Here is a 72,089-nt window from a genome sequence, read left to right as displayed (position 1 = left end):
TTATTCAACTTGGCATATAGTCGATGTTCTCTTAGAGTCTGTAGTACCTCTCTCAAATGTTTTTCATGCTCTATATATGAATTGGAATACACCAAGATATCATCAATGAACACCACAACTGACCTATCTAAATAGGGTCGGAAGACCCTATTCATTAAATCCATAAATACCGCAGGAGCATTTGTTAATCCAAATGGCATTACCAAGAACTCGAAATGTCCATACCGAATTCTAAAAGCAGTTTTTGATACATCTAGATCTTTAATCCTCAATTGGTAGTACCGGGATCTTTTTTCTTTACAAATAACACTGGAGCTCCCCAAGGTGAGTTGCTGGGGTGTATAAACCCTTTATCTAATAGTTCTTGTAACTGAAATTTTAGCTCAGCTAGTTCTACTGGTGCCATTCTATATGGTGCTTGAGCTATAGGTGTTGTGCCTGGCAGTACATCAATTGAGACCTCTACCTCTCTCTCTGGGGGCAAACCCGGTAATTCTTCTGGAAACACATCTGGGAAATCTCTCACTATGTGAAGATTTGCTAACTCATTATTCCCACTATTCAAGTCCATCACCATAGCGAGATATACCTCGCATCCTTTATTCACCATTTTTTGTGCTGTCATTCCCGAAATAAAACAATTTGGTATGACATTTCTCTCTCCTCTAAAAACCACCCCTCTACCCATAAGTCCACAGAAGGTAATTGTTTTTGCAAAACAGTCCATTTGGGCTCTATGCCTACCCAACCAATCCATTCCTAATATGATATCAAAATCGTGCAATGGTAAGGGTATTAAATCTGCACTAAACTCACACCCCATAATGACAAGTTTGACATCTTTATACACTATATCAACATCTACCCTTTCCCTTAGAGGAGTACTTATAGCAAACCCCATAAAAACTCTATGTGGACTCATACCCAGTTTTTCTATTGTTTTATAAGCAATAAAAGAACGAGTAGCTCCCGAATCAAAAAGTACAAACACAGGCTGGTGATTTAACAACAAGGTACCTACAACAACATTTGGGGCAGTCCGAGCCTCTTCTCGTGTAGTGGCGAACACCCGGCCTTGAGTTCGGTCACCCTGGGCTCTAAATCGATCCCGGTTACCACTGGCCCCTTACTGTGATTGTCTAACCGGTCGATTTACTGTAACAGATTGTTGTTGACTCTGAGACTGTTGTTGGGTTTGGATGAATTCTGACCTCCTAGGATAATCCTTTCTGATATGTCCCTGTCCATGACAGTAATAACAACCTTTGCCCAAGTGTGGGCACTCCCTCCACCTATGCTCACCCCGACAAACATAACATCATCCAGGCGTAGTCGAATAGTCCCCATGATGTTTCTGGCCACATCGAACACACTGAGGGTATGAAATTGACTTCTGATCAGAAGTCCAACCAAATGATCCACTCCGTCCTCTTGACTGGCTTCCAATAGGCCCAATACCCGAACTCTGCTCCATTCCCGATGTTGTCCCCTCCTTCCTTCTAAACTGACTAAACTGAGATTTCCCTTTCTTAGGAAATAGAGGTTTACTCTGAATAAGATCAGTGTCCTTCCTCTTGCCAAACCCAACCTGACCCTGCTGACCCTCACTCATACACGCCTCTAATGCATGGGCTGCTTCAATAAGTTCTCTGGAGGACTCAAACCGTAAAGCAACCAATCCTTGTCTAAGTTCCTGGCGTAATCCATCCCGTAATCTGTCAATAATCTGTTGCTCAGTGGTAACAAACTGTGGGGCAAATAAAAAGAGGTCATGAAATCTTCTCTTATAATCTAGTACTGTCATGTTTCCCTGTTTCAATGCCAGAAATTCCTGTTCTTTTATTCTGCACTGGAAAGGAGAGAAAAATTGGGTCTCAAACTGTTTCCTAAACTCGCCCCAAGTACAAATTCTAGTAGTCCTTCGAGATTGAATGACTTCCCACCATGTTTGGGCTCTATCTGAAAGTAACTGGGTAGCACAACTCACTTGCCAGTCATCAGGTACCCTCATCTGAGTCATAACGCTTTCTACCTTCCGTAGCCACCTACCCGTAATTTCTGCATCCTGCTCACCTAGAAAAGCTTCACACCCCAACTCCCTCATATTCTTCACTGTCCTTACCAACAAAGTTATATTATCGGAAGACACAAGAGTAATTAGAGCTGGTGGTGGTGCTGGAGCCACTGGAACAGTCGTACCTGACATGCTTTCTATAACTGCTCTAACAACCTATGCTAGGAAAACAGGGTATGTATATGGTGCTGGTGCAGCAACTGGTGGTGCTGGTAGGGGCACCCCTCCATGCCCCTGTTGTCCTAGTCCCTCGGAAGGAAGTGCATTTACTTGTCTAGGCCCCTCTTCAGCCTGTAGTCTGACTGATCCCCCCAATACTCTATTGTAGTGACACTGGAGGTACATGTAAAGCAGTATCCTCTAAAGGATCATTTTGACGTCTATCCATAGATCCTCTATCTTGAGCTTGCCTCTCCAAAGGGGAGGGGTCAGTAGTTGCACCCTTTCTGGTTTGTACTATCCTGTAATAATACAATCATTTTTTTTGTGAGTTTTTTTTTTATCACCTAGAACCCAAACCAAGGCTCTGATACCAACTATAACAACCCTGTAATTTTTCAGCAATATATTTGAAAATTCATGATTTTTTTTTTCAAAAATTTCAGCAAAGTTTCCTCTAATTTAGCCTATCCCAAGTTATCGACAAAATCAACATCAGTCCCTAATCAACCATTTCCACAATTCAATATTCTTATTATACTCCAACATATCTTAATCAACAATATTACACTTTCTCTAACATATCAACTCAACGAATAATTATTTTGCTAAAATGAAGAAAGAATTATCTTAACCATGATACACAAACCATAGATTATAGATTTAATATAATTCCTTCAATCATATATAATCTTTTAAGTACAGTTTATCACAAATAATATTAACTACATGCTTATATATATATATATATATATATATATATATATATATATATATATATATATATATATATATATATCACCATTATAATCAGATAATATTTACATAACAGAGTACAAGTTAAATAAGCTGATCCATTTAAATTCATACATGCCCAACATTATAATCTTTAAAATATACAGATAGTAATGTTATTATCAACAATTTACATATCCAAAAGATTTACTGTTAATGGGAAGTAAACTCTAAAACTACTAGGAGGCACGGTATTAAGATGAACCTGCATAATGATTTAAAAGATAATTTTGGTCAATTAGAGCATTTACATTTGCATTAACATATAAATATATACATTAGTTACTCACAAAATTTCCACATTTACTATCATCTTCCAAGTACTATTCACAAATCAATAATCTAAAATTTAAATATGTCCACTTCATAGAACTTCAGTTCCAAACCAGCACTAGTTCCATACCAGCACAGCTGCCCATTCACAAGGCATCAGTTCCATACCAGGATAACTGGTCCACCAGCAGCCCATTCACAGGGCACCAGTTCCATTCCAGGATAACTGGCTCACAAGTTTTCTATTTTCAAAATAAATTATCATGGGAAAATCTACCAGCATTCCACATACAATTTCATTGATCAAGGGAAAATTTAAATATCTAAAGTTCAGAGAAATAAAAAAAATATTCAAGATATTAAACACCTACCTGGTGTTTGCGTCCTGCTAACTGAACATGTCTGCTGAGTGGTTCCTGTAGCCTCGTCCACTCCTGCAGGTTCATTTCATTACCAATAAAATTTTGTTTCAACAAAATCAACTTGTCATCAATTTAATTATTTTATCAACAACATCACCACAAAACCATTTCACTTATCAAACCAGCAAAACAACTCATTGTTAATTTAATTACTTCATCAACACTTCACCACATAATTCATTTAATTTTTTTCAACAACAATATCAACTCATCACTAACATAATTTCTTTATCATCAATATTACCACATGACTCATTTAATTATTAAAAAATAATATTAACTCATCACTAATAAAATTCCTTCATCATCAATATTATCACATAACTCATTTAACTATCAAACAACAATATTAACTCATCACTAATAAAATTCATTCATCATCAATATTATCATATAACTCATTTAACTATCAAACAACAATACTAACTCATCACTAATAAAATTCCTTCATCATCAATATTACCACATGACTCATTTAATTATCACTCAACAATATTAACTCATCACTAATAAAATTCCTTCATCATCAATATTATCATATAACTCATTTAACTATCAAACAACAATACTAACTCATCACTAACATAATTTCTTTATCATCAATATTACCACATGACTCATTTAATTATCACTCAACAATATTAACTCATCACTAATATAACTTATTTAAGTTCTTCATCATCAATATTACCATATAACTCATTTAATTATTAACTCATCACTAATATAACTCCTTCGTCATCAATATTACCACATAACTCAACAATTAATTATTGATCCAACATTTACATTCATTTTCCTTCTCTTGGCCGAAACCTCTCCTCAAAAGAACCCATAATTATTTTTTCTTCAATTTCACAAATTGAAACATTACCCACTATTATTTCATTTATTAAAACATTAATTCATCATAATTTCATAAATTAACCCCTTAAACCTCACAACTCATACCATAATTATTCACTAATACAATTGCATAAAATCTTAACATACTAAATATATCAATTTAATTGAGAGGAAAAGATTTGTTACCTTTTAATTCAAAGAAATAAGAGAATGAAAGCTTGAAATCACCACACAAATTTCTTTCCTCCTTCCCCCCTTATTTTCCTCTCAATGCCCTAACATGGCCGGCCACTCCCCTCTTAAAATCCACTCCCCACTTGTTTATATATTTACAAGTTTCCTCCCTTTTTCATTTAAGTCCTTCCTTGTTTTGTTTTAAAATTATTTGGCCCAAAAGTTTGACTTATTCAATTTAAATCCTTGTCCCACATTTATATTATTAGATAGTAATTTTCACTCATTTAACTTCTATATATATATAATTATTTCCCCCTTTTTTTTTGTAAATCAAAATACAGGAATTTACCCGGGAGTTACATGAATTGTGCATCTAAAAGATGATGCATGTATTTAATAAAATAAATTAAAAATTAGATGTGCTAATAAATATTAAAAAGAATTATTAATGCTAACTAAAAGCTAAGTTGGAAAATTGAGAAATAGATACGGATTAAGATATTTAATTTGTGTTGTATTGAGCTCTTTAATTTTTTTATTTAATTATATAAAAATTAATTTTTTTAAAAAGAAAAGTAATAATTAAAATTATATTAAAACAAAATAATTTTCTAGTATAATCCCTCTTTCTTTTTACTAATGTAATTAAAAAAAACTAGATAGCTTTATCAGCTATGTTTTTTAAAAACTATTGAAAGTAATCATCAAAATAATCAAAATAAAATTGAATGATTTAAAATTAAGATAAAATAGTATCTATTTAATTAAAACTCCTTTATTTTATTAATACGCTACTTTTTATACTTTTTTTTACTAGAATAATTGTTTTTTAAATAATAGTTTATCAAGACCACAAAAGCAAAATATAATAAGAAAATGAGATAAAAACATAAGTTATGGTAATTTTAACTTAAATATATTACAAAAGAAAAGAATAATATATTACTCGTGTCTTGTCACAAATAATTCTATTTTAGAATCAATTATATGATAGTAAAAAAACATATTTTAATGTATTTGCAATATCATTTTCAGTGTTTTTTTAAAAAAATTCAAATTCAAAAAATTACTTTCAACATGTTCAATTTTTAACGTGCTCATTTCAAAATCATTAATAATTGTTTTCTTATCAAGTCATCATTGATGTTTTTTTTTTTAAATCAAAATAAAAAAAATAAGAAAAATAAAAAATATATGGACAAGAGGACCAAAAGTGCAAATACAATTAAGGAACCAAAGTGATTTTAGGTTGCTTAGTCACCAAATTTGCTTGAGAACTAAGCGAATGGGAGGAAAAAAAAACTTCTTGTCTATATAAGTAGTGAAGGAACACACACAAGAATGAAGAAGAACTTTGGGGAAGCATTTATTAGAGAATAATATAAATTATATCTTGGGATCTCATCTAATAACTTAAGCTATTGGGTTGAGATGATTTTTTAACATGGTATCAGAGTTTTGATGATCAAGCGGTCACGAGTTCAAATCTCACATTCCCCATTTATTTGATAAAAATTAAGTACAAGATAATATGGATCTGTGTAAATTTAAAGTCCAAAAGGCTTTCACTTGAAGGGGTGTGTTAGAGAATAATATAAACCATATCTTTGGACCTCACCTAACAGCTTAAACTATTAAGTTGAAATTGTTCTTAAATAATATTAACTGGAAAAAAAAATTAGTTAGAACAAAAAACAAAACCCTAACTTTTTTATAAAAAAAAAAACCTAGTCGCCATCCATACATAATAATAATAATAATAATAATAATAATAATAATAATGGATCTGGTTCCATCGATCAGCCTCTTCTCCCACCATGGACTTCATTCCCAGAACCAGCTCCATCCTCATCCAAATCCCAGTTGGGCTTCCATCAGCACACAAAAAGTCCAAGAAACTTTCCACAATTGCCATTCTTCTAATTGCAGTGGGCTCTAATTTAGTTGCCATGTTATTATTGCTCCATTACGCTTTGCACCTCGTTTTTTCCATCACCATCTCCTTTAAAAATCAAGCTTTATATTTAATCTCTCTTTACCATAATCATCACAAACCCATCTTCAACAAACCCATGTTATTATTTCTCTTTTATTAAAGTTTTATGTTTTTTCAATTTAATCCTTCAATTCTGATTTCTATATATAATATTTTTCGGTTTGGTCCTTCTACTTTTAATTTTTTTTTTTGTTTTTTTTTGTCAAAGTTTTTATGCTTTCAATTTTATCTTTTAAGTCAATTTTATGATTTGTTTTTCAATAATAATAAAAATTTCAATTTGGTCCTTCTTTTGATTTCTTGGTTTTTTTCCTTGGTACTTTTGTCAAAGTTTTGGTAGTTTTTCCAATAATATCTTTTAAATCAAATTCATGGCTTATGTTTTTTCAACACTAATAATAATGATAATAATAGTAATAATGATAATGGTAATAGTAATGATGATGATGATGATAATGGTAATAATAGTGATAATGCTACTAGTAGTGATAATAATGGTAATAATAGTGACAATGATAATAGTTTATTATGATTGTAATGGTGCTAATGATAGTAATGATTGTGATGATAATATTAATAATTGTGATCATCATCATCATAACAACAACAACAACAACAATAACAATAATAGTAGTAGTAGTAGTAGTAATTTTATTATTCAAAACAAGTTTATGGTTTTTTTATTCCAACTACAACAACAATAATAATGGTAATGGTAATTATAGTAGTGGTTGGAGTAATAATAATTATAATAATAATAACAATAATGATGATAGTAGTAGTAGTAGTAGTAGAAGCAATAATAATGATAATAATAATAATAATAATATTAGTAATGATAATGATAATGATAATAATATTAATATTAGTAATAATAGTAATGATTATAATGTTATTAATAATACTACTAATGATACTATTAATAATTGTGGTAATAATAATAGTTTATTATGATAGTAATAATGATAATGATAATGATGATTGTGATAATAATATTAATAATAATGATGATTATGGTAGTAATAGTAGTAGTAGTATTGGTGGTGGTGGTGGTAGTAACAACAACAACAATAATGATAATAATAATGGTAGTGATAACAATAATTGTGGTGATGATAGCAATAAGAATTATTACAAGTTTCAATTGATTCAACAATTAGATCATTAGGGTTTTTGTATTCTTAGTACATGGTTTCTTTTTTTAACCATATGTATTCTATTAAGAGAAATATGGGCTAATGAGGCATGGGAATCATAGTGGAATTAAGAGCAGCTTCTATCTGTACACCCTCCTTCATGCCTCCCACGTGTCACATTTTAATCATCTCAAGGGTGTTATATGATTTTGTCCCCTCACAACCCGATATAATCATTCAAAAGGCAGAAACGTTACAGCAAATTTTTTTTTTTAATGTGGGTGTCCGGGCTAGTTTGTGTACTTCGACTAATCCCACAAGTCCTGAAGTTAATAATCATGTAAGCCTCTAGTGGCCCTGAAGTTTGTGAGACTTGAACTAATGACCTCTAGGAAGTAAACCTAAGATCTGACTAGTTAAGTTATACTCCTCAGGGTTATTACAACAAACTTTATTCACACACACACTAGTCTTGGTTTCTGAAGCTGTCATATATCCCAATAGAACAAAATTTTAATTCAATTAGATTCACAATGTATTAAATACCAAAAAAATAAAATATCGTTAAAAATAATATAAAAATTTTAGTTTTAATCAATTCAAGTTAATTTGACAAATCTATAATTCTACTAATTAAAATCAAGTCAATTTGAGATATCCTATCAAATTCGTGTTAACTTTTCAAACCAGTGACTCGGGTCATTAGACCTCGAAGTACTAATCTAAAAACATTATGAATTCCAATTCTCACTTAATCAAAACTTAAATGATGAAATTGAAAGAAGAATTTTAATTATACAAAAGAATTAAAAAAAAATAGTTAAAAGAATAATGATCAAAATTTAAAAAAAAATATTTAATTGAAAGGTGAAATTGAAAAGAAAAATTAATTTAGTAAAAGAACAAAAAAATCAAAGAAATAAAGATAAAAATTGACATAAAAAATAAAAACAATATTGTAATTAAAGGGTGAAAATAAAAGGGCCAAAAAAATAGAAATCAAAACAATGAGGACCAAATTGAAAAACATAATACCATTAATTTGAATTGAAAATGAAATTAAAAACCATTAAAACTTTTACAAAAAGACTAAGAAAAGAAATTAGAAATCCAAAGCATGATTATCAAATTGGAGAATATAATATTTGGTAAATTGAGATTGAATAATTAAATTAAAAACAAATAAAATTTCTACAAAAGAGACAAGGCCAAAAATTAAAAATCATAAGAATGAGAACTAAAGTTAAAATACTACCAATAAAGAGGATTAAATTGTAATTTTCAGGGAGAAGAGAGAAAAGAAGAAAAAAAAATAAAGAAAAGGTCATTGGCTATAAAATGAACCGCCAACGCCAACACGCATCACACAAATAGAAAAAGGACACGATGACACTTTCAATGACAAGATAGGAAGGCATATTTGGATGTCGGGAGGTGCCACACACGCCCACCTTCTTTTTAGTTAGTCAAATACAAAATTTTTCTTGAGCTGACTTTATAGTTATAAAAAGAAAAAAAACCATTGTGAAAAACAGAAATGTCACTCGATCTCATGCTTAAGTTTTTTATTATTATTATTTTAAGGATATTTTCATCTTTTTTATTATGTATTTTAATTGTTTATTATTTTTTAATATTTGATCAAATACCAAATTATCTCTTAGCTTAAATTATATTAACGAAAAAACCATTGAAAACCATTAATACTTTTACAAAAGGACTAAGAAAAGAAATTAGAAATCCGAAGCATGATGATAAAATTGGAGAATATAATATTTGGTAAATTGGGATTGAATAATTAAATTAAAAACAAATAAAATTTCTACAAAAAAGACAAGTCCAAAAATTAAAAATCATAAGAATGAGAACTAAAGTTAAAATACTACCAATAAAGAGGATTAAATTGTAATTTTCAGGGAGGAGAGAGAAAAGAAGAAAAATAAAATAAAGAAAAGGTCATTGGCTACAAAATGAACCACCAACGCCAACACGTATCACACAAATAGGAAAAGGACACGATGACACTTTCAATGACAAGATAGGAAGGCATATTTGGATGTCGGGAGGTGCCACACACGCCTCTAGGTGTTGTATACACACGCCCACCTTCTTTTTAGTTAGTCAAATACGAAATTTTTCTTGAGCTGACTTTATAGTTATAAAAAGAAAAAAAAAACCATTGTGAAAAACAGAAATGTCACTTGATCTCATGCTTAAGTTTTTTTTTATTATTATTTTAAGGGTATTTTCATCTTTTTTATTATGTATTTTAATTGTTTATTATTTTTTTATATTTGATCAAATACCAAATTACCTCTTAGCTTAAATTATATTAACGAAAAAACCATTAAAACTTTTACAAAAGGACTAAGAAAAGAAATTAGAAATCCAAAGCATGATGATCAAATTGGAGAATATAATATTTGGTAAATTGGGATTGAATAATTAAATTAAAAACAAATAAAATTTCTACAAAAAAGACAAGTCCAAAAATTAAAAATCATAAGAATGAGAACTAAAGTTAAAATACTACCAATAAAGAGGATTAAATTGTAATTTTCAGGGAGGAGAGAGAAAAGAAGAAAAATAAAATAAAGAAAAGGTCATTGGCTACAAAATGAACCACCAATGCCAACACGCATCACACAAATAGGAAAAGGACACGATGACACTTTCAATGACAAGATAGGAAGGCATATTTGGATGTCGGGAGGTGCCACACACGCCTCTAGGTGTTGTATACACACGCCCACCTTCTTTTTAGTTAGTCAAATACAAATTTTTTCTTGAGCTGACTTTATAGTTATAAAAAGAAAAAAAAAACCATTGTGAAAAACAGAAATGTCACTTGATCTCATGCTTAAGTTTTTTATTATTATTATTTTAAGGGTATTTTCATCTTTTTTATTATGTATTTTAATTGTTTATTATTTTTTTATATTTGATCAAATACCAAATTACCTCTTAGCTTAAATTATATTAACGAAAAAACCATTAAAACTTTTACAAAAGGACTAAGAAAAGAAATTAGAAATCCAAAGCATGATGATCAAATTGGAGAATATAATATTTGGTAAATTGGGATTGAATAATTAAATTAAAAACAAATAAAATTTTTACAAAAAAGACAAGTCCAAAAATTAAAAATCATAAGAATGAGAACTAAAGTTAAAATACTACCAATAAAGAGGATTAAATTGTAATTTTCAGGGAGGAGAGAGAAAAGAAGAAAAATAAAATAAAGAAAAGGTCATTGGCTACAAAATGAACCACCAACGCCAACACGCATCACACAAATAGGAAGAGGACACGATGACACTTTCAATGACAAGATAGGAAGGCATATTCGGATGTCGGGAGGTGCCACACACGCCTCTAGGTGTTGTATACACACGCCTACCTTCTTTTTAGTTAGTTAAATACAAAATATTTCTTGAGTTGACTTTATAGTTATAAAAAGAAAAAAAAACCATTGTGAAAAACAGAAATGTCACTTGATCTCATGCTTAAGTTTTTTTTTTTATTATTTTAAGGATATTTTCATCTTTTTTATTATGTATTTTAATTGTTTATTATTTTTTTATATTTGATCAAATACCAAATTACCTCTTAGCTTAAATTATATTAACGAAAAAACCATTAAAACTTTTACAAAAGGACTAAGAAAAGAAATTAGAAATCCAAAGCATGATGATCAAATTGGAGAATATAATATTTGGTAAATTGGGATTGAATAATTAAATTAAAAACAAATAAAATTTCTACAAAAAAGACAAGTCCAAAAATTAAAAATCATAAGAATGAGAACTAAAGTTAAAATACTACCAATAAAGAGGATTAAATTGTAATTTTCAGGGAGGAGAGAGAAAAGAAGAAAAATAAAATAAAGAAAAGGTCATTGGCTACAAAATGAACCACCAACGCCAACACGTATCACACAAATAGGAAAAGGACACAATGACACTTTCAATGACAAGATAGGAAGGCATATTTGGATGTCGGGAGGTGCCACACACGCCTCTAGGTGTTGTATACACACGCCCACCTTCTTTTTAGTTAGTCAAATATAAAATTTTTCTTGAGCTGACTTTATAGTTATAAAAAGAAAAAAAAATCATTGTGAAAAACAGAAATGTCACTTGATCTCATGCTTAAGTTTTTTATTATTATTATTTTAAGGGTATTTTCATCTTTTTTATTATGTATTTTAATTGTTTATTATTTTTTTATATTTGATCAAATACCAAATTACCTCTTAGCTTAAATTATATTAACGAAAAAACCATTAAAACTTTTACAAAAGGACTAAGTAAAGAAATTAGAAATCCAAAGCATGATGATCAAATTGGAGAATATAATATTTGGTAAATTGGGATTGAATAATTAAATTAAAAACAAATAAAATTTCTACAAAAAAGACAAGTCCAAAAATTAAAAATCATAAGAATGAGAACTAAAGTTAAAATACTACCAATAAAGAGGATTAAATTGTAATTTTCAGGAAGGAGAGAGAAAAAAAGAAAAATAAAATAAAGAAAAGATCATTGGCTACAAAATGAACCACCAACGCCAACACGCATCACACAAATAGGAAGAGGACACGATGACACTTTCAATGACAAGATAGGAAAACATATTTGGATGTTGGGAGGTGCCACACACGCTTCTAAGGGTTGTATACACACGCCTACCTTCTTTTTAGTTAGTCAAATACAAAATTTTTCTTGAGCTAACTTTATAGTTATAAAAAGAAAAAAAAACCATTGTGAATAACAGAAATGTCACTTGATCTCATGCTTAAGTTTTTTTTTTAAAAGGGTATTTTCATCTTTTTTATTATGTATTTTAATTATTTTTTTTTATATATTTGATCAAATACCAAATTATCTCTTAGCTTAAATTATATTAATGAAAAAACCATTGTGAAAATAAAAAAATATCTTTTGACACCAAGTTTAGATTTTTTGCTTCCAAATGTATTTTAATTGTTTAACTATGCAATTAAGATGAAAAAAAAACTTGTTTGTTTTTGTTTTATTTAAAAATAATAAATGAATCATGTGAAAAGATTTCAATATCTTGAAAAGCTAGTGTTAAGTTTATTGAGTGAATAAATAAAATTTTTTTTTTTAATAATCAGAATGTTCTAACCAACTTGCATCTATCTGAACTAAATTTTTTTAGCTCTTATGCCTATGCCCACAAATATTTCCCGCACAAGAATAGGATAAGTGGCTGGTTTTTAAACTAGGGGTATAGTCCTAAGGAAATGTAGCCCGTACTACATTTTTTAAAATAAATTAATATAATATTATTTTTTATTTTTTAAAAATTATTTTTTAACATCAACCAATTAAAATAAACTAAAATTATAAAAAAATTAAAAACATGCTCGACAAACACACCTTTAATCTTTATATTTCATGGCCTTAAATTTTTCTGTTACAAAGATTTCACTTTGGTTTCTTGAAAAGTTTTGGGTTGTGCAGTGGAAAAAATTAAACCCTGTTTATTTTTATGTTTAAAAAATATTTTTTTAAAAGAATTTAATTTAATTTTAAATTTTTTTAAAAATAAATTAATATTTTTTAATATTTTTAAATAATTTTATATATTATTATTAAAATAATTTTAAAAAATAAAAAATATTTTTTAATATATTTTCAAATAATTCTAATATTTTTTTTTTGTTGTGTTTCTAATATGGGTAGTTTTTTATGTAAATTTTTTTTTAAGAAATGGAGAAAATGAGGATTTTTTAACTCAAAATGTTTGGTTTTTCTTCATGTTAGAATTTGAAGTTGTTGGTTCTTGACAATATTCTTGGTAATGGGATTTCAGTTCCTACTCAAATTTCAAAATCTGGGTTGTTCTGCAAGTTTTCTATCAAAGTCATTTTTACTTCGGTGCTGTTCTTGGTTTTTGCGTTGATTATATCTCAAATGGCACAAACAGAGAAACTTCAGAACATTGAAACCCAACAGCAACATAATAACATCTCTATGTTCAACAATTTTCCCAAGGATTTGTTGCCAAGGTTCATATCTGGGAATCATTGTAATCACAAACTCAACGGAGAAGAAGATGTTGAGCTAAGTCTTGGACTTTCATTGAATGGTAGATTCGGTGTGGACCCAAAAGCCAAGAAGATTACTAGATCTAGGCCATCTTCTATAGCAACAGATTTTGTTAACCCGTTAAGAGAAAATGGAAATGGAAGTTCTTTTGTGGTACCTAATATGGAAAGTAATAATCTTTCAAGGACTTGTTCTTTGCCAACAGAGACAGAGGAGGAGTGGAGGAAGAGGAAAGAGATGCAGACACTTAGGAGAATGGAGGCTAAAAGGAAGAGATCAGAGAAGCAAAATTTCAAAGCAGTGAAGGATAAAAATAGGGGTGAGGAAGATGATCAGAGAGAAAATGGCACAACTGGTAATCACCATCAAAAAGAGTTTCTTAAGAGCTTCAATGGTTTGTTTGGTGTTGCTATAGAAGGGCTGTTAAAACAAGCCGAAGTAGCACCACCACCATTATTACTAACATCACAAGGGACTGCATCTTCTGGGATAACAGAATTTGAAAGCCAGCCAGTTAAAGGTAACAAACATTCTTTTTTTTTTATTTTTTTTCCCTTTCCTTAAAACATTTGGTGCATGTGTGGTTGCTTTAATTCTTATTTGAATTTTGATTGCTATTTTTTTTATTAAGATGCTGTGCCAATGGTTGGATGCTATTTTAGCCTGATACTGGCCTGTTCCGATTTTTCGCCAGGTTATAATCTATGGAAGTAGACCAATTGGAAAGTTTTTGGCATCTTTTTAGTTATTATTTTGTCTGCATTGTTGAAAAAAATTATATTATTTATGTTTTTGTGATTATTTTCTTTAGCTTTTCCAGCATGCAACATGCTGGGCTTTTCGGACCATGTGTTTTTTTGTATATCATTCAAGCTTGATCCAAGTTCAGTAGTCTGTGAATGTTTTAATATTGGCTGTCTAGTTCCGTGAGAAATCTATGAATGCTTTGTTGTTCGATGTGGGGATGTTTTGCAGTGGGAAATCTGTTCTGAAGTGTTAGAACTCGTAAAGGCCTTCGCATTTACAAACCTTTTTCCAATGGAGCTTTTCTGTGTTTCTTATCCGTTTTCTATTTTCAATTTTAGTTGAGTTTAGAATAGATTTCTTTTCACATTTTTCTCAGTCGTATTCAAGCATGCATAAGATGTTTCTATGTTTCGTTGTCTTCAAACTTTGGTCAGTGCAGAACAGTATAGCGAAAGGTATGAGAGCTCCATTTTGTTAATTTCACTTGGCCATATTTTTATGATATAAATATGCAGATGAATTACTAGGAATCTTTGGTTTGTGGTGATAGCATAGGTAATAGTAAAGCGACCAATATCTTGGCTTGTTATGTTGCTGATTGTTCTCTTCTCAATTTATTTTGGTGGTATAAGTCATTTCCTGAAAGGAGTGCACAACAGAGTGAGCCTGAAATGTATGTGCTGAAATTTTGTATGCAATTTATATGGTAGCTTCTCGTGAGGCTTCTCTCAATACATAGCATTTGTGTTAATTTTTGGACGACTTCAAAGGCGTAAGCTTCCTGGCTACCTTAATCCCGATGCACAAAAAAAAGACTCCAGCAATCTTAAATTGATTAGATTTCTGGAAACAAAAAAACAAATCGTTGACTCTCTAAAGCACATGCTTCTGGTTCATTTCGAGTTCCTGAGCATGGTTATTTTAGCTTCTGTTTTGTTGTCTTGTTTGTAATATAATATTTTTCTTAAAACTCACTGTGGCTGGGTTCTTCATGCCCAAAGTACTTGGGCAAAATACTCTTTTAATGCAAGCTTGCATAACTTCTCCCGGCGTAGCGACACCCCGGGCTAAAGCAGAACTCTCTTTGAAGCTATGCATGGGGGATGCATTTGGCTAGTCTTCTTTAGAGAGGATTCCCAATGTTGCTTCCTATGTATTCCATTCTCGTGGAGTGTATTAACTTTCCATAATTTCTGGTTGTATTTGAACTACTTATTTTCCTTAATCCAACTTCTTATTCCTATATTCTGTTTGTTTCAATATAGGAATGAACAAATGTGTTGAGTCAAGAAGTCCTGTCAGTGTGCAGTCTTTGTCAGAGTGTGAGCGGAAATCGATCATAGCGCCGAGATTAGCACTAGCTGAAAAATTAGGTTTCCCTGCAGGAGTTGCAATGGAAAAGAACAGATCTAACAAACTTATAGTCGCTGAGAATGGAACTAAGGAGGCAGTGAGAAATGTGTTGGAGGATACGCCATGTGTGTCCACAAAAGGAGATGGTCCCAACGGGAAACGAATTGAAGGTTTTCTCTACCAGTATCGTAAAGGAGAGGAGCTGAGGATTGTATGTGTTTGCCATGGAAGCTTTCTCTCAGCAGCTGAGTTTGTCAAGCATGCTGGTGATGGTGATGGTGATGTAGAGCAACCCCTTAAGCATATAGTTGTTAACCCTCCCCCCCTTTTGTAATGTTAATCTCGTGCAAAACAGACAGCGAGAAAAAAGAACCAAAAAGGTTTAAGGCTAATGAAATTTTTGTTTTGTTTTCAGTTTCAATTTGTTCTTAATTATCATGCCTGATGGCTGTTGCTGCAAAGCTAAATCAGTTGCTCTATTTCGGCCTTATAGCAGGATGCAAGATTGTTTTTCCTGATGTAAAGCAGGTCAGCTGATGAAGGGTGTGTCTATGCTGGCTTGCCTATTTCTTTCAATTTTTACAAGCAGGTGAATGCGTCCAAGCCCAATCGAGCACTAACAAAATATGGGACTATTGCTGACTGCTTAAGAACTGGGGCTTTGGAGAAGTGAAAACCACGTTCCACTCTTTGCAAGCTTCAACCTACTTTGAAGGGCCTAAAACCTAATCCTTTTTGGTTCAGGAATTAGATGCGCAGAATAAAATTTAAAAGAGAAAATGCAGCCGAGATCCAAGTCTTGATTTCAGAAAACCAGCAAGTAGTCGAGCAGATGGTCTTCCTGGGATAGACATTAACAAAATGGCATGCAAAGTAGGCAAACCACGAATTGGCATTTGTCCTCTTTAAAATATACCAAATTTGGTTGCAGGTAAGTTGGAAAGTAAAATTGGATATCATGATCGTTGCTGTTGCTCGTGACCAACAGAAGTGAAATGACGAGGAAAAGAGCCACCAAAAAAACATGATTGCAAAGGGAAACAACCCCACGATAGCCACTTGCAGAACTACCTCGTCACTGCAGGGCTTATGTCATGATTTGATCAAGAATGCATGGCGAGGATCTCCCTTTGCTGCTCTAGGACTTTATGGCCGCAGTCCCTGTTCAATTGAACTTCACATGCGACCTGCAAGCAACTAAACCAAGACTATCCCACGATTTATTTGAAGAGCAATAGCCATTTGTACAGCTCACTTGTCAAAAATGGCTATTGCTCTTCAAATAAATCGTGGGATAGTCCAGCTCACTTGTCAAAAATGGCATGATTTTAGCAGACGCACGAACAGATTCCCAGAAATATCTCGATTCGATGGCTTTATTAAGCAAATGGAAACTGAGATTCATTTATACACCGTGGCAAATGAATATCTGCATTCTTTTGCAGATTCATCAATGAGACCCCCCGAGCGGGGGAACAGCTTAGAAAAATGGGGGCAAAACTATATTACCATTTACAAGTGGGTAAATAACTAAAAGTTTAGCTCCTATGGGCAGCCCGTAACGAGGACCAAGAAAGCATAAATTAAATGGGCTTACCCACCACTACAAATCACTATGTTAAATCAAGCATGACCCTATCAAGCAACTAGCATGATGGCGGTTGCAGTTGTTTCAACCGTCGTACAACCTGCTTCATCGTAGGCCTGGTCGATAGTGTGTCCACCGTACACACAACTGCCAGGTGTAAGATTTCTACCAAATCATCATGTGGCCCAGCATCCCATAATCCTCCCGTGAAGAACTCCTTAGCTCTGCCCTGCCGAAGGAGCATGCATGCCCAAGCAACAATGTTAAAACCATTTCCATACGGGGAAAATGAAGGATCCAGAGCTTTCTTGTCTGAAAGTAACTCAAGAAGCACAACCCCGTAACTATAAACATCAGCCTTATCTGATACACGGCAAGTCATTGCATACTCTGGGGCAACATACCCAAAAGTTCCAGCCACTCCAGTAGTAGCATGGGTTTCCGAAGTTCCCAAGAGCCTGGCCAAACCAAAGTCGGATAAATAGGCATTAAAATCATCATCTAAAAGAATGTTGCTGGGCTTAACATCCCGATGGAGTACACGTGGTACACACTGATCATGCAGGTAGGCAAGTGCACGAGCTATGTCCAGAGCAATTTTGTGAAGTATCCTCCAATCCACTGCCCTTGTGGACCTCTCCTGAATAAACTTTTCCAAATTACCACCAGGCAAATAATTATATATGAGAAACATTTCTGTTTCACTTGCATGATAACCAATCAAAGTGACAAGATTTGGATGGTGGAGCCTTCCAAGGGTTTTGATCTCTGCATGAAACTGTTGAATGCCCTGGAACCGTCCAACTGCAAGCCTTTTAATTGCCACCAGAACTCCTGGAGAGATCTCTGCCTTGTAAGTGGCCCCAAAACCTCCATTGCCAATGCAATTGCTCGCATTGAAACTCCCAGTGGCCCGCACCACATTCTCAAATGTCAGGGTAACCCCAATGTCTGTGAAGATTGTTACTTCCTTTCTGGCAGATCCCATTATTTTGGACTTTGGACTCCACTTTCTGGTGTAGATGAATAGGAAAATCAGAGCTAGGAGAACTGAAAAAATGGCTGATGCAGAGGCTATTGATGCTATCTCAATTGAAGTGAAGCCACCACCCTGCCTCTTCTGGGTTTGACCTGAGAGAGAAGCATAGCCTTGTGCCTCAGAAGCCCTTCCTTGAGAATCCGGAGATGGCACTGCTAGGGAGAAAACACGGCAAGGGTGTAGATATGGGTTTCCAAGAACACTGCTACATTGCATCAAACTGTTACTTGATGGCAGTGGCCCAGACAAGTTATTGAAGGAGACATTAAACATTGAGAGCAAAGTCATACTTGCTAAACCAGAGGGTATCTGCCCAGAGAGTTTATTGTTATTGAGAAGAAGAGCAGTCAGGTTTCTCAACTTCACAAGATCATTTGGTATCTCTCCTGAAAGCAAGTTCGAAGAGAGATCCAGAACCTCTAAAGTTTGCAGCTTCCCTAAGCTAGAAGGAATGGAACCATTTATTCCATTACCAGCCAAAGACAGGTACTTCAAACCCCTTATTTGGCTCAAACTAGATGGTATCGGGCCATGCAAAAGGTTCCAACTCATGTCAAGAGAAACGAGTGAAACCAAATCACCAACGCTTGGGGGAATGGTCCCCATAATCTGATTCTTAGATGCATCCAGAAGCTTGAGAGATCTGCACATTGGACCCATATTTGCCGGAATCTGACCAGACATTCTATTGCTACTAACATTAACAATCATCGTGTTCAATCCGTGACACTTCTCAAACAGAATACCTGGGAATGGCCCGCTGAGCTTGTTATCTCCAGCCAAAAATGTGTAAGCAGTTTGCTTTCCTGATCTTACAGGTGCAATAGGAATAGACTGGAGAGTACCAGTAAAGTTATTGCTCCCAAAGTTATGAAAAACTGTGATTCCACCACTTCCTCCAAGTGACATAGCAGGACTTCCAGTCTGAGCTTTATATGCAAAAAATGATACATAGGCAGATGATGGATCATAAGCATTCAAGGGATTATCATTCACGGAAGGAACACGAGGGCAACTGCTGCTATAAAAACTGGGGATGGAACCTGACAATGCATTTTCACTAACATCAAAAACAGTCATGCAAGGAACTGGAAACTCCGCAAGAAGTTCCCCATTAAGCTTATTGAAGCTCAAATCCAGATACCACAGCTTATTGCAGTGATTAATCCCATGAGGGATTTCTCCTGTGAGGAAGTTATGAGACAAATTGATCATTTCCAAGCTATCACAGGGATCCCAGTTGCTCATCAACATGCCCTCAAGCATTGCACTTGGTGCCCACAGCATCCTCAGTTTTGGAAGAGTCAGAACATCTGCAGGCATATCCCCTTGAAAAAAGTTGAAATCTTCATTCACAGAAATTGAATGATCCAACGAACTGTCCCCTCTCGTACCATTAAAATCCTGATATGGATCAAACATATTTGAAAGCACAAGCACAGATAATGCAGAGCAATTTCCAAGCTCAGGTGGCACTGGCCCACTAAGACTATTCCTTGACACATCCAACACTTCTAGCTTCCCAAGCTTACCGAGTTCATGTGGAATAATTTCTTCAAACAGATTTGAATACAACAATAGTGTCCTCAGATTCCCACATTTCCCTAAAGTACTAGGAATCCCTCCAACCACAAAATTCCCAGACAAATCCAAATGCTCAAGTTTCTCACAATTATCACCAAACTCCTCAGGCAGAGAACCACCAAGCTGATTCAATGACAGATACACACCCTTTAACCTGCCAACAAACCCCGGAATTGTCCCATTGATACGATTTCCAGCTAAATTCAAGATCTCCAAACCTTCACAGTAAGAAAGTGAACCCGGTATCTCTCCTTCTATCCTGTTAAACCCAAAATTCAAAACCCTCAAGTTCCTTAACCCGGAAAATGAAACCGGCAACGACCCAGACACCAAATTACCCTCAAGATCAAGAACCTCTAGCTTCTCCATGCACCATATTTCACTAGGTATCAAACCCTGAAAGCCATTAAAGGGCAATGATAAAACCCTAAGTTCACTTAACTTGGCAATAAAAGGCAACAACTTTCCCACTAAAACCCCCTTACTACCCTTACAATCTCTCCTAATCCCAAACCCATACAGTGAAAGCTCAATAGAATCACCAGAACACAAAAAAGCACTTCCATTTCCACTGTCCTTACCTCTATAGTTGCCATTTCCAGTGATATTAAGCGAAACAACACGCGAATTAGCATCACACGAGACGCCGTTCCAGTGACAATGGTTGGTGTTGATCAGATTCCAGCCAGAGAGAAGCCCTGAAGGGTCAGAGACTGAGTTCTTGAACTGTAACAGCACAGATTTGTCAGAATCAAAAGAAGCGGCACAGTTTAGGGACAGCGAGAAGGCGCAGAAGAGAGAGAAAAGTTTCAGTTTTGTGAAGGCTTGCCACTTGATAACTGAAGAAGGAAAACAAGAGGAACCCATTTCAGAACCCTCAAAAGGGTCTCTAAAACACTGAAAACCCCTCTCTTTCAGTTGTTGTAGTGAATGAATGGAGAGGGTTTTCTTTTTTCTGTTTTTGAAAACCCTAACCCTAATTTAGGGTCTTTTTCACAGAGAGAGAGAGAGAGAGAGAGAGAGAGAGCGAGATAGAGAGAAGATTCAACAGTGTTTGTGATCTTTAGAGTACGCGTTTTTCTTTTCTTTTCTTTTCACTTTCCTTAACAGTTATTTGAAGCTAATTCTACTTCTGATGACTGAATTCATTTTATTTTATATATTATTTTTATTCCCTTCACCTTGTTAAAAAAGATGTAGATAAATATTTTAATATTAATTTTTTTCTTAAAAAAAACAGTTTATTTTTATAATATCACCACGTTTTTAAAAACTAAAAATATTTTGAAAAGAAACATTCAAATATTACATAAATTAAGGTTTGACCTTCAATTTACTTTGATAGCATTTAAGAATAAAATTTAATTTTTAACTCTTAAGAAAATTATAAATATAAAATTTTATTAAAAAATCTTAATTAAATTCGATTTAGAGGTTTTGAAAAACGGTGGATTTCCTTCCTTCTCGTATCATAAATTTCTTTCCTTTTATTTTTCTTTGGGCCAAACCCAATATAGTCCCCCAACTATCAAGTAATTCTCAACTTAGTTTTCTAGCAAACTAGTTTCTCAATTAAACCCTCTATTTCATAGAATCTTTATCAAGTTAGCTCCTCCATCTCACTTTTCACTTATTTTTTTAATTGTTTTTTCCTAATAAACTCCAAATAAATAGATTCTTGGAAACAATTCTAAACCAGTGAAAAACAATGTCCATGAGGTTGAAATTTTCACTGAACTTTGATGGATTCTTTAATTCTATTGATAGCGGAACTTCTTTGGGAAATTTATTGAAGACCTAATTGAAGAAAACAAATTTCTTTAGGGACCATATAAAGAATTAATAGATGATTAGAGGACTGAATTGAGGCTCTTCTTCTTGCTTGATTTGTTAAAAACAATTTTATTGGATTTTGCTTACGAATGGAGGGAGGCTTGTCGTGAGGTGGAGGAATGGGGTCCACAGACGGTCAATAAATGCGTCAGCCCTGTCAATTTATTGTTGGATTGGGCTCTCACATACATGTATTATTAGTGGGGTTATTAAAAAAGAAATACCATGAAACCATAAAATAAATAATAATAATAATAATCCTTACAGTTGAGAGCGTGGCTGAGGATAAAGGACTCCACGTGGGGTGTCCTTCCAGAAGGTAAGGATGGGGCCACCCTCCCCTTTTCTTGCTCAGTTCAAGTTCATGGGGTCCTCAATAACCATGATTAGTCGTTTAATAAGATACGATTGGTACAGTGGATTCAACCTGTTTTTAAATAATTTTAAATTTTTTAGTTTAAAATTAGTTTTTTTTTATATTTTTAAATTATTTATTATATCAAAACAAATTTTAAAAATAAAAAATATCATTTCAATATATTTTCAAATAAAAAATACTTTAAAAAGTAATTTTTAAAGATATTCTTTTAAAAAATTCTTTTATTAAAAAAAATTAATCACTCGAATTATAGTTTCGACCAGTTAAATAAGATGGTTTTATTAAAATCAGACAAAAAAATAAACACAATAATACGCAAAAACTTTAAAAAAAACCCAACAAAAATAACTTGTGAAAAAAAGGAGTGGAAAAATAATCAATTTTCAGCTAATTAAACATTGAAAGATAAAACTAAGAAAACAAATTAGACAAAAAAATTCAAAATAAAAAATAAATTAGGCAACCACAAATATTTTATTTGAGGGTTAAATTGAAAAGAAAAATAATTTTAACAAAAGAATTAGGACCAAATTAAATATATATATATATATATATATACACACACACACCATAAATTTGAATTGAATGATAAAATTAAAAACCAATAAAATAAAAAATATAAAATATAAAGATCAAATCAGAAAAGATAACATATGATAAATTGGGATTAAAAAACAAAATTAAAAATAAATTTTAATTTTGTAAAGAGTCAAGAATAAAAATTATAAATTAAAAAAATAAAAATAAAAATAAAAACTAACCAATAATTTCTAAGAAAAGAGAGAAAAAACCATCCCACTTCCATCATCATACACTGCATCATCAAGAAAAAAACCCATCCACGCATCGGCAAAAGAGCATTTTTTTTCCCCCGCTAAAGAGGAGCCTCACCTCCACTGATAAATTGCTCACCCTTCAACTTAGCTTTTTTTTTTTTTTTTTTTTTTGCAGTATTTAAAAAAAATATAAATGAAAAATGTGGTATTTTTTTCTTAACTATTTTTATTTTTCAAAATCTTTTTTTGTTTGTGCTAGAGTTTGAGAAAATAATTTTAAGACTGTGTTAAATTATTTTAAAAAATCACCAACCACTACTTTTATTTATTAGATACTTACCAAACCAATGGATTCTCAATTAAATTCTTTATTAGTTTCAACTAACAAAATTATTAAGAATTATTGTGAAACTCACATAATTTCTCTTTTTTTTTCCAGCAAATTACTTAAGTTATATTTGGGAACGGGATACAATTGTGTTTTTTTAAAATTAATTTTTTAAGTTTTATTCAAAAATAATTTTTAAAAAATAAAAATAAAAATAAAATATTTTAATATATTTCTAAGTATATAATTATTATTACAATCTCAAAAAGACACTTAAAATTAACTGCCGTGAAAGTGTAGTGGGGGACCAGTCAAGAGTACAGTTTTCTTTCTATACCACATGAGCCTGCCTCACTGCTAAAAAGGTTTGAAGCAAAGGCAACAACTATCTTTATTGTGCTTACTATTATTATAATAGTACCCGGTATGATGTTTTTGTAATTTTTAAAAAATATTTTTTATTTAAAAATATTTTTTAATATTAACATATTAAAAGATTAAAAAATAAAAAATAAATAATTTAATATTTTTTTCAAGTAGATTACGTAGTCTATTTTACCCTATTTAAGAGTAATAAACCTTATCTCTTTCCATAATTTTCAATTACACAAATCTTTTGTCAAGCAATGACGACAAGGCGATGAAGGAGTGACCTCACCATGCTTAATTAACAGTGCTTCCTCCATACAAGTATGCATATTTAATTATTTAATTATTTAATGTTAGTATTTTTTATTCAATGATGATGAGCAGAAGATTGGATTAATTTTGTCAACAAGTGGTTCTAAACTTGGTTCCAGTTTTTTTTAAAAAAAATATTTAACAGTATTCACAAGAATGATTTTGGTGTTCATCCTCTGTCTTACATGTGAATATGAGCAGAGGATTGCCACTTCTGCAAATTATTTACAACTCAAGTTAACTATTGCACGATAATATTTTATATGTTTCTTCTTCTTCACTAGTTATAGTATTTTTTGGGGTTTATTTAATTGTATTTTTTAAAAAATATATGTAAGTTCTATTCATTTTTTTCTAAGAAAATAATTCAAATTAAATAATAATATGATGTAGGGACTGTTTGACCAGGTCAAACCAAACCCATTTGCGGGCTTGGTTCAAAGATGTTGGGCCTGTTTGACCACGGTCAAACCAACCCCATGAACTCTTCTTGGGTTCAGTTTGACCAGGTCATACCAAACCCGTTTTCGGGTTTGGTGTTTTGCTCCTGAGTTGGTTCAATTAGATTAAATCTAATCAAACTCATTTTGGGTTTGGGTTTATATTTTTTATGTCCAATTTAAATATGAAGTTACTCCTATTTTTAAAGGCTACTCCTTGTTTATATAAGAAAAGGGAAAGCAAGAAGAAGGATGTCTTGCATCAAGAAAACTCAGGTCCAGTTAAATTTATTTAAAGTTTTTTCAGAGCTTAATCATCATTTTAGATTTTTTTTCAAAAAGTTAATTGATAAGCTATCTATAATTTTGGAGACAAAAAATCAAATCTACATTATAAAGAGTATTTTTGGTTATTTTTGTTAATAGAGGTGGGTGAAAATAGATAAAAGACAAATTTTTCAGATATAAATTAATAGAACCTATATATAAAAGGAAATTTACGATAAAATTTTTTCCAAACCTTGAGCTATTAGGTTGGTTGATCCATCATTAAGTATGTATTTAGAAAGACAGTTTACAATATTTTTGCAATAATACTTTTCAGTTGAAAATTTATTAAAATAATATTTTTTTTATTTTTAACATCAGCACATCAAAATCATAAAAAAAATACTTAAAAAATATTAATTTAATATTTTTTTAATTAAAAAACATTTTGAAAAAATAAATTTAACCATGATATTGAAAAATTTAGTAGTTGGCTCGGTATAATATTGTGAGCAAAACCAATAGAGCTTGGTGATCAATTTTTTTCTTTTATTAAAAAAAAAACCCTTAGTGATAAGATTGAAATAATTTAAGACATAGAGAATATGTTTAGAATTTCTATGTAAGACTAATTTGTAAAGAAATGTGTTTACCTAAACCACTTGTTGGGTTCTTCAGCTAAAGCATTATTCAAAGTAGTTTTTACCCCAGGTGAAAGATAAAGTAATTCTAATGTTTTTTTTTCTCCTTTTACTTTTTTTTTTATAGCCCCCTATATTTAATTTCTTTTCACCATGTCTCATATTTGGGAGGATAATGCTAAATAATTTAAGCAGCTAAGTTAACTTGCTTCCAGTTTAACAACAATTATTATTATTACTACTACTACTACTACTACTAAAATAGATCTAAGTTGAGGATGAGAAATTTTATGTAGTTTAATTTTGTGATTTGGATTTTTTTTTAAGTTTATTAGGTTGATAAATTGGTTTCTAGATGTTCTAAGCATGTTTGTAGGGTGTTTTTGGATTAAAATGAGTTTTTTAGGTAAAATAATAGTGCCTTAATTTTCCAGCTGACAGATGATATTTTGTCTACCACAACGGGTGACATGTTATTTGCCTAAAAATAGAGGCGGACAATCTTTAAAAGAAAAAAAAAACAGGCCTAGACACATACGTCTAGGTTCTTTATTTCTAAGGCCCAAGGGTGATGGGCTATAGGCATGAGTGCCTAAGCTTTTTTTTTTAATTATTCTTTTTAATTTTATATTTAAGTTAAATATATATTTATAAAAAAATTATTGAACCCGGTTGAGTCCATAACTTGAATCGTAGGTTTAACAAGTTATGCCACAACATCCTGACTATTATTTTTTTATTTAATGCATTTTTTGTCCCTCAATTCTTGTAAAAAAAATACAATTTCACCATTTGTTATCAATTATTCACTTTTGTTATCTTAGTCCCATGCACCGATTATTTTTTTATAGTATAAATCTCGTGCGTTTTATTGTCGTATAAATCTATGAAATGAAAAATAATATATGGGATTAAAAATTTATTGAATTTGATAACGTGCATGGCTTGCATTGTGAGTTTGGTTGGTTTTCTAAAGTTCACTTGATTTTTTTTAATTGAGTCTTGTTTTTTTATCAATTTTATTCTTGAGTTAACTGGAGATTGAACTTTCAAATTTGTTTTTTCAAGGTTATCCCCGCAAGTTTTGCATGTCAACCCGGGTTGTAATCCTTGAGAAATTATGATAAAAAAGTTTTATTTTTTTCAAATTATAATGAATGGATGGATAAGATATCAGGAAGATTTTATTTTGGTAAAAATATACAAATGAATAATAATTAGAGGGATTGTCTTGAAAATGAAAAGGAAAAATGGGCCAAGTTAATAAAAGAAGGGTATTAAATGTTAGATTAAGTTTAGAAAATAACCAAAAAAGGAATTAAAGGAATTGTGGGGCAAAATTTTAATTAAAAAAAACTCTCATCCTCTCCTTTTATCCTTCAAAGCCGAAAACTAGAACAAAGAAAAAAAAGGAGGAGAACATGAAAAATTTGAAAGAAATTCTTGTGCAAATGCTTATGGAAAAGAGAGATTAAGGGTTAGGGAGGGTTTAGAGAAGGATTAAACACAAGAAAAACACTAAATTTGGGTAGGATTTGTGAAGAGAAAGAGAGTGATTAGAGAAGAAAGTGAAGAGAAAAGGAAGGAAAGAAAAAGACTTGAAGAAAATCTAAACTGGTTAGTGTTCAAAGTTCAAATTATGATCTGGTAGGATGTTTAGAGTATCTTTATGTCAATTAGAATGAGGATTTCTTGATATTCATTAGAATTCTTGCATAATTGAATTAGGGTTATGAGTGAAAATTTGGAGAAAATGTAAATTATCTTGAAATTGGGTCCTTAGGATCATTATAGGTTATGGAATGAATGAAATTATGATGAAACGATGAAAAAATATTAGAGGATCGGTGGGTCTTGAGTGGCCAGCCATGTGTAGATGGGTGAATAGTGATTTTTCTTGCTAGTTTGTGTAAATTATGTTATAATTGTATTATAAATGATGTGAATGATGATTCATTGGGTATTTGGTATTATTTTACATAATAATAATAGGAGGGTAAAATAAGTCATGTTTATATTAGTATGGAAATTATATCAAATATGATATGTGACGTAGTTAAAATATAAACGAACATGAGTAGATAGAGATGAAAGTATGGTGAAAGGGTTATGTATGTTTTCGTAACCTTTATGGCGAATAGTTAATAAGAAATTTGAATGATGAAGTTATATGGGAAGTATAACTAATTCTGTTAGAGAACGAAACAAAACATTGATAAGGGAAAGTTAAATATAATAGTGACTTTTATTTTGAGTCCGTTAAGGGTAATGCTAATCAATGAGAGAATTGATTTGCAGGGGATACTTTGACAGCTGTGCCACTAACCCGAGCTGGATGAGGAGCTTCTAACACAGCAGGTAGGTGCTTCGCATTTATAATTTTGTTACATTAAGTTAACATTGTTAATGTAGAAATTCAATCATTTGTTCCGATATTAATGTGAAAGTAAGCAAATAAGTGAATTATGGAAGAAAAAGGGAGTGAATGAGTGAAAAAATTGATTAGCAACTCCCGAAGGGAGACTAATGATGTCAAGAGTTTTCTTGATATCATCATTTCTAAACAATGGATTTAAGATACCCGAAAAGAGATTGATTAGTTATCGGAGCTAGAATAACTAATGATATCAATGGGTTATATTGATATCGGTGTTCATTACTAGTTTTGATTGGTCGGTCTTGGGTAAGGAAAACTAATGATGCTGGTAATATCACTAGCATCAGCAAAAGGTATAACTGAATACTAAGAGAGCATGAATTTTCATAAGAAATGAAGTGAATTAGATATAAAGGAAAGTGTAATGATATGATTGCACTTGATTCAAAAATATTGATAAGAAATGATAAATATGGGTAATTTAAAATTTAAAATATTAAATACTGATATAATTATTGCATTTTCATAATAACTATATTTTTTCTAGGACCTTCTCATTTGCATCAAGAATAGTTTCCCACTTATCATGTTTTGTTATTATAGATTAGGAATAAAAATATATCATTTTGAGATTACATGTAATCTTACTTAATTATGTATCAATGAAGTTTGAACTCTACTTTGATGCTTAATTATAAACAAACAAAATCATTAATGTGATGTTATTATAACTCATGCACGCATGTTTTGAATTGTATTCTTACTTAGATTATATTGTGAATTTTGGACATTAATATAAATGTTTGGTTTAGAATGGTGAGCATAATTGATTTGTGGTGAGATCTAGGATGAATAGATTGGAATTGAAAAATGTGTATAAAAATGAATTTGGAGTATAATCGACAACTTAGAATCTCTCGAAATAGGAGAAATTCTGCTAAAATTTCAATACATTAAAAAAAAACGGTGTGCATAAACAATTCATATGTATTGGGTCTGTTACATTTGGTCCAATAAACATGGATATGTATTTTCAGTTAAATTGCGACTGTTACACGGGTTGATCTTGATAATTTCAATGCGTTTTTTTTCTCAATATTAGATAAAAATATCGTTCAATATGTATCTGATTTTGAATTCATGGTTAAAATTTATATTTTTAGAAGACATATTAGCAATGCTTTTATGTGTGTGTGTGTCTATATATATTTGAATTTTTTTTTGCTCCGATCCATGACACAACAACAACGCAGGACAATGTGCTAGTAATTTAACCAAGTGGAATAGCGAATGATGCCTATAATAAGAAATTACATTGTTAAAAGATTTAAAATTTTTTAAAAAACTTTTATAGCTAGGATATCCTGAAATATGTTTCTATTTATGATTTAAAATTAAAGTAATTATTTTTTTATAAAGGAAAGATCCACTAAGAGATGTACAAAAATAAAATTTAATGGTTGATAGAATACAAAAATATTTCCTTTTGCTAATATTTCCTTCCTTTATTAGGTAAGATTTGCTCTCTTCTTCTTCTTCTTCGATCCACGATTTGCTCTCTAATTATGATCGTTAAATCATTATAAACTTTTTTTTCCCTTCCTCTTAAAACGTTCTTTTCTTATTTCCTTTATTCTTCAAAGAATTTTCATGGAAAAGCATTAACTATGTTTCGTGCAGTCAAATCCGAATTTCTTCCTCCCTCTCAAACGTTTATTTTTTTTTATTTTCCTGTTTTCTTTAATATTTTTTTAATGGAAAAGCATCAACTGATAATTGTTTCAAGACTTTTTGAAGGAAGCATCTATGAATTAATAATTATGACGTTCCCGAGAACTAATATAGCCAATTAAGATATCCTGTAGAAATTAATATCTTTCTATATGTGATTTAAATTTAAAACAATTATTTATTATATAACTTATTTGGATTTTTTTTATTATACCTTTAGTCGCCCATTATTAATAAATAAATCTCAATATTGTTAACATTTCTTATGGAATAAAATAAATATGGTAGCTACTTAGGTATCGTTAATCTTGTCATGAACTATATATATTTTTTCTTGTCAGATAAATTTTCGAGTTGATTTTATTTTAAGCTATTTACCATCATTACTTAACTCTCTCTCTCTCTCTTTTTTTAATTTATTTTTTCTTTTTTAAATGTGATTCTTCCTATTCTACAACCTTTGAATAAATGGAAATAGATTTGTTATCAACCAATAAGCAAACAAAAATAATAAATCATACTTATTCGATTGTTTATATTTCAAACTATTATACCAGTACATTTTATTTGTGTGAAAATAAAATAAAAGCTACAAATTTTTAAAAGTTACTTATTTACAAATCTATTATTATAAAATTAAATACTCATGTTTCTTTCTACTGCTAGCTAGGATTTTAGAAGGCAAGGAAAAAATTTAAACTTTATGTAATGATTTATCCTTTTCAATTTTCATTTTGGATACTCATTGATTTTTTTTTAATTAGTTAAGAATTATTCTTGATAAAAATAAATTGATATAGATTAAAGAAACTTCATTTTTTTTCAACACTAAATTTATTAAGCACAAAGACAGAATCACGTTTAAAAGAACAAAAGTCCGTTTGGAAGTGTAGTTGCGGATGCTTTTCAAAATATTTTTTCACTTGGAAATGCATCAAAATAATATTTTTTTAAAATAATTTTTGACATCAGCACATTAAAATATTTGATAACACCAAAAAAATATTAATTTGAAGCAAAGAAAAAAAATAATTTTTTTTAAAAACGCTTTTAAAACACAAAAACAAACAAAAAAAAAATCAATTAGTAATGATTTATGTCATAAAATGAGAGCAATATGGCTATAATTATTTACTGATGGTGTAAGCATAAAATCAATGAAGCACAGATATAGAATCATGTTAAAAAGTGGAAAGATAATTAAATAAACTAGGCTAGTGCAGGAGAATTTCTAAATAATACTCCTCGATGATGTAAGGGGAATATCTCTTAGTATTATACTAGAAACGTGGCTCGTGCTACGCCGCGAGTCAATTTATTTGTATAAAAAATATTAAAAAAAGTTAAAATTTAAGAATGTTAGGTCTTTCTACAAAATTATACCTAAGAGCATTGAGTATGTTCGCTACTCCTGACCCAAAAGTTATATTTACAATATTAATAATAATATTAAACTTGCATGACTCAAGTGTAAGTGAGTTTGGTTGCAACATTAAACCCGGAGCCTTAGATATGAGTCTGCTTGCAAGGTCTTGTTATAAAAGTATGATAATTAAAAATGAAAAAATTTAATATTACATAATGAAATTAAAAAAAATTTAATTGAAAAGAAAAAAACAATAAAACAAAGCATTATTCCGATGAATAGTGCTTTGCAAGGAGGGGTACAATAAAATCCCCTTATGAGATCACAATAATCTAATGAACAGTAAACAAAACAAATCATAAATTTTAATTTTTAATCAAATCGATATTAAAAGATGAAATTGAAAGAAAAAAACTACTTAAGAAAAAGAAAAAAAATTTGAATCAACTGGTTTAACCCGTCAAACCTGAGATTCGTGTCATGAAATTGAAAGAAAAAAGATTGATGTCTTTTAGTTATAGTTAATTACAATATTTAAAGAAGAAATTGGAAGAAAAAAACTAATAAAGAAAAAGAAAAAAAAAATCTGAATCAACTAGGTTAGCCCACCAAATCAGGTTAATCCGTCAAACCTGAGATTCGTATCATGAGAGTGTGATAACTAAATAGAAAAAAATTAACATTAATAAACTAAAGTAAACAAAAAAAAAAGATTAATTAAAAAGGAAAAAAAAGGAAAAAAATCTACAGGAAGAAAAAAACTAATGAAGAAAAGGAAAAAAAACCTACAGGAAGAAAAAAACTAATGAAGAAAAAGAAAAAAAACCTGAATTAACTGGGTTAACCCGTCAAACCAGGTTAATCCGTTAAACCTGGGATCCGTGTCATGAAAGTTTGATAACTAAATAGAAAAAAACTTAATATTAACAAACTAAATTTTAAAAACATAATAATTAAAAAGGAAAAAAAAAGCAAAAAGCAAAAAAAACAAAAAAGCTAAACAAAAAAAATATTAATTTAAAAAAAAAAACAAAGAAAGAAAAGCCTACATGAAGAAAAAAACTAATGACGAAAAAGAAAAAAAATCTGAATTAACTGGGTTAACCCGTCAAATCTGGAATTCGTGTCATGAAAGCTTGATAACTGAATAGGAAAAAAAATTACGGGTTAACCCAGAATTAGATGGGTTAACCCGTCAAACCTGGAATCCGTGTCATGAAAATTTGATAATTAAATAGAAAAAAATTAACATTAACAAACTAAACTAAACGAAAAAATTAATTAAAAAGAAAAACCAGAAAAAAATCCGGGTTAACCCGTCAAACCAGAAACCCGTGTCATGAAAGTTTGATAACTAAATAGAAAATAATTTAACATTAACAAAAAAAAAATTCATTAAAAAAAATAAAGAAAAGAAACAACTTAAAAAAAACAAAGAAAAAAGCAAAAAAAGAAAAGAAAAAAAATACTTAAAAAAACAAAGCCAAAAAAAAAAAAAACAGCTCAGCGTTTCACTGTGGACTGCACTCGAAAAAATTAATAAAAAAGAAAAACCAGAAAAAAATCTGGGTTAACCCGTCAAACCCGGAACCTGTGTCATGAAAGTTTGATAACTAAATAGAAAAAAATTTAACATTAACAAAAAAAATTAAACAAAAAAATATTCATTAAAAAAAACAAAGAAAAAAAACAGCTTAAAAAAAACAAAAAAAAAAACTCAGCGTTTTACTGTGGACTGCATGTCATGAAAGTTTGATAACTGAATAAGAAAAAAAAATTTACGGGTTAACCCAAAATTAGCCGGGTTAACCCATTAAACCCGAAATTCGTGTCATGAAAGTTCGATAACTAAATAGAAAAAAATTTTACATTAACAAATTAAATTAAACAAAAAAATTAATTAAAAAGAAAAACCAGAAAAAAAAATTCAGGTTAACCCGTCATACCCGGAATCCGTGCCATGAAAGTTTAATAATTAAATAGAAAAAAATTTAACGTTCAAAAAAAATTTAAACAAAAAAAATATTCATTAAAAAAATAAAGAAAAGAAAAACAAAAAAAAAAAACAGCTCTAAAAAAACAAAGAAAAAAGGAAAAAAAAAACAAAGCAAAAAAAAACAAAGCAAAAAAAAAAAGAATAAGAAAAAAAAAGCACTCAGCCCTTTTTACTGTTGACTGCACTATGCAATCCATAGTAAAACACTGATATGTTTTAGTATATGTTATAATGGATATTCATCAATTCATACCAAGAGTGCTACACATATAATATTTGCTTGAAAATTACCAATCCATGGTCCATCCATTTGGAACAAGAAGAAGAAAAAGGGAGAGACATGTTGCTACATATAATATTTGCTTGAAAATTACCATAAAAAAAACAATAAGAATGCTCGGTAGAACACTATGGAGCAAGACTCAATGCACTGTTAATTGTTGCAATATAATGATGTTTTTTCCCTTCATAATACAACCTAAAAAAATATAAATTTAAGGGGTTCAATTGGCATTAACAAATTGAATGAAGGTAAATTGGTCTCTTCACTTTTTGTTTCACATTGAAATTACTAATTTACCCTTAGGATAAAAAACAACCTGGTTTACAGGGGCTTCTTGGTTTTTCACTTTTTTTCAAAAACAATTAAAAGATTAAATTACCCCTTAAAGAAAAAAAAATACTAAACTTATTGTGAGGGGGTTTTTAGTATTTCCATCATGTGTTTTTTTTTGTTATACTCAATTTGAATGAGAGGCAAACCAGTCTTTTAAAAAAATAAAATATATTATAAAAAAATAAAAAGTGGTTGCATTCCCCAATGAGTGGACACCGCCTACGCCCTTTGGACGATGCGTGCAAGGGTGTCTAATGGTAAAAAAAATCAACCATTTAGTCATCTAAAACATCTAGGGGCGACGCAGCTTACGTGGTAGTACATGTGGTGAGATTCGTGATGGTACGACGCATAGTTATTAAACCCGGACCGGCCCAGCGGGTCGACCTGGGGGCTAGACCGGTCCGGGTTTGTCAAAAGACCGGTCAGTGCAACGACCCGGTCAAACTCGGTCAACCCGGTGGGTCAACCTGTGACTCGGGCGACTCAGCCGAGACCCGATGTTTTTTTTTCTTTCAAATGTGGGATTTGAAATCCATTAGTATATATACTCTATGTTCCCAAGAAAAAAATTATGTTTTTTCAATGTGGGATAAAAAACATTTTGGTTTAAATACTTCAACTTAAAAGGATAACATAATATTTTTTTAATGTGAGATTTGAAACCCATTAGTATATATACTCTATGTACCCAAGAAAAAATGTTATCTTTTTTCAATGTGGGATTTGAAACTCATTAGTATATATACTCTATGTTCCCAAGAAAAAAGTTATCTTTTTTCAATGTGGGATTTGAAAAACATTAGTATATATACTCTATGTTTACAAGAAAAAAACTATGTTTTTTCAATGTGAGATTTGAAACTCATTAGAAGTTATATACTCTATGTTTACAAGAAAAAAACTATGTTTTTTCAATGTGAGATTTGAAACTCATTAGAAGTTATATACTCTATGTTTACAAGAAAAAAACTATGTTTTTTCAATGTGGGATAATAAACTTTTTAGGTTTAAATACTTTAACTTAAAAGCTTAACATAATATCTTTTTAATGTGGGATAAAAAACTTTTTAAAATATTCTTTTAAACTTCATTATTTACAATATGTATAGCCTATATTTACATGGATTTTTTCTTAATTTTTTCATATAAAATATTAAAACTTTATTTTTTTTTATTTTTTCCTGGTTGATCCGAGTTGACCCGAGTTGACTCGGGTTGACCCATGAAACCCGGGACCCGGCCCCTTGGCCGGGTCAACCCTCGGGCTGGGTTTAATAACTATGGTACGACAATTAATTTTTTTTCTTCTCTCATTTTTTCTCTCTCTCCTGACCTTGGGATTCACATTGAACCTTCCAAAATTTAATTGTGTCCTCCAACTTGTATTTAATTCAATTTTGGTCCTTATTATTTCAATTGCTATCTGTGTTGATTTTAATGATTTTTTATTTTTTATTTCAATTTCACCTATGAACATTTTATTTCATTTAATATTTACATCAAACTTGCTCCTCATTCTTTTGATTGCTATTTTTTATCCATTTCCTGGTTTGTTTTTCAATTTTATCCCTCAATATTTTATTTCATTTAATTTTTGTATCCAATTTTAGTCCTCATTCTTTTTATCGCTTTTTTTTTTTATCATTTTCTTAATTTATTTTGTTTTTCAATTGAGTCCTAATTATTTTCTTTCATTTAATTATTATACCAGATTTGGTTCTCATTGTTTTGATTGCTATTTGTTTTGTTTTTTAATTTTTTATGATTGAGAATTTTGCTTCGTTATTCTTACGTGTCTTCCTTCTATAGGGTAACCCTAGTCTCATGACTTAAGTCACTAGTTTTGAATATTAGCTCGGTTTAAGTTTGGTTTTATTAAGGCCTTTTTAAAAATTAAAATTTTTTTTTAATTTTATCATTCGACATTAGGTTATTGGCCCTTGAGCTTAGCGAATTGTCCTACTTTGTTTTATGAGATTATCCCGATCTCATATCTCGGGTAGCGGGTTAGTAGAGTTAACTCAAGTTGACTCTGTTTTTCTTTTCTCGATGTTTTTTCATGAAATTGATTTTTTTTTTCACTTTCATCCTGTTGCATTAAATTATTGCCCCTTGAACTTTGTGATTTAGCCATTTGCCATTTTGTGGGGTTATTGCAGGTGCATGTTAGTCAAGTTAACCCGGGTTGACTTGAGTTTTTTCCAGTGTTTTTTTATTGATATAACTTTGGTCTTTTTTTCTTTTTTCTTTTTAAATTATTTTTTTCATCTCGATCTCATATTCTGGGTCACATGTTTGTTAAGTTATCCTAGGTTAACTAGAGTTATCATTGTCTGTACATCCTTTTTATATTAGAAAAAGTTTTACTCGACCCACAACGTAGTGCGAGCCACCTATCTAGTAATGACTATGATGAATGTTGATTTGATAGTGATGAAGCCATGAAAACTTCAGGCTGAATTAGGCTTTCCACGATTGTAATATTGGCCTGGTGGAATGGTTGGGCGTGACCACTGATCCATGAGTGGGCGTGACCACTGATTCATGAGTTTTCCTGCAAAAGAATTTATTTATTGGAACATTAGATCTTCTAATGCTTAAGTTAATAAAAAGTATGAGGTAAATAACGTACAAGAGAGTAAAGAACGTATGAGAGTATATTTATGAATGTTGGGTGTTCTTTGTGAACATATTGGATTGCTGAATGAATATTGGTGATTCTTGGAATTGTTGTATATTTGCTTATTGTTATTGGAATTGTTGTATTGTTTCTTGTAGTTATTGGAAGTGTTGGACTGTTGCTTGTAGTTACTATAAGTGTTGGATAAAATTGTATATATTCTTACTAATAACTAGATGTTTTTATAGACCTTGATCACTTGTTATTGTTGAAATAATTGAGATCAAATATAAAAAGGAGGCTAGAATTCTGAACAATCTGTATATTATAAATGCTTAGTCTTAACTTAAATACAAATAAAGTATATATAGGTTAAACTGAAAGTACTATTCTACCCTTAATAAATAAAACTACATAAATATTATTTAACATCTCCCCTCAAACTCACGATGTGGCAGCTACAAGCATCGAGAGTTTGCCAACCAGAAAACAAAAACGAGAGATGGAATGCGCCTTGGTAAAGAAATCTGCAATCTGCAAGAAGAAGGAACAAAAGGCAAAGCAATGGTGCCATGTTTGAGATGATGACGAGTAAGATGACAATCGATCTCAATGTGCTTAGTGCGCTCATGAAAAACCAAGTTATGAGCAATCTGAATAGAACTCTGATTGTCACAATACATAGGAGTAGGATGAGAAAAGGAAACTCCCATATCAGCAAGTAACCAACGTAACCAAACAATCTCTTTGGTAGTAGATGCCATAGCACGATATTCTGTTTCGGTGGATGATTGAGAAACAATAGATTGTTTCTTACTCTTCCAAGAAATAAGAGAATCACCTAAAAAGATACAGAACCCGGTAACAGACTTGCGATCTGTGGGATCACTACCATGATCAGCATCAGAGTATGCACGCAACTCCAAGGAAGAGGTGGATGAAAGTAAAAGACTTTGAAAAACTGTACCCCGAAGATATCGCAAAATACGAAGAACAACTGCCCAGTGAACAGTAGTAGGAGAAGCAACAAACTGACTAACAACATGAATAGCATATGCAATATCTGGACGAGTAATGGTGAGATATACCAAACTCCCAACAATGGTGCGGTATAAAGTAGGATCTATCAAAGGTAAACCATTAGAAGAAGAGTACCTTGCGTTAACCTCAATAGGAGTATCTACAGTCTTGTTATCAATAAGTTTAGCCCGCTCAAGAATATCTGCAACATATTTTGACTGAGAAAGAAGGTAACCTTTAGGTGAGTATGCTACCTCAATACCCAGGAAATATCGAAGATAACCCAAATCCTTCATTTCAAATCGTCTAGCCAACTCTGTCTTCAAAACTGAAATACCATTAATATCATCACCAGTAATAATCATGTCATCAACATATAAAGACAGAATGATACGACCTGCATTAGTGCACTTAATAAAAAGAGCAGAATCATGACTGTTAGAAACAAAGCCAAGAGACGAGATCACAATAGATAATTTCTCAAACCAAGCACGAGGTGCTTGTTTGAGACCATATAATGCTTTCTTAAGCTTACAAACATATCTAGAGTCATGTGAAATACCAGGAGGGGGTGCCATATAAACTTCTTCTTGAAGATCTCCATTCAAGAATGCATTTTTAATATCAAGCTAAGAAATATGCCACTGACGAATCGAAGCTACGACAATAAGAGTACGAATAATAGTCATTTTTGCAACCGGGGCAAATGTCTCCTCATAGTTCATACCATACTGTTGAGAGTATCCTTTTACAACCAGCCTAGCTTTGTATTGCTCAATAGACCCATCAGAATTAGTCTTGATCTTATACACCCAACGACAACCAACAACACTCTTACCAGGAGGTAGAGGAACCAGATCCCAAGTATCTGTCTTATGCAAAGCAGAAAGTTCCTCATCCATAGCTTGCTGCCAAAGCGGATCAAGAATTGCCTCTTTATAGGAAGAGGGCTCAAAGAGACAATGAATAGAAGCTAAAAAGGAAGTAAATGATGAAGAATAACAAGAATAAGCAAAATCTGGTAGTTTTGTGGACTTACGAATGCGGATGGACTGACGTGGAGGTGGATCCACAATCTCAGATGAAGCTTGAAGGGCTGTAGATGAGAATGGAGCTTCAGGTGTGCCAGAGAGTAAAGTACCAGTACCTGCAGAGTTATGAGTATAAATTGATTGAACATAGGGAGATGTATCATTACCAGAATCCTCAGAAAAAGGATCTATACGAATAAAATCAGATTTTGTCAGGCTATGAGTAGTGGATGGAATAGAAAAGAAAGGTATATACTCAAGGAAGACAACATGATGAGACACATAAAGTTTCTGAGTTATTGGATCAAAGCAACGATACCCCTTTTTACCTTAACCATAACCCAGAAAGACACAAATAACGGATCGAGAGGATAGCTTACTGCGTTCTACATGAGGACGAAGAACGAAACAAGTACAACCAAAGACTCTAAATGAGGAATAATCAAGGACATACCCATATAACTTTTTAAAAGGAGATAAACCCGAATTATGAGAAGATGGAATTGTATTAATCAAACTTACAGCAGTAAGAACAACTTCTCCCCAAAACTCACTAGGAACAAAAGCAGACAACAAGAGAGAACAAACAGTTTCGACAATGTGCCTATATTTTCTTTCAGCAACACCATTTTGTTCAGAAGTATCTGTACATGAAGTTTGGTGGATGGTTCCATCTAAGGCAAGCATTTGACAAAATTTATTAGAGGTGTATTCCCCACCCAAATCACACCTAAAGCATTTGATCACAGCAGAATGTTGAGTTTTGATAAGAGCTCGAAAAGCTGCATATATCTCAAAGAATTCAGAATGATGTTTCAGTAAATAAACCCAACAATAACGAGTATGATTATCAATAAAAGAGACATAATATCGAGACCTTCCTTTTGTGGAAATAGGAGAAGGTCCCCATACATCAGAATGAATCAAATCAAATGGTGAAGATGAAATAGAAATACTTCGATTAAAAGGTTAAACAGAAAATTTTGCCAGTTTACATCCACTATAATCAGAAATGTCACAAGTTTTCAAATTTCCTAAAGCTCCTGTGGATGCCAAAAATCTCAAACGAGAAGACGAAACATGACCTAGATGGGAATGCCATAAATAAAAACTAGAAAATGAAAGACTCAAACGAAAGGAAGACGAAAATTGAACCTCTGAGTCCTTCGAAATCATTGCGAAGTGCTGTTAAAAATTGTACCAATCGTTGCTGCTCTCTACGTTCAATATAAGCACCACATGCTTTTAATTCTGCCGATTCTGTAAGAGCCAATTGATCCCAAAGATCTGTCATGGCAGAATAGAACTCCTGAATACTCATATTCTTCTGGTGAAGAGCTCGTATGTCATTCTTTAACTGATACTGTTTTGCAAAATTTGATTGCGTGAATAACCGTTGCAGATGATCCCAAACCTCATTTGCTGTCTCATACTTCACCAACTGTGTACCTATAGAATGCTCAACATAATTGTTGATCCAAGTAATGATCTTTGCATTGTTTGCTTCCCATGTATCTATCGAAGTAGTATCTCCTTCTTCAGTATTCTTAGGTATCACATAAGTTCCACTAACATATCCCAAAATCTTCTTACCCTTAAGAAAATTTCTCATTACATAGCTCCAATATGAATAGTTCTTCCCATCCAACCTCACACTCACAAACTGAAGCAAATCATCTCTTTCAGTAGCCATAATCAACAGTCACAGAGAACCAGAATGCAAAAGTAGCGGAAAACAAAATACCAAATTGCAGAAACTGAACAGAGATTGCAGAAACTAAACAAATATCTTCTCAAAATTATACGATTACTCCAAAACACAAAACAAATTTGCAGAAACTGAACGGAAATACCAAATTGCAAAAGCTGAAGGGAAGACTAAATACCAAAATAATTGCAGAAACTGACGAAATACCAAATTTTGTAGAAGCGGAAGACAAAATCTCACTCCAAAAAATAATTGGATCCGCGAAGTTGTGTTCGGGATTAAGCCTCGTTCCATAAAAACAGCTCTGATACCATGTTGAAATAATTGAGATCAAATATAAAAAGAAGGTTAGAATTCTGAACAATCTGTATATTATAAATGCTTAGTCTTAACCTAAATATAAATAAAGTATATATAGGTTAAACTGAAAGTACTATTCTACCCTTAATACATAAGACTACATAAATATTATTTAACAGTTATAACTATCTTGTGGTGTACAACTTGGCACAAGTGGAGCAATGATAAAGATGCTTGTGGTAAGTGGAGAATACCATTGGTGGTGCTTGTTCCGTGGAGAGTGATACTACATCTCCTCGTTGTGAGAGCAGAGTAGAGTTGTAAGTGTCTCATGATGAGTGAAGTTGTAGGTGCTTCATGATGAATAGTGTCGCAATACCTTAGTCATTGTGATTCTCGTGCCATTGGTAAAAAGAATGGTGATTGAGTTTTGAAGATGGAAATTTAAGCTCAATGGTATGGTTGCCCTCAGTTGATGAATTTGTTCAAATAGATCATATTCTGATTAAAGTTTGTCAAATCAAATAAGGTGCAATTCGAAAACAGGGACTTCTTTTTTTTATATTTTTTGGAGGGTAATTGGCAAGGTTTGGCATCAAGGAACTGCATGGACAATCGGCAATGGGAGACCGGTAAAATCTTGGACTGATGAGTGGATTGAGGGTTATGGCCCATTAATCAATCATCTAATCACGTGATTCCAGAGGAGACTCGCATGGAGACAGTTGCTGATATGGTGGATGAGAACAAGCAATGGAAATGGGAAGAGTTTGCCCATCTGTTGCCAGGAGGACACCTAGTCATGGTTTAGCAAGTTATTCAGCCCCATCAAATGATTTGGGAGAGGACCACATGTATTGGCGTCACTCGAAGAATGGTGAAAATCGGCGTATAATGCTCAAGGTAACGTGGGCGATCAAGGTAGGCAGCTGGCACCACCATGGAAGCTTGTGTGCGTGAGGGTTAAGATTTTTATATGGTTACTTGTGCATAATAGGCTGATGACTAATGAGCGAAGAAATAAAAGACACATGGTGAACGACCCTTGTTGCCACCATTGCCCGGCAGTGGTGGAGTTGACTATGCATGTGTTAAGAAATTGTCATGACGCTCGTGAGGTGTGACATTTCTTTGATGTGGAGATGCTCATGTGGCTTATTAGAAACTTGACATCTGATACGGAAATGGAAGAGTAGAAACCATAGAATTTCTGAGGAGGCGGATATGGCGTGTAGCAATCCAGTAGAGGCGATCAAGAGCATGGCTAATTAGTACTATTGAAAGCACAGGATTGGCGGGAGATGCAAGTGTCATGAGATGGTTGAACGTATGGTTGTAGCAAAGGTAATCCAGGGGGAGCATGCAGAAGCTGGGGGTCTTATCAGAGATAGCATGGGCTCCTGGGTTCAGGGTTTTGCTATAAATACTGGAGTTTATTCTTCTGTAAGAGCGGAACTCCGGGCAGTCATCATAGGTTTGGAGCTGCCTTGATCGCTTGGAATTCGTCTTCTTGTGGTGAATCTTATCACGAAGCAGGAGATGCCAATTATGCTATGGTTACCAAGGCTCAGGAATTACTGTATAGAGAATGGACAGTCAAAGCGCAGCATGCATATAGAGAAGGGGATGCAGCTGCAGATTTGTTAGCTAAGCTAATTTTGGATTAACTAGAGATCAAACTAAGAAATACAAAACACTCGTTTTTTTAATTTATTAAGACTGGCACTAGTATTCTTAATAAAAAAGAGAAACAAACTAAGAAATGATGTCAAGATAAAATAGTTATGAAGAATGAAGAATCTAATGTAAGAATCCAACCTATGATTTTCCCTCTGGAATTTCTAAATCAATAGATCTTCGTACATGATTCTTACGTTGACTTCCTTTTTTCAAAATCTAAAAGCCAAACTTCTCCCACATGATTGAATGAAGACTGTAGGTTCTACAACTTAATTAGTTTAGATGGTGATTTCTATACCTTGACTGTATAAGCTCTAAGGTTTTGCATTGGAAGAAGAATCACCAATACAAGAAACAACAATTGCAGAAAATATGGTTCATATTTAGATCCGATGGACAGGGCAGGAATTTTCGTGAAGAGGGAGATTTACAGAGGTTGGTGTTAAAATAGTTATGAAGAATTCTCTTTTAACATCCAAGTGAGCAGCAGGAGAAGCAAGAAAACCAACTATTTCCCGCAGCCTTAGGGTTTGTTCCAGGGGTGGTTTCTGCAGGCTTTGGTGGCTCCTGTTGCGAGTGCTTCTCCGAGGGATGCTTCCCCGTCACCTCATGGAAAGAAGTTGTCCTTCCTGAGGTAGAATCGAATCTGAAATGAAGTTAAACATTAGCTTCAGGTATCTTGCCAATACAGGACAGGCAGACTTAGTACTTAGCAGAACTAAGAAATCTAAATGGTCTAATAATGGATGATAGGAAAAGGGTAATTATAGCTATAAATCCGGAGTTCCAAATTTATGTTTTTAAAAAATAACGTTTCTTACAAGTTCAATTTCTTGCGACGAAATCAAAAATCAAAGTGGAAAAGCAAGGAGAGAAAGGTGAGACGCAAGCATTTTGGTTTGGGTAGATGCTGGAAACAAAAACCATTTTATTCTGCATGGATACACAGTCAGGTAACTTACAGTGGGAATTGAAATGATCTGTTACTACTGGAGAAGGAGACTTGAACCTCCTCGACAGGAGGCATCTTTTCCTGACAGCTAATTTTCTCTGTTGCAACCAGAACCTCCTTTTTGGTATTGATATCAGCTGTTGATTTAGGTTCCATTTCTTCAGAATCAGACGATTCTTTTTCTTTCACCTCTGTTTCTATCGATATATTTTTATTCTTTCTATCATTGCTCTCTACTTCAATGACAGGACTCAAGCTGGGTAAAGGATTGCTTGTCTCTTCAAACTTGGGGAGTTCTCCAGATTTATATAACATGAAAGCATTATCTCTTGAGAAGCTACTATTTCCCATGTAAATGCTGAACAACGATTCATTTGAAGTGGCGCTCCACTCGGCAGGATTACTAGGCTTGGCAAAAATGGATGATGAGAGCCGATTTGGATCATAGCCTGGCGTCACATTACTTTGAGGCGATGGTGGGGGCACTAGCTGTGTGCTAATAACCAGATTGTGGCTGGAAACTTCTGCTGGAAATAAGGGTCCTCGTGATGATTTAACACCTGCTTGGTTTGGTTCGATAAAGGGATTGGCAGGATCATCCTTTTCGACCCCACCAGATCTTGCTGAAGATTCTGATGATGCGCAAGAACTTGAACTTTTGAGAGCAGGAATAGCATTTTCGTCAGCCATAACCTCGTAACTTTCTAAATGGTTGCTACTTCCCTCAGAATCTATTAAACGCTTGCTAGTTCCACCCAACTTATTGAAATTAAGCTCCCTGTGCTGCCTTGGAATAGGAATTCAAGCTGCAAATCGAGAAGGGAAATTAACATCTATATCAAATCTACAGCATATCTAGCACTTTTTACAGAATGAATGTCCCAAAACAAGTCGCGTTGTGTTGCATAATCAGCCAATATAATAGAAGGAAAGGGCCATACTACCCAAGGCACGGAAAAATTCAGTAGAATCCTATGAACTTCTACACAAAACAGTAAACGGGCCATCTTTATCTAATTAATGTCCTAGAAAAACTTTGCAGCATCAACAACACGCAAATTCTTAATCACTTTAAATAGTTGCCAGTTTTAGCTTTGTCAACCACAGAAGAAAAAGAAATCTTTCTTTCTTTTTCTGAAACTTCCTTGAAAAAATGCTGTTTTCAGTGCAAATAATCTGGAGCATAAACAATTTTTTTTTCTTTTCATTTTGGACAACTAGATTCTGTGCAAAAAATCGTTGAAAAAAACCCAAATTAACAAATACAAATATATGCATCAAACTCAAAGAGGGAAAAAAAAATAACTTGAATCTATCGATCACAATGTTGAATGAAAGCCCTTCTCAATGTCTCGAAGAATGTGAACCAAAATTAACCCCCAAAAGCTCTGGCTATACAAATTCGCATCCCCCCCCTCTAAAAAAAGAAATTCAGGGTGGGGATTTAATTAATGAAGAAAAGGAAGACAGAATTGATACAGGGAAACGAGAGAGGTGCCTGGGGTTTACGTGTTGGAAAGGACAAAAAGGAAGGCTGAGAGAAAATCTCGGTGTTCTGTAGTAATTACAGGTGCTTAACTGACATTCAGGTGTCTTTTGTTTTATTTATTTATTTATTAACCAATTAGTTGTCATTTTCAACTGGCTAGTTCGTTATTACGACGTGTTCTTGGAGGCTCTAACTAACTGTATATGCGGGAAATCAGAAGCTAGTTATTACAACTTGTGTACTTGACAACCTTTTTCTGCCTATATTATATTATATTATATTATATTATATTATATTATATTGTCGTTGCAAATTTATTAAATTTCTATATAAATATTGATATGGGTGTGTTTGTTCTTACTTCTTAGTATTGTTCATGAAGGAGATTTAATTTTTATTGATGTACAAAGCTCATTAAGAGATATTTCATATGATGAAATAAAAAAAACCTTTTCATCATTTAAAATTTTATTTTATATTTTATTTTTTTGTGATATTAAAGCTTATTAATATTGATATGGAGTAATTGATGGAAAACTTAATTTTATTTTAATGATTAGAGGGTAATATTTTATTCTACGTTAAATATTTTATGAATGAACATGTAAAATATTTTACATGAAATTTTTTTTCCATGTTTGTTAATTAATAATTTAAAAATATAATAATAAAAAAATAATGATAATAATAATAACATATTGTTATAATAATAAGGGTGAAAAACATGTACTAAGAAATACATTCACGAGCATATTTCTTTGATCCAGAAGCCCATTAATCAGCATAAGTCTTGATTGTTTAACACCCCATTAATGCCCTCTAATGTTCAAATTGACAATTTCACACAAATAAATAAATATATAGAGAGAGGGTACTTACGTAAATATGATGAGAAGTCGAGGATAAGGTACCATTGGGAAGTAAAGGTTCCCTTTAGCATGTCATCTCCACAACCTGACAATCTCTTACTATCTGTAATACAGGGAAAAAATAATAATGCTGAGAGTTCCGGGCAGTGCTTTGTCAATGGAGATAGCCTTCCACAAGCAGCTACTGATTACTAAAGTTGACGGTCTTGACTGTAAGCTCTACTCTCCTTTCTTCTCAAACTGCAACTTCATTCATATGCTAGCTACTTGAGCCTTTAATTGTGATTAAACATGTTAGGAGTTTGTTTTGTTTATATGGAAGACAATCATTAATTGGTATTTCTGGCTTGGTTTCACATGGTTCTTCATGCTTGTATAATCACTGTACATGTACTTGATTATAAGCAATGTTCGAGGATTTTACGGAGTTGGGTTCTGTTTGATTGCTAGTTCAACCCTCTATGCCTGCCAATCATCTCACTATCTCTAATATGAGCTCGTGAGGTTTGTGTAATCATTGAAATCTGGAAATGTTTGTTTGATTCTGAAACCTGGACTGTATAGTGTTGATTCCTGAGTACTACACGAGAAGGAGATTTTGTGTTGCATCATGGAGCAGGAAGCTATATTAAATAATAATTGATCTACGCTTTTCCTTGTATTAGGTTGAATTATACCGGAGAAATTAGGTGAAGAGAACACTGTTTGCCACTCACAGCCATCACTTGATGCTTTTTGATATAGTTTATCCGACCTTGCATCTCTAAATAATGTAATCAAAATAGGAAAAATTAAGAGCATGTAAATCAACGTTGCCATCCGGGCATTTCTTGCATGATCATGCAACCAAACTCCCAATCACCTTGGCTCATATCCACCTCTACCATCTCTACTCCTTTAGTTGCATCGTAGTTGTACGCACCTTGACTCTCGAGTTGCTCGATGATGGTTAATGAGGGCTGCCTTTAACATCTTCACCACCTTGGTCCAATAGGTGCACCGCTTGATTCATTGTGAATCAATCGTCCATTACTTTGATCTCTCCTTCCGTCTTAAATTCCGTTTGGTCTCCTTTTGATCTGGATTTCTTAACCAGTTTGATTTGATGGCATGTATAACTTATTCAAGAGGGAAATTTATGGTTAAGGCAAAGCCTACGTACGTTGGCATTAAAGACTTCCGGTCTATGTTCTGTTTAAATATAGCAGCCAAGCATACAGAACTTTTCAATCACAGTACTGAAACAAGTCGCAATGTAAACAGAAATCGCTCTGACAAATTACTGGCAGTTTCATCCATTCTGATTAATTGTAGGTGACAATATAACGGGAAAGAGAAGTTCTGCACCATTTGTCCAAGCGAGTTCAGCAGACATTGCTGACAGTTCTTCTTTTATCCATCTCAAACTCCCCAATTTGATGAACCGACGTGGCAATTCTGTGAAGGTAACCGTTCTTCTCTTTCTGGCCATGCTTTTTGCATCCAATGCTAATCTTGTTTAAAACGACAATCAATGTGAAAAGGAGGAAGCATACGTGTTGAATTTTTGAGTTTACTAATCATGACTTGATCCTAAATGACAAGCCTTTTGATCATTGCATCTGGTTGATTTTCTGCGGGAGATCTAATCTTGTTTTCTTCTTCTTCTTCCAGCTCAAGTACTTCTCTTTTTTCTTTCTCTGTTGACATTTAAGCAAGTTTAATAGTAGCCAAGCTATCAAGTAAAAGAGAAAATAACAAGTACCGAGTTTGTTGAGTACTAATGAGAATCTTTAACAACAAAATAAGTTGCGCTCATATTTTTCCTTTATTGACTTTGGTAACATCTTAACCAAATGGAAACTAGGACATGATGTTCTAGCAAACTGTCCTTGAAGGATGATACGTGCATCGCGCAGTGAAGCGCGAAAAGGACTCAGATTCGTGTAGTTGCGGCTGCTGTTGGCATGGGCCACCAGCCTTTTGTTATGCTGCCTTGCACCAACATACATTTAGCATAGGTGCAAGCCTGTTTTTTGATTCACTGACTTTGTTTTTTGAGTCAGGTTTTTGGGGTGAGGAGGAGAAGGATACATCAGAAAACGGGAACTTATGTCCTTTTAGAACCTGGAGAAGATGAGAAATTTGTTTCTGAAGAAGAATTGAAGGCTGTACTTAAAGGCTATCTTGAGAATTGGCCAAGACCGACCTTGCCGCTAGACCTAGCAAAATTTGAAACCGTCGATGATGCTGCTTCTTTCCTGGTAAGTTCTGTTTGTGAACTTGAAATTGATGGAGATGTTGGTTCAGTCCAATGGTATGAAGTTCGTTTGGAGTGAGAGAAGAGTTCAAAATACGATTTTCGCTAGCTCAAACCAGGCCTAGATTCTTACGAACAACCGATTCCATGTATGATTTTTTTTATTATGTTAGAACTCCTTCTGACACTGTAAAATTAAAGCGGGCTAACTCTAGTAGTTTGTTATCTTGATGGACAATATATAGGATGCTGGCTCTGTCACATAATCTTCCAAATGCCGTGATTGCTGCGCTGCAATTGATGGTTTCTTTGGCCGTGAAAATTCCTCTGCCAAGCTGTTTTACATACAGAGAGAAAAATCTATATTGCAGAACGTCTTTTTTACTTTCCTAAAAGAAGCAAGTCATCTTGAATCGAACCTCATCTTGCCTATTTAATAATTCTCTGAAATGGGAAGGGCACGATGGTTTCTTTTCCATGACTACACATCTCATCTCTCGTGACAGGAAAACAGGACTTTTTATCCAGACAAATTCATGAAGTTCAAGAACCCATCTGATTACAAGAAACCAATACATCTATCTGATATAGCTTTTTGTCTGCCAACATTGATATCTCAATTTTGAAAGCCGCCGCCCTGAACTTCTACATCTTGCACCTGCTACGATGACAAAATAAAAGATTTAATTCATGCACCCACAATAAAAAATAAGAAGAAAACAAACAACTTTATGGAACAAAATATAACAGAATTGGTATCTAATATGACAGTTTATATTATCCCCTGATTAAAAATCCAATCAAGAAACCAATTAAGGAATTTGGTCATACCTTGGGCTGATTCAAACTTGGTGGCAAGAGAGCACCACCCTTTCTGTTTCTTGCAAGAAGGCCTTTTGTAATGGGTGAGATCATAAGATCAGTTGGGCTTCTATACCTTTCAGGGAACTTAAATGCCTTGGGAACTTGGAGATGATATGGGGCGCTACTTTTGCGCAAATCATTGCCTGAGTTCTCAGATTCTTGATCCATCTCTTGATCTTCCTTTGCTGGCGTTATGCAATCCAACATGGTGGGTTTGGATAGCATTAGACTCTTAAAAGGCGTTTCTTGCATATTCTCAGATTCTTGATCCATCTCTTGATCTTCCTTTGCTGGCGTTATGCAATCCAACATGGTGGGTTTGGATTGCATTAGACTCTTAAAAGGCGTTTCTTGCATATTCTCCACTGAATTGAGTATGTTCTCCATAGGCCAGTCGGCTCTGGAGCACTGAAAAAAGGGCCCCTCTTGTTTGACAAAATAGATACTTAGGTGCCAAAAAAGAAGAAAAGGTTGAAGAAACAGGATTTATGACAAAAGGTACAAACCGAATTGAGAGAGAGAGAGAGGGGAGATCTTAGAGAATTTGGTGATTGGATTTTATAGATGTGAAGAAAGTACTAGTGCATATATGAGTTTGCAACGGTACAATTTAGGGCTCTTTAGGAAAGAAGTACCGTTGCGACTTGAAAAGTTTCAAATTTTCTATGCTCTACCCAAAATGACAAATTGGATTTGAGCAGATTCAATTTTAGCCCGTAGTGTGTCCAAAACAGATATGCCCAAGTCAGATTATTCCGCTGCCTTATTGTGAGCTGGACCTGAATTTTTTTCAACATAAAAAATATTAAGAAAAAATATTTGAGACCTTTAAATAATATAAATAAAAAAAATACAACAAAAATAAATAAACAAATTAATAAAAATAACAACAAAAAAAGAGTTAAAAGAACAAGTCAACCCGGAATATAAAACAACTCAATAATAAAAGGAAAAATAAAAAAAAAACAAAAAAAACTTAGTTAACCCAGGTTAACCAGAAAACTTTGTGATCATGAACATATAATTGGAATAATCTCATAGAAAAAAGCACAAGAAAAAAATAATTCAAACATCAATTCCTAATAAATCAAATGAGAACATAATAACTCCACAAAAGAAAAAAAAAGGAAAAAGATGAAGCTCAATCTCTAGCAAATAAAATGTTGAAGGATGAAAATTAAAGAAAAAATATATTTAAAAAAGGTAAAAAAAAACCTAATATGAGCCCACCTAGATCAAGATACAAAATCTCTTACCCAACCATAATACCAGGGTGAATGCGTTCTTAAGCAAGTTGAATAATATCATGAAGCTCATTCATTGAACAACTTAATATTGAAGGAGAAAAATAGAAAAAAAACCAAATGTATTTTAAAAAAGCAATGAAAACAAAATACGAGTCAACTCGGGTTGACCATGGAAATCATAAAACCATGAAAAAAATATCCATTTAGAAAAAATTTCAAAGGAAAAAAAATAGCAGTAAAAAAATAAATATAAAATTTGATGAAAAAAAACTCATAGAAAATAAAATTGTGAAAAAAAAAGATAAGGATAACCCAATAAAAAAATAAAAACAAAAAATACAAAGAGTAATTTTTAATAAATCAAATGTTAAAGAATAAAATTGAAATAATTTAATTTTAAAAAAGATTTCAAAAAAAATTGTATGCCTTGGAGGTCTATATATATATATATATACACACACACACACACTTAACATATCGCATATTTTCAATTGAATATTCTATTTTTTCCTATTTTTTGGCAACTTATAATAACATTTTCAAGTTTAATTCCTTGGAAGTCTAAAATGTCATTATCAAAGAGACAGTTGGCAATCCGTCGCAATTGTGAGACAACAAATTTCAGAAAAATAAAAATAAAGAATTGTGATAAAGCAAAACTTCAGCATTCGTTAACAAATAAAACAAACATTGGTTTGTTGTTTGCTAAGGGTGGGGAAAATTTGATAAGTGTAAAATATATATATATTTTTATTTTTTTTATAAAGTTATTTTTATGATTTTTGACATGTCTAAGAGATTTTGTGATGTAATTGCTAAAGATAAGAATTTTGTAATTTATGTTTTGGACTTAGTTTCTTATGACAAGTTTTTCGCTAAGTTAGAGTTCCCGAATAAGAATATGGGCTTAATCTAAGTCGAAGTACACATGTCAAGCTTTTCAGGAAGGGATTATGAAAAAAACTCTGATCTCATTTGGATATTTAATCAGACCTGCAAACTCGGGCCAAAATGTTACTCGTAGCAGGATTCTTTGCTTTCACACTAGATATTCAAATGAGAATATCTTGAGCTTTCGATATCAAAATTAGGCGATTCAAAAGGATAAATTCATCTACACATTGAGGACTACAACTTTTATGAAGGACTCCAAGTTAGATAAAATATTTTTGAAGGTCAAACTCCAGACGCAATCTGAAGGATGAGATGGGTCTCCTGATTTGATCAAGAAACTAACGGTGTTGAGCATCCCATTACGGCTGAGAATCTGATATAAAATTGGTGGGCTTTAGAACCCAATAAAGATGTAGATTAAGCCTCTAACATGCCATGAATGAATGAATACAGCTAGGATGATCGGATATTGCAAGAAACCAAGTCAGAAACAAAGTCTAAGTTGCAACAGAGATGGAATTACAATAGAGTTATGACAGCAGTAGAGTCTGTTCAACATAAATTCTAAGAGATTTATCCAACCTTAAGGACCAGATAAAGAAGGAACAAACTAAGTATCATAAAGACTTCTAGTTAGCCTAATAATCCTAAAGAATATTGGTAGCCAAGGAAGAGGATAAATAGAGCAGAACACAACTGAAACAGGTTCGAAAAAACATTCCATTTTTCTCTGCTTTTGTCAAATTTTCAGCAATTATGAACTAAACTCCTAAATTCGGTTCAAGAGGGATACACACCATCCCTATTAACAAGTTGTGAGAAGTAACGTTATCATTGTAATTCTTTCAGATTCAGGTATTTATTTTTCCTTGTTCACAATTATATTATTATTCAAACTTATTGAATTGTTTTGAGATGACATGTATGCTTTCTATTTTCTTTCAATCTGTAATTGTTGTTAGGGACTATAATAAGAAGCAAAAGAATTAATTTGATTGTTGTAACTCTCATCTTGATTTATTATGGAAGAATAAACTAAGTTAAATTGTCAAGCTTTTGAATGTTTGCTTAGAATAAATACACAGACTTTATGATGGGGACACTGAATCCGAAATATTATTTATGCATGCGAATGATCATAGACGATGGAGGATAGCCCAAACAATTGAGAGATTGGGCTTTAACTTATGTTTTTGGGTTTAATTTATATGAACTTTTAGTTAAAGTTTATTAATTTGGTTTTATTTGTTGGGTTTGATTTAATTATTGTTGGGTATTTTATTTAGTGGGCTATAAGCCCAAACGCTTGTTCTAGTTAGGGTTTTAGTATTTATATCCCACTTTTCTAAATGTTAAGGGACTTTTGATGATTAATGAAAATTTATAGATTTTGCATATCTCTAATCCCCTTTCTTCTATTTCTTTGCTTTCTCTTCTCAGCTTCTTCTCTAAAAGCTTCTTTCTTTTCCCGGCTTTAATTCTTTTGTTTGTTGTCCCACGTCAAATTTGGTATCAGAGCCCAGGTTTTAATTGTTCTTACAATTAAACGATCCACAATGTTTATGCTAAACCCTAGATCCGGTTTGATCTAAAAACAATTATCACTGTTAAAAAAAAAAACACTTACTGTTCTGATTACAAAAAAAAAAACATTGTTCATCATCTACGACTGTAATCGGGTTTTCCAGCAGCGGCGCCCCTGCCATCTACGATGTCTCAGCCAGTCACAACGGCGCCCCTGCCATCAGCGGCGCCTCAGCCAGTCACAGCGGCAGACCCACCACCGAGAAGACCTGCACATCAGTCCACTAATCCACGCCGATTTGCTACCTCGGACATAGACCAGCGGCAACCACCAGATTGACACCGCAAGAGACATCAGTGGATCTCCGGCTTCAGCAGCACAAAACCACCAGCAACAGCCACCCACAAACCCATCACAGCTAGCACCAACTGGTGGTTCACCGCAACAAAAGCAGTACAACAAATCTTCATATGCCACCGTACATAGTGCCATCACCTTCAGCAGCCATAACAGGTCGCCCACGCCAGCAGCAGTAAATCCTCGTCGGTGGCAGCGCCTCATCCAGTGTCATCCTCTCCGCGCCATCAACAGATCTTCATCTGCCACCGCCCCTAGTGTCGTCGCCCTCAACTGTCAGCCACAGACAAAGCAGTAGAACCGGCCGATGACAACCACCACCTTCAACAGACTACAACTATCCTCGACTTCAGCAATCACGCCGCGCCACCAGCAATAGCAACAAGGGAAACTCAACAAAGTAATTGCAGCACAGAAGAAGAGAGTTGAGGCGAAATTAATTAACCCTGCCACGTCAGCTTCCTGGGCCCATGTCATCCGCCACGTCATCACTCCGGAGCCACGTCATGCCAATCAGCCACCATGTCAGCAGACATCACCACATCATCTCCTATTGCCATGTCAGCTGACACGTCATCTGAGATCCATCCGCGACTGAATTCGACAATTTAAATGTTGGTCGGTAAATTATTTTACCTTTTGATTTGTTGATTTTACTATTTTGGTATTGCACTTGGTATTTAGAGTTATCATTAATATTACTTTGTGCAAAAAAAAATCATAAAAAAATATATATATCTTACCTAGCATTTTTAATTGTTAATTTTTGTTCATCAACCTCTTTCATCAGTGGTAGCTAATATCTTATTCTATTTGATAATTATGAGTTCTTGCTTGTGACATCGTGTTTGATTAATCATTTACACTTAAGAATCTAGTATTACATGCTTACAATTTTATTAGTGTAATTTGTTCTTGATTAATCTCCACATTTAAGAAAAAAAAGATTACTTTTTTTTTAAAAAAAAAATAGCTTTATTTTGTATTGTGATTTTACATGTAAGAACCATTTGTGATCTTAATTCAATTTATAAGTTAGTATTGCATGCATTTGTGTCATGATCATCTAGTGTCCAAGCTTAAGTTTACACTTACTGTAGACTCAACCTTTAGTGATACTCTCAACGACCATTTAAAAGGAACTGCAAACTTAGGCGATTAACATGTTTAGAAGAATTGAGCCCCAAGAGAGTTTTCGAATAAGGCACTCAAAGACCAATAAATATCACAAGAATAATCATTATGGACAAGTTCACTCTGAGCGCCACCAATATGACTATTATTTAGGTTACTCTAAACACGATGACTTTGATGAGCGAGTCTTAAGTCCTAACAAAATAGAAGCTCCCACTTTTGACGGTCGTCATGACCCTTGGATATTTGATATGTGGATTCGTGATATGGATAAATTCTTTGAATGGCATAAATTGTCTGATGATAGTAAAGTTTGATTTGCTAAGATGAAACTCATTGATGAAGCCAAAATTTATTGGATAGATGTTGAGGATTGTTTAGAGATGAAAGGTAAACCTCCTATAACTGATTGGATCAAAATGAAATAAAAACTTCAAGAGAAGTACCTACCTCAGTCTTATAGGAATAAACTCTTAGACCAATGAAACAATCTAAGACAAGGAAATAAGTCTATCAATGAGTATATAACGCAGTTTAACGATTACATGATTAGATGTGCCATAAGAGAGAATGAAACCATGACTTTGCGTAGATTTTGTAAAGGCTTAAATGATGATCTTAGAAGAGAAGTTGTATTTCAAGGTGCATCTACCCTTAACCAAGCTTATACCTTAGTTCAAGATTACAAGTTGGTCACGAAGAATCAGAGGATGAATCGCTAGGGCTCTTATAGTATCCCTACTAGGTCCCAATTCAGAAGTAGTGATTCTTTGTTAGGTGCTCCACCTCACAGACCTAATCCTAGTAGCGCCCAACTTTGTAAGAAAGATAAGGGCAAACGAGTTGTCAATGAAGTGTCTAAGGTGAGTTCAAAGGTTAAGTGAACTAATTGTTTAGGTTTTGGTCATATCTCTTTAGATTGCACCTCGAAACCCTTAGTCATCCAAAAACATAAGGATATAGGTAAAGAGGAATATTGTAGTGTTTAAGTGTATGAGCCTAATCTTGAGGATTTTAGTGACCTAGATGAAGAGGATGTGCAAAAAGAGGGACCCAACACAATGAGTCCACATGAGCTTGAGAATGAGGTTAAGAAAGAGTCTGATATGTCTGCTTCAATGGTAGAGGAAGTTTTAGGGAACTCTTCAGTGGAATCGCCTATAGAGATGAGTATGGTCTGAGAAGAGTCTCATGATATTAGTCCTCCTAAACTACCTGATTCCTCATCCCACATGCTTGATGTCCAGCACATCATAAGTTTAGAGCAACATGTTGAGCTTTTTGACCCCTTACCACATGCACATGATGAGGAAGATAAAGATAATCCTAGTTTACTTGATTGTATCCATACCATATCTACACAGGTTTCAAACAATGTTTGTCTCATTCCACACCCTCAATCATTTAGTGTTCATAATTACAAACTTGAGAAGCCTATAGAACACCTTCTCATATCTCCTCACGATAGGATGTCTAAGTCAGCTGAGTCGTTACCATGTAGGGTTCATAATTTGCATATTGAGATCATGAAACAAATTCAAGCAAGTAATGAACAATATAAATTTTGAGCTGATTTACTTAAGTATCATGATGCACTTAATATTGGATATTATTTCATGATACAGATTAGACCTGAATGGTGTCCTATGGAAACCGATCATAAATTGCAAGTAAGTAGTGCTAGACCATTCAAAGTTTTGCAAATGATTAAATCAAATAATTATGTCATTAAATTGCCATTAAACTTTGATATTAGCTCTACTTTTAACATGAAAGACCTCAGTATTTATAAAATACAGCCTATCCCCGATGCTCCTTTTGATACCCCTACCTCATTATCCATATCTTTGGCACAAAAGGAACATATTAATGCTACTTTGAATGCACAAGTTGTTTTTACCAGGGATGGTGAACTTCAGCAAATCCTAGTATATGGGCTCGATGACCAGATTCAGACTATACTTCGATTATCAGAGAGACATCACAACAACTTGATCTTTATCTTTGAGAGCGTTATTGGAGTCACCTTGGCCTATACTCGACGGGGTCGAGTTCTTCCAACCCCGGGAGAATTGATGGGGACACTGAATCCGAAATATTATTTATGCACGCGAATGATCATAGACGATGGAGGATGGCCCAAACAATTGAGAGATTGAGCTTTAACTTATGTTTTTGGGTTTAATTTATATGAACTTTTAGTTAAGGTTTATTAATTTGGTTTTATTTGTTGGGTTTGATTTAATTATTGTTGGATATTTTATTTAGTGGGCTATAAGCCCAAACGCTTGTTCTAGTTAGGGTTTTAGTATTTATATCCCACTTTTCTAAATGTTAAGGGACTTTTGATGATTAATGAAAATTTGCAGATTTTGCATATCTCCAATCCCCTTTCTTCCCTTTCTTTGCTTTCTCTTCTCAGCTTCTTCTCTAAAAGCTTCTTTCTTTTCCCAGCTTTAATTCTTTTCTTTGTTGTCCCGGGTCACTTTATTCCTAAGACTACTGTTGAATGAATGAAAATTGCTTTCAATATTACATTTGCTTGATGGTAAGAAATTGATTAGAAAGCTTTTCCTAATTAATATATTCGTAATCTCATCGATTTTCCTCAGCTTTAAAGGATATCAAATTTATTTGCTTGATGTAAAAGAATGTTTATTTTACTTCGATGATTAATAAATTTATAGGAATGGATATGTGGACCCTTGAACTGATTTAACAACATATCAATTTATTATTTTCAGAATTATTGTTTCTTGAATTTTTCATTCAAATCCCTTGTTCTTTCTCATTTCAGTAAATTGTAGGAAGATTAAATGAAATTTTCCTTGGGTTCGACCTAGTTTCCACGATCATACTATAAATTTATTTTGTTTATGATAGTTAAGTCAGAATTATATTTTGATAGTTCATACTATAAATTTTCCTTGGGTTCGACCTAGTTTCCACGATCATACTGACCAAAATGTACGTGGACAAACCTCAAATTAAGCACCATACAATTAATAGTTCAAAATGGGTTTTCTTTTAGGTTTAGAGTGTGTTTGGTATTGCGGTAGCTGTTGTGGTTGTGGTTTGAAAAAAATTGTTTTATAAAAAGTACTTTTAGTTAAAGTTGGTTTGAAAAAATAGATGTTTGGTTAAAATTAAGGTTGAACAAAAAATAATTTAATGTGTTTGATTAAAAATGCTTTTGAAATTAAAGTTATAAAATAATTTTAAAATATATATATTAATATTGATAATTTTTAATTTAAATATTGTAGATTTAACTACTGCTACTACATCATGAAATAAATAATACTTTATATAAAATATTTTTTATTGTTCCATTAAACTATCTATAATTTCATCACGTATGAAATTCATCCGACAAGGACTACAGTTTCAATAGTTTTTTGAGCGTACAACAAAATTAGGTAAAATATCATTATAAACAAAATTGGAATTACGATCAAATTCTGCAAAGGTTACGCTATCATGCGATCTCCTTCTAATTTATACAGTGTCATTGAATAATATTAAACACTAATTTTTTTAATAAAATATATTTTAAAAAAATAGTTTTTTACTGTTCACGTGAACAGTGCATGCAAGTGAATAAATTCACTTTACTGTTCACATGAACAGTGCAGTGAAAATCACTGTAGTGTCAACGTATAACACAAACAAATGTGCAGAGCACACTGTTCACTTAGTAAAAGTGAACAGTGCTGGCAAAGCAGGTATAACTTGCTTCTCCCCTACCTGCGTTTTTATGTGATTTTCAGTGGGTCCCATCAACTAAAAACACTGCTTTTCACTTTAACCAAACAGCATAAAATTGTGGTTTATTCAAAACACAACTGCTGTTGCGTAAACAAACACAGTCTTAATGTGTGTTTGGTAACGTGATGTATGATATTTTTGAAAAATATTTTTCAATAAAAAATAAATTAAAATGATTTTTTTTCATAATCTTTAATTTTTTTTTGATATTAGCACATCAAAATTATTAAAAAACACAAAAAATATATTAATTTGATATTTTTTCTAGTAAAAAAATATATTGAAATACACTTTGAAAAATAGAAGCTATTATCAAATGGGTACTTGGTCAACTAAATATATGTACAAAATATTTTAGGTATACAGCTTATCTTTGATTAATTAAATCCATAAATTTAAGATTTGTGATGTGTAAGTTTGATCAATTAACTTCTGTTTTGAAAGAAAAAAAAAAAAGGTATCATTCGGGTTCAGTGCATTAGGTGCCCAATTTTTAAAAGTTTTTGATGAGATGGGTTCACCGATTACCTTCACATAAGACTGTTTCATGCAGCTGGCGGCGGTGCATAGAATTTTGACCCAAATCCATCCATTTAACGCATGTAGAACACCTCTTCTTGAAACATAATTACAGAGGAATGGTTTAGTTGCTTGAGGAATCAAAGCCTATAGCATAAGACATAAGGCCTGATTCCATTTGACAAACTTGGCCCAAAGATTAAGTTCAGAAAAACCCTAGACCCAAGCCTAGCAATGCAGCTGAGATTTTAATTAGGCTCGTAAACCAAATCTGTGCCGGTGAATCCAGAGCATTTCCCATCCTAAAGATGCTTTTACTATGCCATGTCCACGACTTCTCATGTTTATTTTGAGAAATCAGACTTCTCTAGTTGAAAATTGCTCATTATTGTATTCATATAAAAAATAATGGTGTGTTTAGTAGCGTCTTGTGAGGTAGGACCATGCATGGCTTTACTGTTGATGTCGTCTTCAAGAAAAAATAATCTCCACACACAGGGTCGGATGGAAGGATGAAAGATTGATTCAGTCTTGCGACACACAATTCAATTCCTATTTAAGAATAAAATAATCAATAGATATGACTTCTGTATATCCCTTATGATGTTATCCTTTTTTTTCCCCTTACACATATGTTCCTAAGCATGCCTTGGTTGGTATTGGCCATGAGAGCATTTTAGTGTATTTGGTGTGGGCATACTCCTACGCCATGGTGCAAATAGTTGGTTTGTATCTATTAGAGTAGTGGTCAAGTAGATAGGTGGTCAAAGAAGAAAGTAGTAGCCTTCAAATCTTGTAAACTTGGTTATCAAGTTTGCTCATTCCTTATTCAACAAATATCTTGGTCTTTATAAATAGATGGAAAACATGAGGCATAAAGCATGGTCTATGGTGTTGACCTAGGATCATTAAGGTTCATGAGTTTAGAGTTTTATTTATTTAGTTTTGGGTTTATGAGAGTAGATTTACAAAAAATCTTGAGACTGGGTTCGAAAATTAAACTCGTATTTTTTCTTGTACTAATTTTCTCTCATAGCCCACTTTTAGGTTGTTGATGTAGGTAGAGCTTTACAAAACCATGTTAAATCTTATATGTCCACTAATGTGTGTTGATGTTTTTCTTTTACTTTGGTTGTTTGTTTTCTTTCACACACATTTCCAGATCGCTTAACCGAATAAGTAGTATTAGAGCTAATGATTTCAGTTCGGTTCAATGAGTAAGTAATACTTAGATGTGAAAGGTTTAAGAGGAAAGAATGGTGAGTAGGGTTAGGAAGAATTTTTTTCCTTTAACTTCTTGCCTTGTAGAAAATGATTTTACTAGTAGGGAATTTAATATCGACGAGTAAATCCAAGGCCAGGGAAATGGTGTTTTGATGAAGGTAGAGATATCCTCATAATCTCCAAAGTTACTCTTCTTATTATATTCATTTTAAAAAGGAGAAAAGTGTTTTGTTGTCTAGTTGTTATACTTGATGGTTGCCTAGAATAATATGGGTAGAGTAGCAGGTACCTCTTTATGATTCAGTATAAGATGAGATTCTAGAATTTAGACAAGCACGAGGGAAAAATCTTGCTAAGAGAGAAGGTAGATCAAGGTACTTCTTAGTAAGTCAACAGTAAAGTCGGCTTTGGCCAAGTTTTACAAATAAGTTAGAATTCTAGACAAGGACTTCTAATTCAGGTTAAGTGTAGCTAATAAAGTTGAAGGCCAATGGTTTTTTTTGCTTTGTGGTATTTGTGATCTTATGTAGCTGGTAAAGTTGAAGTCTAATGGTTTTTCTATTTTATGATTTTTTACGAGCATGTATAACTTATAAAGCTTTATAGTGATAAAAATATTCACTAATGTGAAGATTGTTGGGTTTATGACTCATATTTCTTTGAATAATGGCCAAGTAAATGTGGTGCTGGCTAAGAAAAAGAATAGTGGTGGCCAAGCTTTTAAACTTGGTCACCAAGTTTGTTCATTTCTTGTTCAACAAGTGTTTAAATCCTTATAAATAGATGGAAAGAATGTGGCATAAGATATGATTCATTGTATTAACTTATGGTCACCAAGGCATTATGATTGGGAGGTTTTATCCGGGTTTGTGAAAGTGGTGTACAAGAGATTTTAGAAATTAAACTCAAGGTTTTTTTTTTTTCTTATACTAGTTTTCTTTCATAATAAAAAGTGGTTATTCTTATATTATGGATGTAGTGAGATTTTTATCAAACCATGTTAAATCTTATATGTCCACCCAATGCTGTTTGATAAACTATTTATTTCCTTTCATAAACACTTTCACATCACATTTACTCTTTCCCAACAGTTTGGTTTTAGCATAATAGTATGATAATATAATATATCAACCAATGCTAGATAAACTATTTAATTTTATCAAAATAATGAAAATTATCCCTCTCAATTCATATATGGTTTAATGGTTATGTTTACAAATATCAGTATCGTAGCCACCTAAGAGAGTTTGTGAGAATCTGATTCAATAATGTTGTTGAAGAAATTCTATGAAGCTTTATTAAATTAATTGTATAATTATAAATAAAAAGATAAATAATTTTCTGAACCGATTGAAGGTAATACGGGTCTTTTAGTGTAATACATCCAAATTATTGATTATGCTTTTTATGCCTAATAGAGTTGATTTATTTCTAATTTAATTTAGGTTTAGATGTTGGTTTTATAATCAATTGTTCCATAGTTTGCTTTCAGTATTTAATTTGAATTCAAATACTAATTTAGATAAATAAAAAAAATGTAACTTGGGAGTATATTATCTAGCTAGCCCTTGGGCTACAAGTCAACATTTAATGGTCCATAAGTTCTTGAGTATATAATTAGACTTCTCACTCTCAACCTCCTTGTTTACTCCACGTTTGAATCCCCACTCATTTCCTTCTTCTTTGTACCATAACTCCATCGTTTAATATTTAAACAACACTTATGGTAGATGTTCATATACAAGCATCGTTGCACTCTTTATAGATAAAAAAATAAATCCTTGCTCTAAAGGTGAGGCTAGGTCTCGTCACAATACCCAAACCACATCTTTCTTGTTCTATCCTTCCTACTGTGTTAAAAATTCTATTTATGGCTATAACGAGTGCTCCATTCATTCATATCCAAAACCTTATTTGGTTTTGACTTACTTTCCTAGTGAAAAGGGAGCTTATAAATGACTTTTTTTTTTCTTAAGCTATTCTTTAACAATATTATATGAAAAATAGGGTGGACCTAAGAATCTTTTGGTAGCTCTAATCAACAAATTACCTTTCTAGTTCTTTTTAAAATTCTAAATAACCTATGATATTTAAAGGTTAACTTCTAATTTCTCTTTTATTTCATACTCAATTATCGATACGGCTAGAGATTAAGGTAAAATCAATCCCTTACTTGGAATTACTTCTCTTTGCATTTGTGATCTCCTTGTAATTTTTGTCTACCTTATGCCTTGTTAAGATTTTTCTTGATTATCTATAACAATTGCTCCTGATATATGAGGTGCTCTTCTACTGCTTGATTTAATGTAAGTTTAGGTATGCGTTGCGTCAATCTGTGAGAGGAATAACCTTACATTACTTGAAAATGAGTCATTTTAGTACCACTATTCTGAAAAGGGCAATCACTTTGACTAGTCTTTAGGATTATCACATATGAAACATCGTAAATACCTGCTATGACTTTATTAACTATTTAGTCTAACCATCAAATTGAGGGTGATAAACACTTGAATAGTTTAATTATTCCTTAAACTTTGAATAATTATATCAAAATTTGCTAGTAAAAGTTGGATCCTTATATGTCATAATATTTTCAAGTAACTTAAGCAATTTCAGCACATGTTGAGTGAAAATTAGGCCACTTTAAATGCTATATATGGATGGTTAGGGCCATAAAGTGAGCATAATTTGTCATATAATCCACCACTATTAAGATGAATATGTATTGGTTAGAGGGTAAAGCTTCTATTAAATCCATGAAAATTGAAGACTATGCCTTTACAAGAATAGAAAATTGTTACAAAAGCCTTTGATGGCCTAGTATTTTCAACCTTAGCCATTTGATAGATATCATATTGCTTAATATAATTTCTAACCTTCATTTTCATGAATCCCTCTTAGCTTGTTGAAAGGTCTTCTCATATCTTGAATAACTTGCTGAAGGATTGTCATCTATGTACTACAATATTGCTTGATTAAAGGGACATGTCTTATAGATATTAATTTTCAATTTACATAACAATAACCCATTCTACAATTAGAAACTTAGAGCGGATCAAGTTCCCTTTTCCATGTCTTTAAAAGTCTCATATATTTCATCATCAACAAGGTTTCCTTTTAACTTTTTCATCAATTATGTAACAAACACAACTATAATTGATAATTCTCCCTCAGGTTTTACTTCATCCCTCCTTAACAAGGCATCAACCACTTTGTTCTTTATTCCAGTTTTATACTCCACAATAAAATCATACTTAGTTTAGAAATTCATTTATGCAAGGATGGAGTACCTGTCTTTTGTTCCAGCAAAAACTTAAGACTCCACTAGACAGTCTTGATGTTGAAATATTGGCCCAACAAATATAGTTGTCACCTTTAAACTGACATGAAAATAGCAAGCAGTTCATTTTTATAGGTGGATTAAAGTATTTCTTTACCTTTCAAACCTTTGTTGAGATAGACTATGAACCTTCTCACATCAACACAACTCTAACTTCAATTCCAGAAGCATTACATTTTATTATAAATTACTTTGTAAAATTTAGTAGTGCTTGGATAGGAGGTTGACCTACTATTTACTTCTAGTGGTTGAATGCCAAACTTGCTTTTGAGTCCTAATAGAATCCACTCTTTTTTAGTAGTTTTGTTAAAAGCTTAACAATTGCCCCATTTCATTTGATGATTTTTTTTATGACACCTAGTCGAACCTAAGAATCACACAAAAAGACTTAAGGCTATTAGGGGTTGGTCAATGGATCATTACCTACAAGTTTCTTAGATCGATCTTGACATCTTCACTAGTGACTATATGGTCTAGATACTCTACCTCTCTTTATATGAATTTGAACTTCACCCTTTTAGCAAATAATTGTTGTTTTTATAGTACTTGCATCACCTCTTTTAAATGAAATACATGTTCCTTCATACTTCAATTGTATACTACAATATCATAAAAAAAACAATATAAATTTCCAGAGATAAGTTCGAATATCTTATTCACTAAGCCTTGAAACATTGATGGAGAATTAGTTAATCTGAAAGGCATCACCAAAAACTCATAACTTAAAATGAGCTTAGAAAACACCTTGTATCTATACATTTCATCTGGTAATTCATCTACCAAATGAATGCAAAATTTATCTATAAAGGTCTATTTGTTTATATCATAATAGTCTATGCATATTCTCTAAGAACCATTTATTTTTCTTAATAAAAAGAACTAGAGAAGAAGATAGGCTTTAACTAGGTTGTATTTCTCATGCTTCTAAAAATTCTTTAATTGTTATTTCAGAACCTCTCTAGAATCTTAAACTAACCTTTGAATTGCATCATCTAATTGGCTATTTTTCTCAGCCTAGCACGTATTTGAAGAATGGTAAGACCTTTACTTATGTGCTCCCCATCGTATGTTTCCAACTCTTCCTTAACACTATCAATTTGAATTGAAATATCATTTGGGTTAAAATATGTTAGGGTTATCACCGATTATATTCCATGATTTGTAAGCATACATTAGCTGACTGGCTCCGGGGCTATGTGTCAGCATCTTTTGGCCCATGAGTTTTTGACTGTGCCCTCTCACTCGTTTTCTTCTCCCTCGCACCACTACTTCATTGCTTGCTGTTGAAACAGCACCCATTGTCAATGGCCACCCATAAGCACCGTTACAGAGTTATACTCAATCTTAGACATCCAACTTTCTTGGACAGAATTTACGTTTTCTTCTTAGTTAATTTTCTTTACCGTCTGATTTTCCATTACAGCTGTTTTGATCTTCGAGATTTGGCATCCTTATGATTAATACTTGATTAAACACACATGTTTTCAAGGGGAATGATCGAAGAATATCTCATTTGCATGGATCGTTGTAATCCACAACCCATTGGACCATGCATAAACAAATTAGGATCCCTTGAATTTGATAAGCTGACTGGTCAAAACTGCATTAAAGAAACTGCTCTGGCATCATTGCTCCTCGGCTCCTCCTTACATGCATGGCCCTAGTAGTAATCCAGGGATCCAGGAGATAGATACTACAAAAGCAAGGAGACCCCATTAATTATCCATGAGTTAGAAGCGAGGGAGTCCTTAATCTTGACTTGTACTCTTATTTACGTGGTGGGGTTGACGTACATAACTCTCAAGAGAGAATAATTTTGATGCACACGTGTGTGAATTTAATGAGAATACATGATCACAAGATCCCCAGATAATTGAGTTCTTGTCTTAACTTATGACTAAAATCTCAACCTTGACCACTCTCCTTGTTTTCATGGCCACAATTGTAGTGAAGGTCTTTTCTCGTGGCAATATAAATTGATAGCAAGACCTTTAGATTAGCAAGTATTTGTCTCTGGCTAGCTTTTTCTTGATCGGGTTCTTGCTCCTTGCTGTCTTCTTTCAGATAATAATGATCCAATAATCCAAAGAACTGACTAATTGTCAGGTTGGATGAAAGTAATTAATGACAATATTTCTCATTAAGTTACACCCCAAGTTGTAACTAGCCAGCCTAGCTAGTGTTTTTTTTTATTTAAAGAAAGGTGTTATTAATTTCCCGTCTACCAATTATTAATTCAACTTTATAGCATTATTGGGGGACCAAATTATTAACCTTATTTTATATTTTTGAATTACAACTAAAAGTCTATGTTATAAAATATGAATGGATGCACTCCTTAAAAAATATAATGTATAAGCACATCATAATAAACCGAAAATTGTATTTTTTATTTTATAATATTGTAGAATTAGATTTTGAAATTTAAAATTATAAATTAAAATTAATACCGTAGAATGGTATGAAAGTTTAATTTTTATTTTATAACAAAATTTGTTTAAGGTCCATAAATTTGGATGTAAAACTTATTCACAATTTTATCTATTTTATAGTTATGAGATATACAATGATCACAACCATAATTTTGTATAATACCGACGAAATAATCCGTCGGTATTGAAATACTGATTCTATCGAGAAAACATTTACTGACAGAATCACGTATGGTAAATGATCGTTGGAAAACCTATCGTCAGTGATTTTTAATATTCTATTGATCATTTCATCAATAATATAATCACCAATGAATTTATAGATGAAAAAAACGTGCTAAACAAAAAAAAAATTACCAACATAATTTCATCGGTAATTCTAGCAATGAGTATAGCATATCACCGATAGAGCATACAATTTATAATTTCATTGGTGATTTAATTCATATTACTGATAACATTATCCCATCGGTAATTTACATATTGTTAGTGGAATTTCCTGTAATTGTTTTGAACTCCCAGGAACTTTTTAAGGGGTTTTGTTCATCGGTAATTTTGTCTGTAATGGTCAACGGCAAAGTCTTGTAATGTTTTTCAATTCTCTGAAACTTTCCAAGGGATTTAGCCCGTCAATAATTTTGTTATTATTTTTTTAATATTTTTTTAAATGAAAATAAACAAAATATAAAAAATTAAAAGAAATAAAACTAAAATAAAAGAACCAAATATTTATTATTAATTTAAAAATTATTAGTTTGAATACAATTTATCTAGAGAACAGAAGCTGGAGGAGGTGGATTTTCGCCGGGACATGGTAGGCAAGGTAGACCACATGTACCATCGAGTTTTGACAATAGCTCCATGTACAATCACCTAATGACCATCTCAGCACTATGTCGGGTTATCTCAGCAGTAAACTGGGTTGTCTGAGATTCAACTTGTTCTTGTACAATCGCCTGGATGGTCAAAGATCGGGAGCTCGAACTCGATTGTGAGGAACCAACGATCGATATACTACGACTCATCCACATATCCTCAGTTGTAGTGTTTGAGACACCGTAAACCATCCACAAATCCGATCGAGTTCTCGATAGGTGGAAGGATCCTCCTCATATTTCTCCTGAAATTGGGTGGTATATGTTTCCTAAAAACAAACTAGTCAGCTAATTAAAAAAATAATAACTTAAGAAAAAAATGGTTGAAATCCAACTTACCATGAACTTTTGAACTTGGCTATCCATGAGCCACTACACCATTTTCTGACAGTCATCATTTCGCATGTGAGTTTCTATAAAAAATTGCATCAGTCTTGATTTGCTTCCAAAAACTTTAGCATGCAAAAGGAAGCTACTGCTAGTTAAATATTTTTCATATAAAACCACATCTAAAAAAAATATGTAATAAAAAAGAATTTTACCATCCGCTTTGCATATAAAATGAACATAACGGATTTGCCGATGTGCGTGGTAATTGAATCATAAATCTTCCTGTTTCGGTTCTTCGCACCATATCACGACCACCACACAAGATGCTCAAACATCACGTGCTATATATAAGCTTGCCAGATAGCCTCTGAGACGTGTGAAGGTTTGAAATCCCTTCACACAACCATGTCTCCCCAGCCTGAAAGACCTTTTTCTTGTGCATATTTTTTTTGCACCTTATACCAAAAATCACGCAACCTATAAGGTAGAAATAAATTATTGGTTAAGATAATAAAACATAAAATATGAACATTTTGAATTCAATATTACCCAGTTGCACTGTGATTCTCTCAAACCTTCCTAGTAATAACATTGTCAGCTTTATCCTAATAAATGTTTTCCTTGCATGTCAATTTTTGTAAAATAATTAGTTCATTAAAACTAAAACACTAACCAAACAAAAATAATAAAAAAATTTGTTCATGTATATACTAACCTTGAACTTTCTGAAGCATGCATCAATCATATAGTTCCATTCGAGATTTTTAAAAACCTATATCAACTAAAACAAAGGCACTTCCATTGATGATTCCATCGCCAATGTTATCGTGCAAGTAATCTCTACATTTGTAAACCTAAATTACAAATGTTCATTGCAATTAATTATTAAAAAAACTATCCATTGTTTATTTTTTAATTGTGTAGGCAATGAAAACAAACTTAGATTGAGTGATCGATCTTCCATTAAGAAATGTATTTTCTAGTACATACATCCCTCTAAGAACAGACACCCCCTTTGCGATGTTACATTGTATTTGATGAGTATGCATCGAGAAAGAGTGCATGTGTCTCAGGTGCCTAGTCATGGTCGCCACCTAGTGATTCATGGTCATCAGATGTGTTGCTAGAAGAACTAACAGCGCTCATACCTGTATTATTCACTAATGACATTGCCTTCATCATCTAAACAAGAATATGACATAAAAAAGGTAATAATATTCTCAATATATCTTATTTTTAAAAAATTTAGCAGCACTTCCCCTATATAGGAGACTACCTATAATTTTATTACCTGTAAATACACATCAACAAATAAAGTCATAAATCAATTGATTTTATTTATGACTACTAAAATTATAAAATTTAATTCCCAACCAACCCAATGTTAAATGATGGAATGGAAAAAAATAGTTAAAAATGGATAAAAAAACTCGAGTCAACTTGGCTAACTCGCAAAACTTATGACTCAAGTGATGTTTTTATTTTATTTTATAGAAAGCAAATAAAAAAAAAATTATGAAGCTCAATTCTCAATCAATCTAGATTTGAAGGATGAAGTTGATAAAACAATTAATTAAAAAGAAGGACAAAAAAACAACCTGAGTCAACACGACTAACTAGCAAAACTCGCGACCGGGGCTCATTTTCCTTCGGACGGCTTGTGGGGCACACTCCGGTCATTATTGATGAGCTTCCTTGATGTCGTTGGATTCGTCTCATCGAGATCTTTCCAATGGTATCGATGGTGTCATTATCAGAGCATTGATGTACCTCAGGTATTTTTATTTATTTTTTCTTTTTTTTATCTTTTATCTCTCCTCCTTGTAATTTGTGAAGAGAGGGGAGAGAAAAAAAAATTAAAAAAATGTAAAAAGCTCTTGGAGACATAACGAAGCTCTGGTGATGATATCACTGGTATTGTTTGAAAAATATCAACGAGACAAATCCAACGACACCAAGAAAGGTCACAAATGCTGACCGGAGTGTGCCACATGAGTTGTCTGAAGGCAAATGAACCCTAATATATTTGGACAGCTCGTGTGGCCCAATTCAGTCACTGTTCGTGACCTTCCTTGTTGTCGTTGGATTTGTTTCATCGATATCTTTCCAATAGTATCGATGGTGTCATTATTGGAGTTTTGTTGTGTCTTTGAGGTCTTTTTCTTTCTTTCTTTCCTTATTTTTCTCTCTATCCTCTCTCTTTTCTCTTTGGTGTAAATTGTGTCAGTCTATTTTTAATTTTGGAGAGAGTCGCAGATGACACTTGTAACTCAAAAGTCGTAGATGTCATCTATGACTCTCTAAACTGTGCTACTCTCCTAAACAGTTTTTGTACTATTTTATTTTATCCTTTTTTTAAGTGCTAAAGTACAAAATACTCTAGAAAATAGAGTATTTTTGGACTCTCGTATAGTAAAAAAATTGATAAAATAACATGGTGCACAAAATATTTAGAGAAATAACATAGTTTAAAGAGTTGCAGATGACATCTGCGATTTGCGAGTCGCGAGTGTCATCTACGACTCTTTCAAATTGTAAAACTAAAAAACACAGCATTTAATGAGAGGGGAGAGATAAAAAAAAAAGGAAAGAAAGAAAGAAAAAGATCTTAGAGACACACCAAAACCTCAATGATGACACCACCAGTACCGTTGGAAAGATCTCAACAGGACGAATCAAACAACACCAAGAAAGGTCACCAATGGTAACTGGAGTGGGCCACACGAGCTGACTAAAGACATGTGAGCCCTGACATCTTTGGACGACTTGTATGACCCACTCCGTTCATTGTTTATGACCTTTCATGTCATTGAATTCGTCTCATCGAGATATTTTTCAATGGTACATATGGTGTTATCATCGGAGCTTCAGTGTGTCTCCAGGGTTATTTTCCTTTTTTTCTTCTTTGTTTTTTCTCTCTCCTCTCTCCTCCTTGTAATTTGTGAAGAAAGAGGAGAGAGAGAAAAGTAAAAAAAATAAAAAGATCTCGTAAGCACACTAAAACTTTGATGATGACAACACTGGTACTGTTGAAAAGATCTTGATAAGAGGAATCCAATTATACCAAAAAAGTTCACAAATAATGAACGGAGTGGCCCACACGAACTGATTAAAGGTGTCCGGTCACCGTTGGTGACCTTTCTTAGTACTGTTGAATTCTTCTTGTCAAGATCTTTCCAACGGTACCGGTGGTGTCATCATCAGAGTTTTGGTATGTCTCCGAGGTCTTTTTTTTTTATCTCTCTCCTCTATCTTTATTAAATTATGTGTTTATCAGTTTTGCAATTTAATGTCATTTGTGACTCTTTAAACTATGTTATTTTTTAAAATATTTTTTTTACACTATATTATTTTATCATATATTTTTTTACTAGACTAGAAAACAAAAACAAAAAAAAAACTATAGAAAAGACGATTAATGTGGTGGCTTTGACCAATAGAGACTCAATTTATCCAACATTGATTGGACAATATTGCAAGCTGATCGCGTCAATACCACGTGCGTCTAGCTGTCTTTCTACGCTGTAATTAAGAAATTAACTGTGGTGGGTCTGATCTTCCATTCTGATTTTTTTATCGAACAACTTATGAAAATGTTCTCATTTAATTTGGTCTGGTTAATTTTATATAGCATCTAGTTGAATTGTGTGGAAAAATACTTCTTAGAGGGTTGTTTGCTATTTTTTTTTTTTTTTGCCTTATGTTTTTAAAAAAGACATGAAAATTTAGTGATTTTCATTTTTTTGTTTCAAAAAAGAAAATTAAATTGAAAACTAAAAAAATATATTTCAAAACTAGTTTTATGCATTATCATCATAAGTTTTCAAAGTTAGAGTTCGGTTAGGAAGTTCAGAAAAAAGTATGGATCATGTTTAAAGTTTGGGTTAGGACTTGGTGTAAGGTGCTCGGGATTCAAGTCAAGATCTAATTCAAGATGGTTAAGGGTTCGAGTCAGGAATCGAACCACGAATACCCAATGTTTGGGTTGAGAATTGGACCCCGGCACCCGAGTTTTAGAGAATTGACAAGACGAATCAAGAACATTAATGAAAGCTACCAATAGTGACTGACATGAGCCATACACGATACCCAAAGACGAGTCCACTTGTTACCTTTAAGTGATGAGTGTGCCTCACACGGGCCATTATTAATAGCTTTTCTTGATATTTATAAATTTATTTCGTTGAAATTTTTCTAATTATATCTAAAATGTTATTATAGTAACTTCTCTTACAATTAAAATATCGCACTTATAACCATCTAGGTGGTGGCCCAGTGGTAAGAGCTTGGGACCAAGAGGTTTGCTCCCTCTGTATTCTCAGGTTCAAGCCCTGTGGTTGCTCATATGATGGTCACTGGAGGCTTACATGGTCGTTAACTTCATGGCCCGTGAGATTAGTCGAGGTGCGCACAAGCTGGCCCGGACACCCACGTTAAACTAAAAAAAAAATATCGCACTTATATATGACATTTTAAATATTGCGCTTACCACTGTTATTTTCAAAGAAATTGTTTTACAGTCGCTAAATTACCAAAACGTTTTTTAAAAAGAAATTAGAATGGGACGTGTAGCTGTTGATTTGACAAAAAAAACCCATGAAAAAGATACAAGCGGCTAAACTCCCAGGGTTTTAATTAGTAAAGAGAATTTTGTATAAAGAGAACGTTTTCGAAAGGATTTGTGAGCATGGTGAGGTGTAGAGACTGCGAATGAGGTAAAGGGTTTTGGTTTTATGGGTCGAGACCGAGAGGAGTCTGGATTTATTAAACTAATTTTGGATAATTCATGATAAATACCTCATTAATTCCTTTCTATTAAGAAATAAATTTCCCAGCATTGATTAAAAAAAAATTGAACAAGTGAAAGATGGAGACGCAGAGGCTGTTAACAAAGATGAACTAAGATTTAGGGTGGCTTCAGGGTTAGGAGATTTATATTTCAGGTTTCGGGTGAACCGATTCAAAAAATTTTAAAATCAATTTTAATCATAAAACTGAATTATCACCATATATATTTAGACCGTTTATCTTTATCTTACAAAAATATTTTTGAAAAAATTTCAAAAATTATTATTTTAATATATTTTTAAATAAAAAATATTTTAAAAAATAATTATTACTACCCCTTTAAATACCAATACTAAAAAAAAAAAAATTCTGAGTAGAATATTTTAAGTTTCAGTATGGTTTCTCCAGGGATATTTATGGATGCCCATTGACCAATTACTCCGACGAAAAATATGAGATTTTCAAGGCTTGGTGGATTGTGAGAGGCAGCGACTCTTGACCTTTTTATCTCTTCTTCCTCCCTTTCTTCAATGCCTATAGTAGGGGCAGTGTAGAGGGTGGGGCTGGGGGCCCTATACGCAGAGGCCTTTACTTCTAAAGCACTCTGCTTTGCTCTCTACTGTGTTGGTCATAAATACCGCAATTACTACTGAATCTTGTACACCTAGTCTACTACATCTATCCTACTACTACATATATACCTTCTTTTTTTTTTTTTAGAATTACTGCTGCACAAAAACTATTAACATTAAAACACGTACGAAAATCACTGTCAACATACTAACATATTAAATTTCACTTCAATAATAAAATCATGTTTTTTTTTAATGCCATAAGTTAGGGTTAATTTATTCTTTTTTTAATAATTTGTTAGTCATTAAAAAATTATATAGACATACATGCATTACTTTAACATTTTTTAAATAATAAAATAACTTATTTACTCCAAGTAAAAAAAATTAAAACTCTATACCAAGAATATTTATGTCTTTATATTTTTAAAAGTATAAAAATATATTTTTACTCTTAGAATAAAAAAAATTAAAGCATACATTCAGCGTCATTTTTAACTTTTTAGAGTAGCTTTTTTTTATTAATTTCAAATTCATGAAAGGCATTTTGATATTTTGATGTTGAATAGTTTATTTTAATATTTAGAAAGTTGTTGCATGAACCAGCGCGTG

General features: G+C 32.6%; 6 protein-coding genes and 1 long non-coding RNA gene across 8 annotated transcripts; 3 read left to right on the top strand and 4 right to left on the bottom strand.

Annotated features, from left to right (window-relative positions):
• Nucleotides 1–1,318: 1,318 nt before the first annotated feature.
• LOC127905224 (uncharacterized) lies at nucleotides 1,319–2,206 on the bottom strand. Its single transcript, XM_052452301.1, has one exon. The coding sequence runs from the start codon at nucleotides 2,204–2,206 to the stop codon at nucleotides 1,319–1,321; it is 888 nt and encodes a 295-aa protein (XP_052308261.1).
• Nucleotides 2,207–13,614: 11,408 nt separating this feature from the next.
• Nucleotides 13,615–16,469, top strand: LOC7472596 (ninja-family protein AFP3). Its single transcript, XM_024599304.2, has 2 exons — nucleotides 13,615–14,475; nucleotides 15,968–16,469. Exons 1-2 carry the CDS (start codon nucleotides 13,821–13,823, stop codon nucleotides 16,387–16,389), a joined length of 1,077 nt encoding a protein of 358 aa, XP_024455072.1. The 5' UTR covers nucleotides 13,615–13,820; the 3' UTR covers nucleotides 16,390–16,469.
• Nucleotides 16,470–17,403: 934 nt separating this feature from the next.
• On the bottom strand, nucleotides 17,404–21,343 carry LOC7472595 (LRR receptor-like serine/threonine-protein kinase RPK2). Its single transcript, XM_002305322.4, has one exon. The coding sequence runs from the start codon at nucleotides 21,131–21,133 to the stop codon at nucleotides 17,702–17,704; it is 3,432 nt and encodes a 1,143-aa protein (XP_002305358.1). The 5' UTR covers nucleotides 21,134–21,343; the 3' UTR covers nucleotides 17,404–17,701.
• Nucleotides 21,344–27,031: 5,688 nt separating this feature from the next.
• On the top strand, nucleotides 27,032–43,372 carry LOC127905183 (uncharacterized). Its single transcript, XR_008058963.1, has 3 exons — nucleotides 27,032–27,228; nucleotides 27,910–27,969; nucleotides 43,260–43,372. It is a non-coding gene; the product is annotated as an uncharacterized LOC127905183 (long non-coding RNA).
• Nucleotides 42,067–43,701, bottom strand: LOC7463028 (uncharacterized). The gene is made up of 2 exons (XM_002305321.3): nucleotides 43,022–43,701; nucleotides 42,067–42,705 (listed from the first exon to the last, which is right to left on the bottom strand). Exons 1-2 carry the CDS (start codon nucleotides 43,699–43,701, stop codon nucleotides 42,528–42,530), a joined length of 858 nt encoding a protein of 285 aa, XP_002305357.3. The 3' UTR covers nucleotides 42,067–42,527.
• A 1,717-nt stretch (nucleotides 43,702–45,418) lies between these two features.
• LOC7472594 (protein CHLORORESPIRATORY REDUCTION 7, chloroplastic) lies at nucleotides 45,419–47,874 on the top strand. Its single transcript, XM_002305985.4, has 3 exons — nucleotides 45,419–45,581; nucleotides 46,684–46,814; nucleotides 47,415–47,874. The coding sequence occupies exons 1-3, from the start codon at nucleotides 45,497–45,499 to the stop codon at nucleotides 47,685–47,687; spliced, it is 489 nt and encodes a 162-aa protein (XP_002306021.3). The 5' UTR covers nucleotides 45,419–45,496; the 3' UTR covers nucleotides 47,688–47,874.
• Nucleotides 47,875–48,212: 338 nt separating this feature from the next.
• Nucleotides 48,213–49,012, bottom strand: LOC7463027 (uncharacterized). Of its 2 annotated transcripts, none has more exons than XM_024598975.2 (2): nucleotides 48,440–49,012; nucleotides 48,213–48,269 (listed from the first exon to the last, which is right to left on the bottom strand). In XM_024598975.2, the coding sequence occupies exons 1-2, from the start codon at nucleotides 48,857–48,859 to the stop codon at nucleotides 48,225–48,227; spliced, it is 465 nt and encodes a 154-aa protein (XP_024454743.2). In that variant the 5' UTR covers nucleotides 48,860–49,012; the 3' UTR covers nucleotides 48,213–48,224. The 2 variants fall into 2 exon arrangements, with proteins under 2 accessions (XP_024454743.2, XP_002305356.2); XM_002305320.3 differs by having other exon boundaries at nucleotides 48,213–48,266.
• Between the last annotated feature and the right edge of the window lie 23,077 nt (nucleotides 49,013–72,089).

The sequence above is a fragment of the Populus trichocarpa genome, chromosome 4, assembly GCF_000002775.5.
Source record: "Populus trichocarpa isolate Nisqually-1 chromosome 4, P.trichocarpa_v4.1, whole genome shotgun sequence".
Classification (NCBI taxonomy): Eukaryota; Viridiplantae; Streptophyta; class Magnoliopsida; order Malpighiales; family Salicaceae; genus Populus; species Populus trichocarpa.
This window is presented reverse-complemented; position numbering and strand designations above follow the sequence as displayed.

Coding starts and splice junctions, on each gene's coding strand:
- LOC127905224 (XM_052452301.1), bottom strand. CDS start 2,206: ATGTCAGGTACGACTGTTCCAGTGGCTCCAGCACCACCACCAGCTCTA.
- LOC7472596 (XM_024599304.2), top strand. CDS start 13,821: ATGGCACAAACAGAGAAACTTCAGAACATTGAAACCCAACAGCAACAT. Junction 14,476..15,967: donor TGAAAGCCAGCCAGTTAAAG/GTAACAAACATT, acceptor GTTTCAATATAG/GAATGAACAAATGTGTTGAG.
- LOC7472595 (XM_002305322.4), bottom strand. CDS start 21,133: ATGGGTTCCTCTTGTTTTCCTTCTTCAGTTATCAAGTGGCAAGCCTTC.
- LOC7463028 (XM_002305321.3), bottom strand. CDS start 43,701: ATGGCTGACGAAAATGCTATTCCTGCTCTCAAAAGTTCAAGTTCTTGC. Junction 42,706..43,021: donor AGATCATTTCAATTCCCACT/GTAAGTTACCTG, acceptor ACTTCATTTCAG/ATTCGATTCTACCTCAGGAA.
- LOC7472594 (XM_002305985.4), top strand. CDS start 45,497: ATGCTGAGAGTTCCGGGCAGTGCTTTGTCAATGGAGATAGCCTTCCAC. Junction 45,582..46,683: donor TAAAGTTGACGGTCTTGACT/GTAAGCTCTACT, acceptor GATTAATTGTAG/GTGACAATATAACGGGAAAG. Junction 46,815..47,414: donor GACGTGGCAATTCTGTGAAG/GTAACCGTTCTT, acceptor TTTTTGAGTCAG/GTTTTTGGGGTGAGGAGGAG.
- LOC7463027 (XM_024598975.2), bottom strand. CDS start 48,859: ATGGAGAACATACTCAATTCAGTGGAGAATATGCAAGAAACGCCTTTT. Junction 48,270..48,439: donor CAAGTTTGAATCAGCCCAAG/GTATGACCAAAT, acceptor TTGTCATCGTAG/CAGGTGCAAGATGTAGAAGT.